This window comes from Lathamus discolor, chromosome Z (genome assembly GCF_037157495.1).
Source record: "Lathamus discolor isolate bLatDis1 chromosome Z, bLatDis1.hap1, whole genome shotgun sequence".
Taxonomy (NCBI): Eukaryota; Metazoa; Chordata; class Aves; order Psittaciformes; family Psittacidae; genus Lathamus; species Lathamus discolor.
The window spans coordinates 91680005-91740952 of NC_088909.1; the positions used below are offsets into that span (position 1 = coordinate 91680005).

The 60948-nt window shown below is 40.7% G+C and overlaps 1 protein-coding gene across 3 annotated transcripts; it reads right to left on the reverse strand.

Annotated features, from left to right (window-relative positions):
* Window positions 1-16614: 16614 nt before the first annotated feature.
* On the reverse strand, window positions 16615-53559 carry GPBP1 (GC-rich promoter binding protein 1). Of its 3 annotated transcripts, none has more exons than XM_065663092.1 (13): window positions 53472-53559; window positions 51642-52692; window positions 50808-50872; window positions 36500-36619; window positions 30056-30179; window positions 28599-28822; window positions 27880-27946; window positions 25642-25820; window positions 24675-24815; window positions 23486-23650; window positions 20436-20614; window positions 17906-18008; window positions 16615-17281 (listed from the first exon to the last, which is right to left on the reverse strand). In XM_065663092.1, the coding sequence occupies exons 4-13, from the start codon at window positions 36560-36562 to the stop codon at window positions 17123-17125; spliced, it is 1404 nt and encodes a 467-aa protein (XP_065519164.1). In that variant the 5' UTR covers window positions 36563-36619; window positions 50808-50872; window positions 51642-52692; window positions 53472-53559; the 3' UTR covers window positions 16615-17122. The 3 variants fall into 3 exon arrangements, with proteins under 3 accessions (XP_065519164.1, XP_065519163.1, XP_065519166.1); XM_065663091.1 differs by having other exon boundaries at window positions 53465-53540; XM_065663094.1 differs by lacking the exon at window positions 53472-53559 and adding an exon at window positions 53003-53429.
* Between the last annotated feature and the right edge of the window lie 7389 nt (window positions 53560-60948).

Genomic DNA, 60948 nt, shown 5'->3' on the forward strand with positions numbered 1-60948 from the left:
GGTTTATCCAATTAATATTAAAAAAAAAAAAAAAAAAAACCAACAAAAACCCCCAAAACAATCATGATTCATTAAAAACCTTTGAATTCTTCTGTTGTCCTGTGGGTTGGGACCCACAACCAGATTTCAATCTCCTTTCAGTCATCTTCTCTTATGAAAAGAGTTGTAATATAACACAAGGCTCTCCAAAAAGGAGTAAACTGGGAGCAAAAGGCACAGAGTAACTCCCAGGAGTTACTACAACTGAATTTGAGAAGTCAGTTTTTGCAAAAAACAACATATCCTTGCACCTTTTTACACTTCAGTCCCTAAAGCATCTCCAAATAAGTTTCATTCATAGACTACACTGGTCTCTCTTTATTTGCTTTCAGACTGTACTACCATTTTGCTATGGGTTGATGCTGGCTTTCATACCAAGCAAACTGTTTTAAGAACCTCAGACCTTGTAATAGTGGCAGGATGTGCCTAGCATAAAAATCAGTGCCCCCATCTGAAGGCTAGTAACCCTAATCACAACATGATAGCTTCCAAAAATATCGTAAGGTCAACCAGGCACAGAAAACTGAAGTTGCTGTTATAAATCCAAACTCACCAAATCAACCCATGAGAGTAATTTCACATTTGGACTAAGTCCACTGAGTACTCTGTCTCCCCCAGTAGCCAGCAACAGAAGTACGGGCGCAAGCAAGTTTTTTTGAAACATGGAGAGTGTTTTTTATTGGGCAAAGAAGAGATTCAGAGCGGCCCTGCAGAGAAGGACTTGGGGGTGCTGGTCGATGAGAAAATGAACATGAGCCGGCTTCAGTGTGCGCTCGTAGTCCAGAAAGCCAACCGTATCCTGGGCTGCATCAAAAGGAGCATGACCAGCAGGTCGAAGGAGGTGATCCTGCCCCTCTACTCTGCTCTTGTGAGACCTCACCTGGAGTATTGTGTGCAGTTCTGGTGTCCTCAACATAAAAAGGACATGGAACTGCTGGAGCAAGTGCAGAGGAGGGCCACGAGGATGATCAGGGGACTGGAGCACCTCCCGTATGAAGACAGGCTGAGAAAGTTGGAGCTGTTCAGCCTGGAGAAGAGAAGGCTGCGTGGAGACCTCACAGCAGCCTTCCAGTACCTGAAGGGGGCCTATAGGTATGCTGGGGAGGGACTCTTCATCAGGGACTGTAGTGACAGGACAAGGGGTAATGGGTTAAAACTTAAACAGGGGAAGTTTAGATTGGATATAAGGAGGAAATTCTTTCCTGTGAGGGTGGTGAGACACTGGAATGGGTTGCCCAGGGAGGTTGTGAGTGCTCCATCCTGGCAGTGTTCAAGGCCAGGTTGGATGAAGCCTTGTGTGGGATGGTTTAGTGTGAGATGTCCTTGCCCATGGCAGGGGGGTTGGAACTAGATGATCTTGAGGTCCTTTCCAACCCTAACTATTCTATGATTCTATGATTCTAAAAAAAGCAGAATGGCACCAATGATCATTCCTTGGGACATTACCTCAGCTTCCAAACTTCTGTACCTACAGGCCTCCCTGAATCAGAGTTTGGGTATTCAATCTATTCTCATTAAATTACACAAGGTCCTCTTAAGATCTTTTGGCTCAGCTGTTACTTACTTCGCTTCAATCCACCGTCAAGTTGCTTCCTATCACTACTATAGGGGACAGAGGGCAAAGCTGGACTTCCATGGCTTCACCCACACTGAGCAGTAAAAAAGCAGCATGGGGAAGCACAGTGAAAACACAGCCAACCTGCATGGATGTGAACCAAACCAACGTAGTTATATTGGCTACCCTGTTTCATGTTCTTTGAACTTAAGAACTTACTTTGGCATCTTGCTGCTTCACTTTCATGTGGGCAAGAAACCTGGCAAGAGAAGAGAGAGACAACAACTCCCATTTTGCTGTGAGACTTGGTTGGGTTTTGTGGTTCCAAGTGAAACCTGAACAACTGGGAAAGAGCCCCAGATCTTGCACTTCAGACATCGCTGCTAACTTTTATCCTAACCAATCTCAAAATAAGACTATTCAGACCTTGTAGAAGAGGATGAGAACTCCACTTTAGTCTCTGCTTAGAAGAGTGGGGTGGAGAAGGGGAGCAGTACCCACTCCCACAGTTCTGACCCTGGATCCCTGTGTTGCCACAAACTGCTGTTGTCACCTAATTTAATATCATTGCAGTTCAGATGAGCACATGTTGGTAAACAGAGCTGCAATGGAAGGGCAGCATCCTGTTTACATTTCACTGCAGTATGATTCATTTACAGTTCTTCAGCAGGGCAGAAGCTGTAATCATGTAAAAGGTCAGCAGTTTCTGCTAAGGCTTTTGAATCTAGTCAGATAGTGTTTAGGTTAAAAAAAATCCAGTGTTGATATAATCCTGTTGAACATCTTCATCTTTCCTGGAAATCAAGAGTTTGACGTAAATGGAACTCCTTTAATTTAAGGTATGGAAAACACTCCCCATGTTTCAAAAGAAAGTTGATTGTCTTTGAGTACAGCAAATGTAATCGGCCTCGCAAACTGTACCTTCTGGTGGACACTGGCAATACACCATCTCTCACAGATCCCCAAACCAGCACTGCCAGACTTGCAAGGTGAAGGAACAAGAAATCGCCCTGAGCATTATTGGCCTCCGTTCAGTGAGGCTGGGGGAAGCTCTGTCATTGTTTGGGTAAATAATTACAGATGAACAAATAATCTAAAGCGCTTACCCTTCTATTATACAGCAGATGGCCTGGAGGATCAGCCATTTAACTTCAGCACTAAGGTATCAAACACAACATCCAGCATAGTAGAGCTCATCAGTTTCTGGTGAGCCACAATTTCTTCATACTCAGCGTTTGCCTGAAATCTCATCTTCCACCCAAACACTGAGCTTTACCTTTTGCATGTATTTTGTACAGTTTCTTATGGTGTGGCTTCCCTGTGAAAATAAAACTACATGTGCAGGCAGTCTCTGCAGGAGCACACTTTATGAAATCTGTGCACAAACCCTCACATAAGCTACTGATCTAGAAGTTGACATCAACTCTTAAATATAGAAAACCCTTCCAAGGTATACCCTCTTCAAACACTAAACTTAGCTCACCTCTACCAGAATACACACAAGAAACAACCTTCCCCAGCTGTTGGAAGAGTCTGTCCTTACAGTGTGACATGATTTATATTACATTCAAATAAACATGGCCTCTGAGAAGGTTAGAGATACTTACTACATTCCAAATACTCCCTCACATACACACTTACAAGCCAAAGATGTCCTTAAATCAGTAACTACTTCAACAAGCCCTCAAGGAACTAAGATGTAATTATTACAGCACCAGCTCCTGATTAAGGACTTGTTTGAAAAAAGGCTCATTAATTTGCATGAACATCTGATTGAACGTGATGGAAGCAAGCCGGCAGAGAGTTACGCAGGGCACTGGTTCCTCTACACAGTGCTCAGAGCACCGGACACATGTCTACCAGAAGAATTGCCACCTGTTTGTTTTCTTTCTCTCCTATACCTGAACTCCTAAAACTCAGATCTCTCCTTTTCTTGCTACCCTAATTAGTACCAACAGTTCTGTGCACGTCTATCCAGTCTGATCTGTTTCTAAAGAGTGCACATGGGGCAGGGAGGCCAGTATGGCTGGTGAAATAACTCTCTGCCAGTGTTCCACTCCGTTCCACTGCTATATAAAATGGAGCCATCTTCTAACAATATGAAAAGTAACACTGTACAATGGTGAACATAATATTAAAGACTGCTCAGGAAAACGTAAAAATAGCTCAATTTTGTAAGTACATTTTAATAAGCAGAAAGATTAAATCATGATTTTGTCTGCACTGTGCAAAGGGAGGATCATAAGCTTTGTAAGCCTGGGGTATTCAACAAAATTATGACAGGAGAATTGGCCAGTTATGCTGGAAACCACGGGGCAGCTAGCTAAAACCACCGCATTACTTAAGCAAGACAAAGGCCAATGGAACAGGAACAATGGGAATGATTAATACACAGGAGTACCCAGGCCCATTTACCTGGAAATGTTCCTCAGCTTCAGCTAATAGTACCACAAACCCACAGCATGGATGGAGCCCTGTCTGCAGAGAGTGCCAGGAGAAAACCCTCCATCTCCAGTACCACCAGCAATGCATGCATGTGCAGTCACTTTGGCTTCAGTTTCCCATGCTTGCATATAGCTGGTGAGAAGTATCTACCACCTCACTTTGAATATGATAAAGCTGACTCTGTTTTGATGGAGCATTCTGCAAAAAAGGGGAAAAGTTGTGCAGGGATGTCAAGAAGTTTCATTTGCTTCCTGCCCTGGCTCAGCAGAAATGCAGAGCTAGCACTTTCATCCTCCCAGATACTTTTGCACTTCTTCCATTTGTGTACTACACAGACTTTTAGGTCCTACACTGGTGCTGCTTTCAAGTGAGTGGAACATCTTGCATACAAAATCCTTCATGTTCTCAATTCTAAGGAATCATGCCCTGAATAAAGGGTTGCAAGATGTCTGGGGCCAATTAGCTCTGCCCTCTTTGAAGAATGTTCGACGTTACCAGATTGTTAGGCACTACCAGTAACACACAAGCTTTTCACCTGCTGCTGGTTCCAACCATTTGTAAGTTTTTTCTCCAAAAGTCCAAACTCCAAAAGCTTTTTCACTTTGCTTACCTAAATATCCACTTGCTTGTTTGTCTTGGCAAAAACATTCCTGTGTTCACAGTTGAATTTTCAAGAGCCTAAAGGAACCCAAGAGACATCCACCTTTTTCTTCATAATCTCAAACTGATCACACTGGGAGCTGGTACCACTCTTCTGGGTTATACATACAATAGGTTAAGCAGCTCTTTCCAAAGACCACTTATCCCTCTCTCCCCTTCCCTAAGGACTCATTCTTGCAGTCTTGACAACAGAGTACAATCTGATATCTAGACCCTGGAGAGCAAAAAGACCACCTCTGAGGTGGACAAATGCCAGTTATTCAGTTATTTTAAAGCTTTGCCCACAAAACTTGCATAAAGAAAAGCCTGTTCCTCTGTCTTCCTATCCATTTTGCTTCCAGTTTGCTTCCCTTGCTTTGTTCTTTGTGCTTTTATGTTGGTGATAAATACAGAGGACTGATAGCAGTGAACACAGGCAGCTCTCTGCTGTTAGTAGCTATTTAACACCTGCAAGCACAAAAGGCTCGTCAGGGTTGGGCACATCCATAGAACACAGAATTAGGGACAAACCCTTTCTCAGCCCCGCTGCAGCTCTGTCAGAGCAGCAGCCGGATCCAGCATCTTGCGTTGTCCATGGTGGTTCGTTGAGGATTGTAGAACCAGAAAACAACAAGAGATTTGAAAACCCATACAATGAAAATCAGCATACTCGGATGAACACTGCCAGCTGGTGTTAGGTCCAAGAAAATCTTGATTTTCTGTATCAACATGGTTTTAGAAAGAGACCAGTTAGAATTGAAATATTTTCTTGAGGAGCAGAAAAATGGTTTAATCAATCTGTCTCTGCATGGCTGCAAATCAAACACCATTTCAGTGCATGAGAGTTCTTCAGTTTATGTAACCTGCCCAGAGCCATCCAGAAAGAAAAGTGAGAATTGCTCAAATCGGTATGGATGTGAAAATTCTAAAAATGAGTAGGACATGAAGTGAGTCACTTTCATTGCTCAATAAACAGAGAACAGTTTCAAAACCTGCAGGTAATGAGTTACAGCAATGCAGGTAAAAAAAAACAAAGTTACTTTGCCCATACCTTTTTATTTTATTGATGTGACCAGCAGTGACAGAAAGAGTTTAATAAATACTGTCAACACAAAGCTAAATATTACAAAAGCATATTTGCAGTGCATTTAGGGAATATCTGATAGACAAAAGCCAAGAGCTGCTGATTGCTGTTTTTGTTTCCCAAATGTAAACCCGTGCACGTTGTAAGGTCTATAAAAACCAACAAACAGACATGATGAGTTCATTGAACCAAGTGTTTGCTTTAACCCCAGAATATATTAACCTGTATGTACAAACACTGCGTGAGAAGAGCTTTCTGTTTCTCAGTTACACACTGTGGTTTTTAAGCATACAGTAAATAACCTTTGGAATTCTGCCTCCAACTTTCCCGTGAAGGAAGCCAGTTTAGTGCTCAAACATGAACGTAAATCACAAACTTCAAGGGGAAAAAAAATACAGCTTTTTTGAAAAGTCCTGAAAAGTGGAACCATTTGTCCTGCACTCAGGGGCAGTGGCGACCCCAGAAGTGATGTCCAGTGACAGCCTTGTGCTCTGCGGTGCTCCTCACAACTGGGCAGAGCATGGCAGAGGGACAGACCAGCTCCTCACTTTGCACAGAAACATTTGCCATGTTCAGAAGTTACCACAGGGCTTAGTACATCCTAAAAAATCATCATGCAAAGCACAGGAAGGATCACTGAGATGTTTTTAGGAAGATCTGTAGGTATTACACTGGCATAGATGCCACCTGTGGGTTATTAAATAAGCAGTACAAGGAAGGAGACAGCACCATTACTCTTAATCATTCTTTCAGATCCTCACTCAGACTTACTCAGTCCATACCTACCATACTTGAAAATAACCTGTGAGCACTCAAGCCTCAGCGAAGAGTTTACATTCTGCTTCCCTGAGGCAGGGTTTTAATCAGTAACAAACACAGACGCTAATTTGTGACTTCTGGGAGGTAGCCCCAGCCTGGAGGGAGGTTCAGGGCATATTCTGCTTACACAAAGCAGTACATGCTGCAGCTGGGTGCTCCTCTGAGCACCCTTATGTATCTTCAAACCAGGCACCTTCAGCAAAAGTTGCATTTCTGATCACTGCAGCAGCCAATGTGCCACTGGATTAGCTGTGCCTTAGTGCCTGCAACAGCAGCTTTAACCTTCAGAGCAGTGTGTCCTTTAACAGGGAAGGCAGAAGCAATGAAACACCCCACAGAAAATGACATGTTTTTTAAAAAAAGCTAAGGACTGAATCAGGATCTTTTCTTGGAGTCCTCACAGAGCTTAAAAATTATATGTATATGCATATGCATGGGCTTTAAAGAATTTTCTGTGGGGTAAGAATTAAAAATCAGCAAACCCACAATGTATGTTTTTTATTCTTTAATAGATTTCCATATCCAGCAGAAAGTTACAGAAGATGCAACAAGAAAAAAAAAACCTCAAGCCTTCAGCTGAAGTACATTTCCTACTTAAAAGTCTCATCTCCAGAATGTACTGCATCCTACATCACATCATACAGTGACAAGAAATGGTTGCTGTTCTCCTATATTCCACTTTGCTCTCTTGTTCAGTTCCTCTAGAAAAGAATCTAGCGCAGAATCTAGCTGGAGGTCTGTGACTAGTGGAGTCCCTCAGGGGTCGGTGCTGGGACCGGTGCTGTTTAATATTTTCATCAATGACCTGGATGAGGGAACTGAGTGCACCCTCAGCAAGTTTGCTGATGACACAAAACTGGGAGGAGTGGCTGACACACCAGAGGACTGTGCTGCCATTCAGCGAGACCTGGACAGGCTGGAGAGTTGGGCGGGGAGAAACTTGATGAAATTTAACAAGGGCAAGTGTAGAGTCTTGCATCTGGGGAAGAACAACCCCATGTACCAGTACAGGTTGGGGGTTGACCTGCTGGAAAGTAGCGAAGGGGAAAGGGACCTGGGGGTCCTGGTGGATAGGAGGATGACCATGAGCCAGCAATGTGCTCTTGCGGCCAAGAAGGCAAATGGCATCTTAGGGTGCATTAGAAAGGGAGTGGTTAGTAGGTCAAGAGAGGTTCTCCTCCCCCTCTACTCAGCCTTGGTGAGGCCGCATCTGGAATATTGCGTCCAGTTCTGGGCCCCTCTGTTCAAGAAGGACAGGGAATTGCTTGAAGGAGTCCAGCGCAGAGCCACAAAGATGATTAAGGGAGTGGAACATCTCCCTTATGAGGAGAGGCTGAGGGAGCTGGGTCTCTTTAGCTTGGAGAAGAGGAGACTGAGGGGTGACCTCATCAATGTTTACAAATATGTGAAGGGTAGGTGTCAGGATGATGGAGCTAGGCTTTTTACAGTGATATCCAGTGATAGGACAAGGGGCAATGGGTGTAAACTGGAGCATAGGAAGTTCCATGTTAACATCAGGAAGAACTTCTTTACTGTAAGAGTGACAGAGCACTGGAACAGGTTGCCCAGGGGGGTTGTGGAGTCTCCTACACTGGAGATATTCAAGGCCCGCCTGGACAAGTTCCTGTGTGATGTACTGTAGGTTACCCTGCTCTTGCAGGGGGGTTGGACTAGATGATCTTTTGAGGTCCCTTCCAACCCTTGGGATTCTGTGTGATTCTGTGTGATTCTGTGTGAAAAGAAAGAGTAGTGAGTATGACCAGTGTCTTCACTGAAACTCCTACTGCCCTGGCAACCTGATCCCTCACATATCAGTCTGATTCACATATTCTGCTTTTACCTGTAGAGCAAGATAAGGTACAAAATGTTCTTACCTAGGAAAATGCATGATTTGGGCTTGTGTTATGGGCAACAGAAATAATCTCATAGGACTTTCTCCTAGGCTTTCTTCTGCTGCATGTCTCTGACTCGAGCACTGCCACACAGCGGTGCTACTGCTCACAGTAGCATGATATACCACGCGTGTCCCAACTTGTGCAGCACTGCTCTAATCATCAGTGTGTGAAAGATGGAATCTGCTCTGCTTCTGGCATGATAAGGAGAAATCCTTAGATTTGAAACAGTGTGATAGTCCTGCCTACTGGAGGAAGAACGGCAATGCCCAAGCTCTTCTTATAAGGCCAAAAAAAGCAATTGAAGAATGCTTCAAAAAGATGAGGGCATAGGGCTTCTTTAAGGTGACTTTTTGTAGGTACGGGTTTGGGGTTGGGGATTTTTTGGGGGGAAGGGAGGGATTGTTTTGTTTTAGTTTTTTTAAAGGAGTGAAAAACGAAGTCCTGATTCAAATGGTGGCAATTTGAAGGTTTGTATGAGAGGTATAGCAAAAACTCTTGAGTATCACCATAACTCAAGTTGAGGCATAGGCAGATGGCAGAATAATTCCTCCGCTACAGAACTAGCAAGAACAAGTCCTGTAGATTTATTTCTCCTCTCTTGAATGAATATATCCTGCTGTTTTCCAAGGAGCTGGAGACAGCAGCAGGGAGCTCTATTTTGCTTGGACCACTCCCAGAATAAAAGCTAGCTTCTCCTTCAGTGGTAGACTCCATAAATCCCCAAAGTCTTTCTATAAAAGAACTTTGTACTATGTACATACACATGTGGCCTCTGATTTTTACTTATAAAAATATTTCAGCAGCTTTCTAGCCCCACCCACCTCTGCTCCCTACAAAAGGATGTGCCAACATCTGCAAACATGTGACCAAGGAACTAGAGGGCATTAAATCCGGTATGCAAACACCCACTGCATCTCTTTCCCAATTAGTGTGACAAGAAACTAGTGAGAACTGTTGTCTTCCTCCCAGAGCAAGGGGCACAGCATCACCTCACATCCTACAGACAGGCTGGCACATTAATACATCTCATTCTCTAACTCCCTTAGGTCAGCATAGTTAAAACAAAATTGGTTTTAACTAGAAGTCTAAAACCCAGTTGTGAAGTGTTATTTTCAGTCATAGTGAGAATCTGTTAATCCCGCTGGTGAGGAGGAAAGGGGGTTCCTCTCCATCTTTGAAAAATGAAGCAATCGCATGTCAAAATAAAGGTCCTTCCCACTAGCTACCCAGATTTGAAGGTTTTGACCAAAAGCCACAAAAACCTGTTAGAAGTGCTCGTGGCTCATTTCCAGCAAGCACGTATCCACATCAGAATTGCAATGCAGGAGAAAGACAAAATCTTCTTGCAAAAATCCAGTGGAAAACAAAACTCTGAGTTGCAAAAAGCCTTCATGTTCCAACTCTGAGAAGCAGTCTAGCTCTCATAAATGAGAGCACACCTCAACTGTATCTTTTTTGTTCTCTAGTGTCAGCTTTCTGAGATGAACAAAATCGCAATCAGCTCTCTTCTGTTGTCTAATTGGTTTTGGTTGGGGTTTTTTTTAAGCAAAGAAATATCTCTGCTATTGTGAACACTAGCAGAAACACCTTTGACAAGAGGCCAACTTTTGACTGAAAAACATCAGCCTCCCCCAAACCCAACTGCAAAATTTCAGACAGCGTCAGTGGATCACATCAATGCAACCAGCAATCTTCAAACAGGAAATTTCCTTCAGGGATGAATCACGACCGAGAACACAACTGATTTTGCTCCTAGCTTTTCTTAAAAAAAAAAAAAAAAAAAAAAAAAAAAAGTTTTTGAACGCAGAGAATTTGTGTAGCTAAAAACATAATGGAACTGTTTCCCTCCTTGATTTACAATATACCTGTACATGCAGGCTGCTCTGTCTAGAAACATCTCTAGCCAACCTCCGACCTGCAACAGGCAGTTATTTCAGTCATTTCACAAGCATAGTCATAAATTATACCAAAGTAGAGCAGTTCTATTAACAATTATCTCTGCATTTAGGTGCTGGTAAGGTACCCACAAAGCCAAGAATACTTAGTTCCACTAGTTCCACAGAAAAACGAAACCAGATTAACTAGTAATAGTTCTACAAAATCCGCGAGTAAGAGCTGGAGCAGCGAACAGAGCCAGCCGTAGATCTCCAGCACCCTCTTCTGGTTCCTTGGGCCGACAGGCACTATCGCAGCTAGAAACTATCCTGGACAAGGGACATTGATAGATGCAGTTAACAGGCATTCAGACGCAAGCTAACGGCATGCAGTGCCCTCAGCAGCACTACAGTGAACAATAGATGATATTCTGTTGTTTTGAAAATTTCAGGAAGTTTCAGCTCTTGCTATACTGTTCCTATGAGTCTTAGCATCCATTAGTTGTGTTACTGCACTTGCTGGAAATCATAGAGCAGGGGCCAAAATCTTAGTGTACTGGACAACGCAGAGACACTGTGGAAAATGGCTTACAAGAAACAGGTGGAGAGCAGAGACACCTTACATGTGGTATGGTCCGAGAGCCAGGCAAAGATCAGAGTATCCCGAGTTGTCAAGGTTCCTCATTTTGTTTTATTCCACTTCGTGGGTTAGAGACACCTCTCAAACACCATCTAGGAAAAGATAACAATGACAGTTCTCTCAATTCCAAAGACAGCATGGAAGGAAGTATAAGGATTCCCTTTTCAAACCTGACTGCATGGATGACACAACCCAGCATCACTGCCAAGGGCAGACACCATCCTCTTGAAGTCAAGTGAAAAGTGACCCATTTAATGGGAGTGCCTACATCACAGAAGGCTAAAAAGTATGTTTAATTTAATCAGGAGCAGGAGATACATGAAAGGAGACAGAGAGGATCAAAGATGGGAAAACAACATATGCAGCATCACCCTGTGGTAGGTGAGGGGCAAGGTGGTGCTGAGGCCAGAGATGACACTGCTGACTCAAGAGCTGGGCAGATAAGAAGAGCCAGAGTGAAGAATCTTGAGGTACAGAGGCGAAGTTATACCTTAGAGATATTATACAGTGAAAATCTGCAAGGAGCCAGAGGTGGATATGAGAACCCACAGATTGTCAAAGGTGGAGAGATACACGAGATAACAATAATTAGGAATGGAAGAGAAGAATGGAATGGTCAGAAGGTACCATTTAAAAGTAAGAAGATACAAAACAAGTCATTGATTGGGAAGTTTGTTCTCTTGGCTAAGTGATACTGTTTCTGCACCGCGTGGAGCCTTTCACTTTTCTTCCTGTCACACTGGTATTTTAGGTCAATGGTGTCAATAGCTCTCAGGTCTGGGCCACACAACATTGAGCAGTTTCTTTCTCTTGGGGACCAGATACTTCAAAAACAATCAGCAGCAGCTCATCCCTGTTCTGTCTGGCCACACCAGGGTCTTTTCTCTCTGCAGTCACTAGAGCTCAGGCCTACCAGCTAGGTAACAAGCAGCTCCTGCTCCACAGCTGCAGCACTGCTAAAGCCCCTGTGTTCAGCAGAGCCAAGGTGCCCATCTTTCACTGTACTCAGCTGTCTCTGCTGTACAGTGCTGCTCATATGCTTTCTGCTGAATAGCTCTTCCACCATCCACCCCCACAAACCATGCCCCTGTATAGTCCTCTTCGCTCTTTGCTCCATTTCTTTACAAATCACTTTCCACTCTTTATTAGAGCAGTTTCTGCTCCAGCCTTATCTTTCCACCTTGCTCCTTGAAGCCCTCTCCAGCTGTAATTGCTGCCTGTCAAAAATGCAAAGGTGAGGCCATCTGCCATTCTGATGGCTTAACAGTATCCAGGCAAAAGAAAATAAACTGAAGAAAATCGCAGATTTAACCTAAGCTGCATCTGCCAGTTTTGATCAATGCATGGGTTAAGCCAGGTTGCACATACTTCTTTTGATTCCATTTCAGTCTAGTACCAGCCTCACCTCCTTGCAGAGCTCTGGCCTTTCCCCATTCCTGCCCTACTCAAGCAGTGATACACTCTTTATATAAGGGCAATTCTACACTCCAGGTTACTTGGAGGATGCTTCTCATCCTTATCCACAGGACTGTGCCTGCTTCTAAAAAGCCCTCCAGGATTTTACAGAAGCTCCACTTTTTTCCTAATGCCTTTTTCAATCCCAATTTTCCCATTCTTAAAATCAAAAACTGTTCCAACATCAAGATCCCCACCGTTGAACAACAAAAGCAAAGTATTTAAAGAAAATCAAGGTCAGGCACTTGGGAGGTGAGAAATACAGATCCTGACTGAAGGCCAGGAAACACAAGCCTGTGCAACCTGCCAGCCCTTGCAGGCGTGCATTACTTGTTAGCTTTTAATTGCATAAGCACACACCAACCACTAGCAGGACACCTGCCTTACTCAGCATTTTGTTTTCACCTACTTCACACATCATCCACACACACATTTTGTGCATGAAATACAGAACTACTCTCCTCCTCATAAGCATGCCCCTGGTACTTCCACAGTAAGTCCTTCACTAATGTTAACTTGCCTTCGTATCCTTGTAGTTAGCCCACAGTATTCATTTTCTCGAAGTAAATAAATTACCAAGATAAAATTTTTCAGAAATACCCACTACAATCAACATCTTCCTGGCTTATTGTTAAACCCAGCATGTCCTGACCAGCTTTATGTTCTCTCAACACAAAGAAAACATAAAAAATGGAGACAAGAAATAAGAGAACATCAAATCTCTACACATCTAGAATTTTTGCTTTTTTACAATGCGACTGCATAACTTGAGGCCATAGAACAATCTAATCAAGAAATGCTTTGGGTTGGAAGGAACTTTAAAGGTCATTCAGTTCCAACTCCCCTGCCTTGAGCAAGGACACCACTTACACTGAGTTTCTCCAAGCCCCATCCAGCCTGGCCTTGAACAATGCCAGGGACAGAGCAGCCACAGCTTCTCTGGGAAACCCGTACCAGGGCATCACCACACTCTCTGTGAGTGTTCCCTCCCAATACCTCAGCTAAACCTCCCTTCTCCCAGTTTAAATTCCCTCTTGTCCTAACTGCCCTTGTAAAGTTCCTCTCCAGATTTCTGGTTTGCCCCTTTAGGTACTAGAAGCTGATCTAAGGTGTCCCCCTGAGCCTTCTCTTCTCCAAGCTGAACAAGCCCAGCTCTCTCAGCCTGTCTCCATAGGAGAGGTGCTCCAGCTCTCTGATCATCTTTGTGGCCTCATCTGGACTCACTCCAACAGATCCATGCCCTTATGTTGGGGACACCAGAGCTGAACAGAGAGTAGAGGGGAAGAATAACCTCCTTCAACCTGCTGGTCATGCTCCTTTTGATGCAGCACAGGACATGGCTGGTTTCTGGGCTGAAAGTGCACACTGCCATGTCACATTGAGCTTCTCATCAACCCACACACCTGACTCGTCTCCTCAAGGCTGCTCTCAATCCAGTCTCTGCCCAGCCTCTGTTTGTGCCTGGGATTGCCCCAACCCAGTGTAGGACCTTATGTTTGGCCTTGCTGAACTTCGTAAGGCTGGCATTGGCCCACTTCTCCAGGTCCCTTTGGAACCTACCCCTTCCCTCCAGCATATCTACCGCACCAGAGAGCTTGGTGTCATCGGCAAACTTACTAGGGGTGCAGTAGCCACCAGTCTTCACTTGGACATTGACCCATTGACCACAACTCTCTGAGTCACCTACCACTATCACCCATCACTTTTTCCTAGTTTCACCGCTGCTATCTTTGGTGCAGGCTTGGCTGCCATACTTACCTCTAGTGTCTCTCCTGCTGTGGTGGGTCTTCCATCATTCAGCACTCACAAACTATCTCCAGCAGACATTCTTTAACATCCAAAGCTTACAAGAATTTACTAAGCGAATGTGCAAGTTTAGTCCACCAACTTCTTAAGCCTTTAAGGTAGACTTCCTTGCTCGTACTTAACCTGCTCAAGCAGAAAAACAAGAAGATGTATCCTCGGCATGGATCACAAGCAATGGAAGAGAAAGGCCAATGAACAACTAAAACTGTCCTGGGTTAGGAACAAAGTCAAAGATGCAAAAAGTTGCATTGTTACATATTACAGAATCAGATTTCCTTCTGCTTTACATCCTCATGCACTGAACAAAAGGGAGGGGGACAGCACAAAAGAATGCTTTCATTTTACAGAAGCAAAATGTAAGAACTAAACTTTGTTTCAAGTGGTATTTCCCAGGAAAACAGAAGTGAAAAACAGAGTTCTTCAGTGAGTGACTAAAAGATGTGCTTCTTAAGGTGGCAAAAAAGAGGATTAATGTCCTACTTTCTTTGCCATAAGTATGTATAACATAAGGCAATTCAGTTCCTCACTGGAAACATCAAAGCTTCCCCACTTCCATACTGCGGTGAAGAGCAAGAAGTAAAACAGGAGGCAGATAACATTTAAGATAAGAAGCAATGCAGAGTTCTGTTATGTCTCTGACCTGGCAGAATGAACCACTTTATAGAACTACAACTGAATCCACAACCAGTAAGTTAAGTTCTGCACAACACCAAATCAAGTATCATAGAATCATGAGCCAAACATGTCAGACTTCAGAAACACAAATATGGTGTAGAAAGAGTATAGAGCAATTATATCATGTGCACAGAGTCAGGACGGACAACACAGCAGACACAAGAAAAGCTGCACACTTACAGAAAAGAAGTTACAAAGGCCATAAAGGTGTTTCACCCTACAAAGCAAAACCACTGCTCAATTCCTGCTACCTCCTTTGCTCACAGTTCATTGTAACCACTGTTTCCATTACCAGTTTCAGGCTATAAAGTAGTGAAACAGATGTACCACATATTTTTCCTACTTTCTCTGAAGAGAATTTTCTTAATTACAACTCATAAATTACCTGAGTTTATACACTTACTGTAACACAATTCTTCTACAATTATAGTATCTTCCCAAAGGGTTAATTATAGAGGTGACATTTGTTACTGAACCAAATAAAGACGGGAAAAAGTCTACATGTCACTCTGAGAAATACCAAGGCAAAAAAGTTTTCACTCAGTAATAAAAACAGCGATTCACATACCACTAAGTAATTTGGACACGCAAAAGATCCTGTTGCTAGGATGTGAACAGACCACAGCAAAGTGTCAATGTTCGTTAAATAAACAAAACAAAAAAAAATGCAGGAGAGGAGAAGAAAAAGGTGAGGCAAACTGGTAGGAAAGACCTCATTACTGATAAAGCAGCATTCTCTTAAAAAAAAAAAAATCTTATTTGGACAAGAAAATGGTGGTTTCAATACAGTGTGCCACAATTACCTGTATCAACATTTGCATGCCTGTTCCAGGACAAAAACTGACCCCTTGAATAGAAATCTCTATTTAAAATAGTAATTTATAAAACAAGCATACAACCTTTAGCCAAAAATTGATAAAGTTGTTTTTTCCTAAAAAAGTCAAAAATGGACAAAACCAAAAGCTTTAAATATTTTTGCTTTAGTTTTACTTACAATAAGAAATACTACAATTCAAAAATATCTCAAAGGGGGAATGTCTATATGTATGCATCAGCTTAAGTGTATGTGACATCACCATTAATTCTTATGAATTAATGCAAGTTTGTTCAACCCTGTGGAAAACATTTAAAGAACTAAAATGAACCAAATAAACCTACAAATGATACAATATTGTTTTTTAAATGTGTGATTATGAAGAAAAAATCTGACACCAAATAAGCAAAACAGGTGCTTATTGCATAGATATACTTCGGCTGCTATAAAAGCAAGATCTGGAGATGAAAATATTTTTACCTCATTCTGAAATGCAGTCAGTGCTGCCAGAGTACATTTAATATAAATGCAAACAAAACTTACCAGATTTAAAAACAATACCCTTGTTGCTATGCACTGAGATAATACTCCGTAAAACAGTTTGTTTCCCATGTAGTGGGCAAATCCCACCAGTGCAATTATTTTCCTGTATGTGAATAGTAAAATCAAAGGGTTTATTTTTTCCATTAAGAAATGTGTTTGGTGTGAGAATGCTGGGTTTTACAATACCCCCATAAAGCCTTCAGTTCAAAGGTTTGTTCTAGAAACTTTAGAACTGCAACATAGGGTTTTGCCATTAGTAACTACTACACTACAAATGGCTAAAGAGCAGTTATGGGTGGAAGAGTGGACGGAAGAAGTACAGTACAACAGCTCAATTAAGAAAAAGAGATTTAGTGCACTTTGCTCATTTTTAGTCAACACGCTACATTGCCTTTTTGCATACAAAGTGGACGCAAGGATTTCCATTGTAACAAAGAAATGACCTGGCAAGCAAAACTCTGCGTCAAGCTGCCCTTTTTTTCTTACAGACTTGGAAATCTGAAACAAAAGCTTTCCAAGACATTGCACAGCTCTTCAGTTTTATTATCAAACGTGAAAGTCTGCTTTGTTACATTGTCACACAGCTAGTCAGAAATGCTTCAGTGATGAAGGTCAATACTGGGTCAATCCAAGCCCTCATTCTACAGCATTTGCTTACAAAGAAATTACAGTAATGTTCAACACTCCCAATCCAACATTTCTCGCTTTGTTCAGAGAAAAGTTACAACAATTTTTCTCTAGTGTGTATATTACTATATAAACTAGAAAATCTTTTTGGACAACATATCCTCAAACTTTCACGAGATCAAAACCAGCTTCTGCAGATGTTACAGAAGTCTTCACATATCATCATCATCTGATGTATCACTGCTGCTCGTCTCAGAATCCTCATTCTCCAGAGCAGGTTTAAAAGTGCTGGTTTTCCAGAGGCTAAATTTAAAATCACGGACAAGACTATTTTTCAAAACGCCAGTTTTCCGAAGACCATTTCTTCGTAACTGAAATGAGAAAACAAGTTGCATATAGAGAAAGAAAAAGGTAAACACAACAACCTGTTCCATTTCAACATACCAAATGCTCTAGTTGATAAGTTTGTGGCTAGACTTACAGAAATATCAACTATTCATATTTAATACCACGTAAAGTTCCCTCTTCCAGCTCCTCCTGACTTACTCATTCAGGTATATACAACACTCCTAACTAAAATGAAACAAAAAATCATGCCTAGACTGCCTTTTCAGACTTTGTTACTAGTGAATTAAATGTCTCTTGATTTCCAGAGACAATTCAGATTTGGAGACCCAAGGCAATGGCATAAAAACCTTGGACGAAAATTCCCTTTCCTCAGGATAAGCTGAGGAGCTAGAAAGCCTGTGCTATTCCAGTAGCGGCAGTGCTGAAACTACTCAGAAGCAATGCTCCTTTACCCTTTCCCTGATACTCAGAGAATAGGCGTTACCGACAATAACCACTGGTCCCCTATCTTTTTAAAGCAATTACTCTTCCAAAAGCACAATACTGAAACAGCAACATCCCTAACCATCAAAATTACTGCAGATCGTCCTCAAAGACAGGAATTTAGGGTAGCCAATTACAAGTTTATAAGGGAACATTACTGTTACCTGTTCACTAATGACATGGAACTCTCTCATCTCATCCTCTGTCAGTGGAGCATATGCTTCATCATTTTCACTCTCTTCCTGCCAGCCCATCTCCTTTAATAACCTTTAAATTAAAAAGGACAAGATTAAGGAATCTGCTACACACACTTGGACATTTCAAGCTGTGCCTACGTATTTGTGTGAAGATCTGTAATAAATGGATTAATCAGTCCATAGCATTTTTTGAACAAACACTTACCTAAAGGTAGGTTAAAAAGCTTACGAAAGATAAATAAAGCATAGAAGTTGAGTAATTCTCAAGGTCTTTCACAGACCACCCTGATTTACCACTACATGTGGTAAAAACTTTACCTTTATTCCCAAGCAGAGATCTGTGTCAGGTGGAAAATTAAAAATGAGTTTGCTTTGCGTAACTGCTCTGGTGGAGCAAGTGGCTACATGATACTTAGTTACCAGATGGGTTTAAATCATGACAGGATGAAAAGAAAGAAGAGACAGATTCCTCTTATGACCAAGTTTTAAGATATCCAAAGATGCAATAATTAACGTGGTTTAGCTAGTGCCAAGTGCGACAGCAGTATCTGAGCAGGAAGAGAGTGGTTTTACATGTGAAGCTGCTGTAAAAACGGGGGTTATCTCAGAATGAAGACACCATGACATTTAACAACAAAGACAGCTAAGTTCTCTTGGTGCAAAGTTTTTGCAAGAAGGATCAGCACATTTTTCAGGCAAACCATGCACCTTTGACCTTATATGGTGAGGGAAATAAATGCTATTTCATAGAAAATAAATATGTTTCATAGTAAAAGTCTGGAACTGTAGAAGGGAGAAACAGAAAAAAAACATTACTCTGTTAAACAAACAAAAAAAAAAAAAGGAAAAAAAAAAGAAAGAAAAAAAGTACAGAAATGGAAATTATATTCTCTGTAGTATTTGGGCCAAATTGGACAATGTGACAGCCAGGAACAACTAAATCCTCAGGAAGCAGCAGAAATAATATGCAAGTCATCCAAAACTCTCTTTCAAGAGAATGCATGCATTTGTATAGACATACAGAAAAGGACTCACAATGCCACATTCAGTTCAATGATAATTACTTTTTGGCAATAGCGATTTGAGTTAGAAAATTTTATTGGAGCAAGGCAAAATGTTAAAAATGTTATGTACAATAAAGTGAACAGCCACAGAGCTGCTGTTACTGTAAACTAAACTTAAGGCAATGGCTAACTAACATTAAGCAATGCTTTCTAAAGTTAGCAGGGCCAATGTTCTTTTAAACCAATACAAGACTTCTACAACGGTTAAAAGGGTGAACTACACGAAAAAAATAAACTTCAGGTTAGCAAATTTGACACCAACAGGTTGGCTGCATTTTGGCAACTTCCCCAGCAGAAGGAAAGCCCAAGATATATTTTGTACAAGATATGCCGATACTGTTACTAGGTATGCTCAAGTATCCCATTGAGTTAACCTGGCCACTTCAAGTTAAATTTACTACAAAAAGGCTTACCACATAACATTTGTCTACATGTATGCAGAAGTCCCAGCCAAAGGGCTGGGACACTATAGAGACACAGCCTTTCTGGAATACCACAAAAGACAGACGTGCACGGAAACCCTATGAAGGCCATTCAAATAACTTGAATTGAAAAATCAGAGTTAGACTGGATTCCTATCTTCTAGTAAAAAAGTCAGCAGCAGCAGCCTCTAGTGGTCAAAGATTTCTCTGTTTCCACAGCCAATGGTAGAAAATAGGAACAAAGCAAGGTGCATTTCATTTTCCATACTCATGAGGGATAAGAGGTCATGAAAAGTTCCTCTGTAGGTACTACAAATATGAAAGTTCTCTAGTCCAATGTAGACCTATAATCTATCACTATAAACAAACAAAATAACTGCAATTCTGTAGCTGCCAGAAAGAGTAAGAATCTGACAGAGCTCATAACAAGCATTATCTCCAGACTGAGTTGTGATTTCCAAGCCGGTCATCTCCACCAGCTGCTACTGCAGTTACTTTTCTGAGACACTAGAACTATTTCAATCCTTTTTTGAAGTTACTTTCTCCTTTTCCAGTACATTTTCTTGTGTATCACTGCCAACTAGTCAGCTACAGAAATAATTAAGGAAAAACTCACTGAAGTTTTTTTTTTACATCAGATGCAGCCATTAAAACATTATTAATACAAATAGCATTTACATGCATTGCTCCTCATAGACATGCAGACCAAAATCAGAGGGATGAACTCACTATGCAGTTTATTTCCCTATAAGGAAATACATCGAATTTTTAGTAAAGCAAGTTTAAATCAGCACTCAGGTCTAGTGGAAATGAAGTACATTCCACATTAGATTACTACATGTCTAAAAATTAAACTCTGGCAGTGCTTGTTAAATATTTAATGTGTTCTCAGTTTTCAGATTCTGACTTCTTAACTAGTATGAATTTATGACATGCTCACTTACCATGAAGGAACTCTCCATCTTATAAAAAGTACATACCTATGCTCTTCATATTATAAAAAGTACATACCTACGCTCTGCCTCAAGTGAGCTTGAAAGAGCATCTGCCTGAGAGGAAGCTGCAGCTTGAATGATCTCTTGAGATCCAGCTGAAGTGCTGGCATTCTCCTGCGGGATTTCATTTTCAGAGTTGGTATCTCTCTCATGAGGAGGACTGGTGCTGTTATGCAAGTCAAAGGACTCATCATTCTGTCAAAAATAATTATATATTGCAAAATTTTAAAGAAAATTCTGTTCACAAGTAAACATCTGCAAGTGCTGCAATTCAGTGATTCCATTTAAGTTCAGTTTAAATGAAGACACTCTATACTACCTCTGTGGTAATCCTGTTCATACTTTTACAGTTTGCAATACCTGAATACAACATAAATCTTAAGTTATACCACTGAAAAAGTAACGTGGAAAGTAACTCCCATGCTCTGCCTCAATTTTTTTTTCCGCAAAGTTTCAAATGTATCTTAAAATTCAAACTTATTTAAGCTGCCTTTCATACTCACCAAAATAATAGGTTACCTGTGAACTTGCAAACAATGTTCCTAATTAAGTATCAGAAACGTGTGTCAGGAGAAGTCTGAAAGCATTTAAGTTCTGAAATCTACTTAAGTACCAGTGATGATTCTTTTTATTCTACTCATTTAGCAACCTGTAATTCTTATTTAATGTAATGAGCCAAGTAGCCTCATAAGACTTACCAACTATAAAAACAGAGAGGAGAGTACAGTGATTACCTAGTTAACACTCTTTTGACAAAATCCCTAACGTGGGCATATGACAGCACTATCCACAGCAGGTGGCAATCGCTCAGTCAGCCAGTTCTGCATTTGCAAGAAAGCATACTTCAGAGTTCAGGATCAACACTGTCGTGGTTCAAACCGAGCCACACAGCTCGTCCACTCACTCCCCCCCGCCCCCAACTTTTTTTTTCTCCCTCTTTCCTTCCACCCCCCCACCGCTCCTGTAACTCCCATGGGTTGAGATAACAACAGCCCAGTAACTAAGGTATAACACAAATCACTACTGCTACTACCAATGATAACAATAAGAGAAAATAACAAGAGAAGAGAATACAGTACCACCACCGAACAAGTTTGACGTCCCCGAAGAGAGTCCATGCCCTTCCAGGTAACTCCCAGCTACCTCCCTGGGCATGATGTGCTGTGGTATGGAATACCTCTTTGGCTAGCTTGGGTCAGGGGCCCTGTCTCTGCTTCCTCACGGCCTCCCCTCGTCCCTGGCACAGCACGAGACTCACACAAAGTCCTTAGTCAGGGTAAACATTACTTAGCAACAACTAAAAACATCGGTGTTATCAGCTCTGTTCCCAGGCTGAAAGTCAAAACACAGCTCCTAAGAAGGACAAAAACTGACTGCTACTGCTGAACCCAGGACAAACACCATCACAGAAATTTTACAATCCTCAGCAAGAACTTCTTAAGAACAAGTATCACAACAGACATATATTCAGCCGTTAAATTACACGCCTGAAGAATGTATCTCAGATTATCGAGCAAAACCTACAAAAATCTTTAAACAATTTCAATACACATAGGGCAAAATAGCTTCTTCCAAGCATGATTCAGCTACTGATAATGATCTGCCATATTTCAGAGGTGAAATCTGTTACTGCAGGTCTTAAAATTCTATCAACAAGATGATGTAAGACTGTTGTGCAGTTATCTCCTCATCCACTCAATTGCACACCATGTCTTCTACTGACAATCATGAAAATGAATGTTGGAAGTAGGACAACTATCAGATAACTGATGTAACATCTTTTCACACCTGCTAGTCTGATAACTATGCTTATGGCTTGTAAGTGACCGGCAGCACTGATACAAATATTCTCTGCTGATAGCTGAGTACCCAATAAACAGATCCAGATTGAAAGAAACCTGACAAATATTATATACTGACAGAACAGGCCTCCCGAGTTCTCAATTAGGAAGTAAAACCAGGTTATTTATACATGCAGAAATCAAAAAATTGCTCCTATAATTAGACCAAGATACAAGAATTTCTGGCTACCTAAACACTCTTAACTAGAAAGGAAATGGTTCGAGAAGTAGAACCAAGTTTTTCAATTGAATGTTTTATAGGATAACTAATAGCCAAGGTATGGAATACTGCCCCCCATGAGGGGGCCAGATGGGATCCACCACCCCAGGTGACCAGCAGCATCCTGGCCTGTATCAGAAACAGTGCAGCCAGCAGGACCAAGGAAGTGACCATCCCCTGTACTGGGCACTTGAGGATGCACCTCAAATTCTGTGTTCAGTTCTGGGCCCCTCACTACAAGAGAAACACTGAGGTGCTGGAGTGGCTCCAGAGAAGGGCAACAGAGCTGGTGAAGGGTCTGGAACACAAGGAACGTCTGAGGAACCTGGGGTTGTTTAGTCTGGAGAGGAGAAAGCTCAGGGGGTACCTGATCACTTTCTACAACTACCTGAAAGGAGGTAGTAGTGAGGTGTAGGTCAGTCTCTTCCCCCAGGTAAGAAGCGACAGGAGAGGAAATGGCCTCAAGTTGTGCTAGTGGAGGTTTAAACTAGATATTAGGAAAAACAACTTCTCTGAAATGAGAAGTCATTGGACCACACTGCCCAGGGAAGTGGTTCGGTCACCATCCTTGGAGGTATTTAAAAGATGTGCAGATGTGGCATTTAGAGATATGATTTAGTGGTGGACTTGGCAGTTCCAGGTTAATGGCTGGACTCAATCTTAAAGGTCTTTTCCAGCCTAAACAATTCTATGATTATGTTAGCATAATAAGCTTAATTTATTCTTTTTATTGTTGCTATAGATGCAGATGTACCTGAGCTATTAACATGTATGAACAGATACTGCAGAAGATAAAAAAAATGAAACAATGAACAAGCACTGGAGGAAGAACAGTACTTCAAACAACTTTAAATTCATCAAAATGTAACTCTTTTCCTTCATTTAGAGATCCTAGAACATGACTTAACAGCTGTTTAGAGCAAAATAAAAACTAGTTTATGGTCCATATGAAAACTACTGCTGTAGTACGAGATATACATACAATAGGTATGAAAATAAAACTACCTTATTTTGCGCAGCATCATTTGCATTTTCATGTTCCTCTTCCACTTTGTCTTGTTTCAATGTTTTCAAAAATTCACTCTTCTTATCAGTCTGCATTCTTGTCAATTTCGTTAAACGAGGCTGACCAACTTTGTCAACAGGGGATGAAGAATTTGACCGATTATACTAATATAGGGAGTCAGAAAAAGAAAGAATGTTAGAAAATTTAGGTTCATTTAGAAAATTCTGAATTAAACACAAAAAACTCCCTGGTCTCTGTAGCTTCAGATTTTACATATATCCACAGCCAAAAGCAGAGGGAAGATACTTGTATTTCAGGATATGTAGGTTCTTACACGTAAACCTAGAAATGCAGGTTTATAGAGCACTGCTAACAAACAGTGGACCTTCTGAAGGTACTATTAGCAGTTTTGAAGTTTAAAATCATCAGGTTTGTCATGGCTTAAGCCCAGCTGGTAACTCAGAATCATGCAGCTGCCTGCTCACCCCCCCCCCGCTTCTTCCTCCCCCAGCTCCCGGAGGGATGGGGAAGACAACCAAACGAATGTAACTCCCACAGGTTGAGATAAGAACAGTCCAGTAACTAAGGTATAACACAAAACCACTACTGCTGCCACCAGTAATAGTAACGATAAGCAAAATAGCAAGGGAAGAGAATACAAATGCTCACACCAGCTGACAGACATGAAGTCCCACGCAAGCAGGGATCTAGGCCTTTCGGCTAACTGCCCCCAGTTTATATAGTGGGCATGACGTGCTGTGCTACGGAATACCCCTTTGGCTAGTTTGGGTCAGGTGGCCTGTCTCTGCTTCCTCCTGGCTTCCCCTCCTCCCTGGTAGAGCATGAGACTCAGAAAGTCCTTGGTCGAAGTAAACATTACTGAGCAGCAACTAAAAACATTGGCATTATCAGTATTGTTCCCAAGCTGAAAGGCAAAAACATAGAACTGCACCAGCTACTAAGCAGGACAAAAATGACTGGTATTGCTGAACCGAGGGCATACTTCCTAATGCACCATTTTTACTCGAAATCAAACTTACAAAGCAAATTGTGCAGTACTTAAAGGCCAGTGACACACCATCTGAAAAAAAGTTATGAAATACAATTCTGCATAAAACATACTGATCTCCTTATCTAACCAAATTAAACATTTTACAGATTTCATAAAAACTACAGCCATTGCTTTACCTCTTTCACTGAATTCTGTGATACAGTAAATGCCTTGGGAGTTGATTTGATAGGACTGGAACTGCAAACACCATATGCAGATTCATGAGGAAACAGAGTCCCAAGTTTATTTTCTTTTGCTTGGCTTTTCCACTGTGTAGGCTAAACAAAAATTTAAACAGGAATTTAAAGAGTCAGTAACTACAACAGGATTACTTTCAGGAAACTTCAGGAAAATGATTACACAAAAGCAAATTGTAACTACAACTATAATTTAGTGCAAAAAACTGTCTTCTTGTGCAAAAGAGACTGTTTATGAGCAACTTCAGACCCACAAATACTGTTTAAATTTTTTATATAAAGACTAAAATTTAAAAACAATTAAGACTCTCATATCTGAACTATTAAGAAGGAGCCTATGTCTTCAACAGAAGAAAGAACTGTTTTTAATGTAGAATGTTAGAGAGTTAGGAACTACTCCATCATGTGCTCTCAGGAGCACAGAAAAATTCCTGAAACAATCTAGAGATGAACATGGGAAGTTGCATTTGGCAAGGGACCAGAACGACACTAACAGGTTGCAATATCATATCTATCAATAATTGGGATAAATTCTGAAGATATTTTTATGATGGCTATCTCTTTCCACTAAGTGTCTAATCTGTCAAAAATTGTATATACAAAAGACATTGCTATTCCGTAAGTTAAAAACAACCTTTTCACTCCCACTTGTACGGCTCTTGCACTTCTCAAAAAAGGTAAATGAGAAACAAAGAAAGAGCTAAGTACAGTAAAGTTTAAAAAGAAAAGTGACAAAAAGTTGTTTCCATTCACTTTTAGGGTGTGCTGAATTTACCAAGAGCCAGAAGCATAGTACTCTGGAACAGTACTCTCAGGGTGAAATAAGCACATTTGGAACTAAAGAATCATTTTTTTTTCAGTATGTTGTTCATGTATCCATGAATGTATCCATATATCCAAGACTCACCTTTGGAGCGACAGGCTTAGGGACTAATCCTTTGTAAACACTTGTGCCAGTTCCATTCTTTACTGGTTGTGAATTAAGGTTTCCTCCTACTGGAAATCCAGATATCTGCACTTCTTTTGTACTGCCCTTTTTAATGACCAGCATTCTCTGACATCTAGATTTAGGATTCAAAGGGTATTCTGGAAAAAAAAAAAAAGGGGGGGGGGGGGAATGTATATGTTTGCGTGTGTGTGCACGCTTCTGTATATGGTTTTAAATTTCTACTTCATTAGGTACTGTAGCCATATGGTCCAAAGGAAGCAGACATAAATCAAGAACATAGTCCAGTATTAGTTCCACAAATGACAGAGTGTACAAACCAGGATAGACACAGGTTCTGTTTCGTTTTCTACAACCAACATTTGTAAAATATTTCACGTGGCAAGGCTGCAATTTCACTTTTGGAAAGTAAAGATACTCTTCACAGTAGCCAGCTACACAGTTCTTGTTTGCAAATATAAATCCAAATACTACTATTTGTTGATAGTTATGTAATATTTAAAAGAGATTATGGTTTTCATATTACTCTTTAAGGTTACTACAAGAATAATTACTTATATATTAATAGGTCAATTTAGAGCCAAATGCTCCCCTCTGAGGCTCCATAAATGAGAGATAAATATGTGCACTATTGTAGACGATGGTAATGACCAGTTTCTCTATCTCCACACCTCAGATAAACGTAACAGAACATGTGAAGCTTACATTTCCATGTTAAATGGAGCACTTTCCATAAATACTTGCATGCTGCCATGACATATATGCAAGTTAAATGAAATCTAATAGAAGCACACATTTTTAACAGGCATTAGAAGGGGACGTTAACATCTCTCCTGTCATCAATACTGCTGCCTTTAAAAGAGAATAATAGCCTTAAGTTCTTCAATTACAAAACAAGATGTGCAATCACAGAGCCATAATATAGCAAGATACCAAACTCTAAGATGTAACAAAGCACTGCACTGTAGCTTACAGGTTCGACTGTATGGTCCTTAAAGGTGCCCTCCGAAGTAAACCATTCTCTTGATTTTACGTAGCTAACAGAAATGTTCCTTCCTTTGCTTGTGAAGAGTGAGATCCAAAAAGCTTGGAAAGCTTGCCCTCCTGCAGGTCAAGTTATGTCACATCATGCAGCAGCACAGCCAGAGTGCTGCAAAGGATGCAAACCTCAAATTGGTCTGTAATTATTCCCAGCTTGGTTAGGAAACAATTTAGTCACAGTTGCTCTTTCTTAAAGAGATAACTGCCTTCCCCAATTTTCACAAGAAAACTGCTAAATACACAAAACTGGGTATCAGTCCGATTTTCAGGCTTCAGCAAAAGTTCTTAGCAATTAGATATTCATATTGAGGGATTGATCTAAACATAGTATTAACTAAGAGTGCACAACACATTGGAGAAGCATGAGAAAAAGAATCAGCAAACTAAAGTATCATTTAAGATCTCAGCATTGGCAACAGTTTATTGTAGCAACTTTATTGTTTAATTAAAGTTATTTCTTCATGAAGAAAAAGCTGCTTATTTTCAGTAGGTTTATTACTTTAAAACCTGTGCAGTTTAAGCTGCCACCTTCCTAAGAATGAACAATTACCTACATAAAGCCCACAGAATTGTAAAGTGGTAGCAAACTTATTCGAGTGAAATGAGAAGGTAATCCAGAATACAGTTCTCAGGACTGGATTTGTACAGGTAATTCGTAAGCACAACCAACAGCTTAAGATACCTACTTCCAGGAAGTGACTTTAAATCTCTGCAAGCTAACATGCCTTTCCCAACCCTCCTAGGTTCCTCTCCAAACTCTTTCAACAGCTCTAATCAGTCATGAAGCATTCTTTCACAGTCTTCAGCTACAATCACATCACTACTTTAGGTAACCCACCTTCACTGCATTTCCTCTTGAAAATAAAGTGAAGAAAAAATTGACAGCTTTACAAAAAAAGATGTACACTTGTCCTGGGAAAGAATCCTAGTTGTGGCTGCATCTACATACCAACAGATTGATATCCAAATAGAACTGTTACCTCTAACATACTAGAAGATACTTACACTGTAATATCAAAGTTTCCTCAACTTCAACCTATAGCTTTGTCATTTAAAGCTGTAACTTTATAATTTTAAGAAAAAAAAAATCCTGTTTCAAAGAAAACAACTTCACATTTCCACTACATTTTTATATTTAAAAACATCAAAAATACTCACCCCACACACCTGCTGCGAAAGATTTATTCTGGTTTGGTTCCCTCTCATATTCAGGGTTCAAAGATGGCTGAAAGAAAGTTTCGTCATTATTAAGTAAGTATTGAATTCTGGGACCAATGAAATAAAGAATCACAATGATAACGGCAGTATGACCTCTGCTGTCAAAGATTTTTAAATGGAGACAGACTAGACACTTCTCCCTGTGACCCAAATAGGTCAGTGCTCACTTACTTCTCTTTCCTAAAAAAACATCTCAGGCAGCAGTCAATACTCTTAACATGAACTGCCCAGAGAAAGCAAAAAACAGTGATGTACTTCAAAGAGGAGGTTCACATTCCTCTTACATCTACAATTTTACATTGAAGCATGGCACCTCAAGTATCTCCTGGCAGAAAGATCATTTTGTTAGTACTTCAGATTTCCAGTAAGGTAACTGTGTAGCATTTAATACATACACATACCACAGTAAAGTGGAACCCTACTGTAGTTTCACTTAAACACTTAAGTGACAATAAAAAGCATATGATAAAAGCTGGATATAAAATGATGAACAAGTTAATGGACAAATGACTAGCACCCTCCTACCTATGGGTAAGGTGATCCCTTATATGATGATCTGAAACTGGTTAAATCTCAAGAAACAGCTTGTTATGGACAAAATGGCACTTGCAGAAACAATGAAACCTTGTTTATTAAAATTACAATTACAATTAACTTACAAAATCCTCAGCCTCAAACTGTTTGGGTACTCCTCTGTCCTCCTTTTTTCCAGTTTTGTTATCAGGTACATTGTTTTCATGCAGTCCTTGGCCTTTTCCACAGTGGAAAGTGCTGGTACAAGCACGGGAACTTCCACCGTAGTACCCTCCATGATGGTTTAAATTTTCTGTAAAATTTCTGCCTTGTGAACGCCAACCAGTCTTCTCTTTTCTTCCAAAATAACCTTAGATTTTAAATAATGTAATTACAAACAATTTAGAATAATATTCTACTCTTCCAAAATTATTAAAGAAGCTAAGTCAGCAGCTCTATACTCTGGGATGAGATATTCATATGAGCAGCAGGGAAAAATCTTACAAAACAGTGCCAAAGAAAACAGTAATCCAATCACAAAACAAGACAATCTCCTTGATGAGGGATAGCTGCTCATTCATACATTGGTGGCTAGAATATTAACTTGATACTTTTCTTCTTAAGAGAGAAATACACCTGGAAGCACACTACTTTTAACCAGCCCTAGGCCTCACATCCTCCCACAGAAGATCAGTCTTTCCATTACCTCTATTATACTACAGAATAATAATTTAGCATAGGTGAGCTACCACAGAATCACAGAATACCAGGCTGGAATCCATCTCAAGGATCACCTGGTCCAACCTTCCTCGGCAAAAGCACCGCCTAGGTAAGACAGCCCAGCACCCTGTCCAGTTGAATCTTAACAGTGTCCAATGATGGGGAACGCACCACCTCCCTAAGGAGATTATTCAGTGGCTGATTGCCCTCACTGCGAAAAAGTTTCCTCATGTCCACTCAGAATCTTCCCCAGAGTATCTTGTACCCATTATCCCTTGTCTTTCCCATGTGACTCCTTGTAAAAATGGAGTGTCTGTCTTTTTTGCAGACACCCTTTAAACACTGGAATATGATGGTAAGGTCTCCCCTGAGGTTTCTTTTCTCGACGCTGAACAAACCCACTTCTCTCAGCCTGTCCTCATAAGGCAGGCTTCCCAGTTCTTGGATCATCTCTGTGGCCCTTTTTTGGATCCTCTCCAACCTGTCCACATCTATTTTGTATAGCAGGGACCAAAACTGAACACAGTATTCTAGGTGTGACCTGCCAAATGCAGAGTGGAGTGGGATAATGACATCTAGCTCTGGTGGTGATCCCCTTGCTGATACAAACCAGCATCCTGCTGGCTTTCTTTGCCACAGCAGCACACTGTTCACTTACATTGCCCTTAACTGTCCATGAAGAACCTCAGGTCCCTTTCCACAGAGCTGTTCCCCAGACAGGTAGATCCCAACCTGTGCTGCACCCCTGGATTGTGTTTACAGAGCTGCAAGATCTTATATTTGTCCTTGTACAACTTCATAATCAGATTTTTGTTTCTGGCTAAAGTTGCTACAAAGCAATAATGTTAAGTACTCGAAATGTTCCATGAAAACTAAATTATACCTCCACTAGCCCGTCCAATGTTAGGATCGAACCCATCTGAAGAGTTGTGTCTTCTGCGATTTGCTTCATAACGATTCTCTGTGCACGAGAAATTTTCAGAATGTTTCTCAAAATTCAGTGTTGACTGTAAAGGAGCACAAGCAGTAGACCTGAGACATCTGATTAATAACAAAACTGAACTATCAGAACCCTAACATGCACATTACTCATGGTATACATGCAATTCATTTTTAAAACAACCTTTAATGACAGGCAATGCAGCAGCCATAAGGGATACCTATGTTCAGAGCTATGTCAACATCTCCCACACCAGAAAGTGGAAGCTGTATCTTCTGCCCCAGGACACTGACACAGTGCCAAGGACCATGCTTCTGACACAAGGTAAAAAATCCAAGTGTCTGTTTTGTTTTGGCAGCAGGACAGAGCACAACTGATACGTGTTGCAGCCGAGAAAAAATAAAAAAAAAAAAAGGTAAGAAAGGAGAGCACATCACAGCTTGGAAAGCAGAAAAGAAGTCTTGAGATCTTAATCTGGGTCATCAGAGGCTACACACATGCGTTCCATAGAAAGCAAGAAGTCTCTTCCACCCAAGAAAGGCCCAATTTATTAATCTTGTCATTATAACTTAATAAGGCACATGCAACTAGTTATGAAATACAAATAAAACCTAGAGTCAGAAGCGTGCTGATCAAATGCAAGTACACAAGTATACTTCAAATTATCAGCTTGTAAGTAGGCATGATAGAAAATTAAAGAAAAATATTTAATACATCAGTAGGAAGTACTTTGGAAACTTAAAAAACCTTATACTGAGAACAGCACTGAGATGAAAATACATTCTGATTCGAACTCATACCTGAGAGGATTAAACCAAAAAAGATCATGTCTTATGGCAGCTGTGTTCCCTGCTACTTCTATCTGGCTTTATTACTTTAATACCATAACATGTCTCTTTCCCTGTTCCATCTTAAAAATTCAAGAAAATATTTTCATTCTGCAAAAGCAATGCTTAGTCTTACTGCTGTTCACACCACACATCTCTCAGTGAGTGATAGCGGAGGGCTGTGTTACCCAGCATCTCCCTGCCATGAAGCCAGCCTTCAGTGCACATGAAGCAAAGCCCCCTTCCTTCCAAGCAGACTTACCATGCACACGTATGTCAACATGCACACAGGATCAACACAATCCAGGGACACAAGAGCTACAAATGCATAAACACACAGCTACGTGGAAATGTACTGTGTCAGCAAATTAAGCTTAATGAAGAAGCATGAACTTCACTGCACCCAAAGTATCAGCTTCACTGCCTAAAGCTCACTTCCTTTCCAGACTAAATAACATTCAGGACAAAAAGTATAGCAGTAATGTTATATGTCTGAGAATGAAAGCCCCAGCTTTATTTCAACAGTTATTATCCATTAACATCTAATTGAGCTTTATTAATATTTGAAGTACTGCACTGATCACAGTGAGGGGGAGAAGAGAATGACGAAGGAAATCACAGTAGTAAGTTTAACTACTTTGGAAAAAATATTCAGTTGAATTAAAAAAGATAGACAAGTTCTATTGACAATGCCCTAGCAGAGCTCAAGGTGCTATTCAAAATTCACTGCTCAAATGAGGGGTTGCCCTCTCAATTTGAGACCTGGGAAGCAAAGTATTTCCTTGACAAACTTCGAGAGAGACAAAAAACAGAAAACCACAAGAAAATATCAAAAGATCTAAGTAGTTCAAAAATTATGACAATGAATCTCAAGTATTTATGTAAAAAAAAGAAAAAAAAATCCTTATAATACGTTTTGGATACGCTTTCCCAAAGTTTCAGAAAGCTCCAGATCTGTTGATCACGATGGCATTTTTTAAGAGAACTTTATGTGTTTGTTTACATGGAACAATCTTCTAACACTGCCTTTGTAGTTCAGTATTTTTTTTTTTTGTATGTACTCTGAAGAACGATCAGATTTTCCCGAAGTACAACTGAAAGCATTTTGTACATAGTGTTTGTGCTGTACAAGACGTAACAAATCTGAAGTCTCTGCATTTTGCGCAAAGACAGTGCAGTTTGCACTTTCCCCACATGGTGGAGGTATTAGTCTATTAAGCCTCTTGTGGCAGAGATGACCGTACACTTCGTCAACAGGAAACCTATTGGCAGTTTCTGGAAGTTGAGAAATCATCTAATTTCAGTCAGCGAAGGAAGTAAGCAAGCAACACACATTTCTGAAATATAAAAAGTAGTCTTATTGCTGAACATATAGTAAAAGTTTGCAAAAACTGAGTTTACCAGTCTATCTGCAATCTTCAAATACATATCTTACAGCAATCCTCTCTGAAAAGTTCTGTCTGTATCCCACGATGGTTTTCACTATTCACAGCGCCTTCCCATTTACATCTGCCCAACTGCAATACTGCACTGACACAAATATAGTAGTTCCAGACCTGAACAAAAGCTACTTTGCAATGGATACCCAGCTGTAAGTGGACTTTGCTATGTGTCGGGGAGATGATATTATAAAAGCTCACCCTTAAAAGGAAATCATTAGCAATAGGTGAGATGGAGTTCAGTCAAGCTGTAATCTGTACCTGTCACATTAAGAAAGCTCATTCACAATCCCAGCTTCCTGGCATCACATTTTTCTAATGCTAGCTTTTACCTATGTAAGGAAAAGCCCTAGCAATCCAGGATCGAGGGGGAAACCAAACTCCTAAAAATGCAGTTTCTCTAAGTGCCTCTTCAGAGAAATAAAAACTGACAGAGCAGTTTCATTTCTCCTCAAGTCTGAATGTCATTGATACCACAGCCTCACCCCAGCTCCATTCTGCATGAAACATGAAACACCTTGCCTTCCTCACCCCATCTTTCCTCTTCATCTCCATCCCTATTATCCGCTTTTCAGATCTTTGTTGATATATATGGGAAATAGAAATAAACATCTGTTTTAGGAAATGGAGAGGAGAGGGGGCCACAATATTTAAGACCTGTCTTGTAGAGGAATGACAGCAAATGCTTTATTCTGTAAACTAAGAATGGCTACACAATGGGTAGGACCAAAAGACTGCAAGTGTTTAATATCCAAACATGCTGTGTATCACAGAATGCTGGTCATTGAGTAAGGCAGTAACACAGGCAAATAATCTGCATTTCAAAGGTGAAGTACGAAGACTATAATGGAGACAGCATACAACTGTCGAGATTTTGCAAGAGGTTAAAGAAAACCTGAATTTCTTGAGGCGAGGTGCCATGGAAGAGAAAAGGATGCACAACATATGCTTTCAATGGTATTTCACAGAATTCAGGAATGAGATGACAAATACAACCCATAACTTAGATACAGTTGAGAGGTACTGGAGTAGCTCTGGAACTTTTATCCTGCTGTATTTACACTTTAAGCATGCAGGTAACACTTTTCCAGCAGACTCTTGAGATACATGGTGACGATCGCTTTGTAACTGTGACACCATATTTAACTAAGCTCTGACTACTTTTCCCGTTGAAAATGTACAAAGTTGTAAAAAGCCAACCACAAGTGCTTAACATATCAGAAGTCAAGTGAACAAAAACAGATCACAGCAACCAATCTGTAATGAGATGGGCTCAATGTTCACAGAACAACAACTGAGTTGCTGACAGACTACAGGAAAGCTGCAAGAAGCTAACTAGGTCAGTGTAGAAGAAACATAAGTAGAGCAATATGAATAACGACATTCAATGACCTGACTAAAGAAAATGCACGAACATATGCATGTGTGTGTAGACACATGTACGCAAACCAATGGGACCATAACTAATACTGATAGCTAACTGAAGTAACACAGCTAACTGTGCAATTAACAACAGCACAAGCCTGTTTCTGTAAATTTACAAAGGCTGAACTTTTCCCATGGACATGAAAGACAGAAAGAAACTTGTCGGTCTTCACTGGCAAAGGCTCTGACTGCACCACCCAGTTCTTAGAAAGCAGATGCAGGGGCTGTGAGAATGAAGACCTTGGGCCCACTGCAGGAGAGGATCTGGTTCGAGACCATCTTCAAAATCTGAACGCACACAAGTCCGTGGGACCTGATGGAATCCATCCGTGGGTCCTGAAGGAGCTGGCGAATGAAGTTGCTAAGCCACTGGCCATCGTATTTGAAAAATCATGGCAGTCAGGTGAAGTTCCCGACGACTGGAAAAAGGGAAATATAACCCCCATTTTCAAGAAGGGGAAAATGGAAGACCCGGGGAATTACAGACCAGTCAGTCTCACCTCTGTGCCTGGTAAAATCTTGGAGCACATTCTCCTGGACAACATGCTAAGGCACATGGAAAACAACAAGGTGCTTGGTGACAGCCAGCATGGCTTCACTAAGGGGAAATCCTGCCTGACCAATTTGGTGGCCTTCTATGATGGGGCTACAGAATTGATGGATAAGGGTAAAGCAGTTGACATCATCTACCTGGACTTGTACAAAGCGTTTGACACCGTCCCACACAACATCCTAATCTCTAAATTGGAGAGATATCAATTTGATGGATGGACCACTCGGTGGATAAAGAACTGGCTGGATGGCTGCACACAAAAAGTTGTGGTCAATGGCTCGATGTCCGGCTGGAGACCGGTAACGAGTGGTGTCCCTCAGGGATCAGTGTTGGGACCGGTCTTGTTTAACATCTTCGTCGCTGACATGGACAGTGGGATTGAGTGCACCCTCAGCAAGTTTGCCGACGACACCAAGCTGTGTGGTCCGGTTGATATGCTGGAGGGAAGGAATGCCATCCAGAGGGACCCTGAAACGCTTGTAAGGTGGGCTGATGCCAACCTTATGAAGTTCAACCACGACAAGTGCAAGGTCCTACACCTGGGTCAGAGCAATCCCAGGCACAGCTACAGACTGGGCAAAGAAGAGATTCAGAGCGGCCCTGCAGAGAAAGACTTGGGGGTGCTGGTCGATGAGAAAATGAACATGAGCCAGCAGTGTGCGCTCGCAGCCCAGAAAGCCAACGGTATCCTGGGCTGCATCAAAAGGAGCGTGACCAACAGGTCGAAGGAGGTGATCCTGCTCCTCTACTCTGCTCTTGTGAGACCTCACCTGGAGCATTGTGTGCAGTTCTGGTGTCCTCAACATAAAAAGGACATGGAACTGCTGGAACAAGTCCAGAGGAGGGCCACGAGGATGATCAGGGGACTGGAGCACCTCCCGTATGAAGACAGGCTGAGGAAGTTGGGGCTGTTCAGTCCTGGAGAAGAGAAGGCTGCATGGAGACCTAATAGCAGCCTTCCAGTACCTGAAGGGGGCCTATAGGGATGCTGGGGAGGGACTCTTTGTCAGGGACTGTAGTGACAGGACAAGGGGTAATGGGTTAAAACTTAAACAGGGGAAGTTTAAATTGGATATAAGGAGGAAATTCTTTCCTGTTAGGGTGGTGAGACACTGGAATGGGTTGCCCAGGGAGGTTGCGAGTGCTCCATCCCTGGCGGTGTTCAAGGCCAGGTTGGATGAAGCCTTGTGTGGGATGGTTTAGTGAGAGGTGTCCCTGTCCATGGAAGGGGGGTTGGAACTAGATGATCTTGAGGTCCTTTCCAACCCCCTAACTATTCCGTGATTCTATGATTCTATAAATACATTAAAGTAAGGTAACGCCACCTTCACAGCTGCAGGTATGGATATTGGATTCAAAAAGATTACAATGAAAAAAGGTCTACAAACAGGGAAACAGATGACAGAAGTTTGAACATTCTGTGCTGCCTTCTCCTTGTGCATTCACACAAAATCAGAAAGATTAGGACAGGCCAGAAAAAATTAAACATTTATGAGATAAGACATACTGATGACATCCTAGAATATTTACAAATCCTAAAGATTCAGAGGTTGCTATTTCCTGTTTCCAAACTAACTGTCCCATTGTATAAAGTAACAGTAGTCTAGATGAAACAACCAGAGTAAAGATGCACAACTAGTTTTAAGCACTACACTGCACCTGTAGTAAGAAGCATCCCACCAGCAAATGAGAAGCCATTTCAGAAGGTCATGGTCTATTTCAAAAGCTGTTTTTTAGTCACCTGAATGACAGAATAACATGTCTGTAAAACTTATAGGACACAGAGCAAAATCAGAAGCAAGAACATCAAAAGCACATGTCTCTGCCTTGGTACTTCTAGCACAAACTAATTCATTTTAAAGTCCTAATGAAGGCAATCTTAATTCAGTAACAGCTCTGATAATATGGCCAGACACACGCTTCTTTCCATGAACTCCATTCACCTGCTCAAGCAAAAAACTCTGCTGAGTATGAGCTTTACAATCACAGCACAACTACTTAAATCCCAACAAGACTTGCCAAGTAGTATCTGTTATCACCCTATTCACAAGGAAATTTGCATTTTTTACTGTTATTAAGGTTATGACATTTAGACCTCTCTAATAATGAGAGTGCCTCTTGAAAAGAGCAACGAATAACATACCTTTGTTGATGATGGTGGAGTAGGAAAATTAAGCCAGGCTGGAGCAAAGTCATGCTGCGCCATTTAGGTCCAGTCTCTCCAAATCAATGAAACAAGGCTTCAACACCTCATGGCAAGTTCCTGTAGTTGGAAAAACAAGAAATAAATACTCTTCAGATGCTTATGTTACAAAAGGATTACACTTGTGATGTTTCAATTATTATTTCCCTTCTGCTTTCTGTTATGATTTTCTCACACAGATCTGGTTTAGAATCTAAGTATCCCCATCTCATTTATAGCATCACAACTGTGCTTTTATTACCAAAGTGTCACACTAATGAAATATATCATAGGTATCATGAAAATACAACTGTAACATTTAATCCTTTATTTCCTCTTATAAATGAAATGAAGCATCTTGTGTAAGGTCTGATTTAGAAATCTGTGGCAAAACTACCTTGTTGAAATACTTTCTGGTACTATCTAGAATGGATTTCAGGAGGTATTTAATTAGTTTACTAGAAGAAGCTGATTTAATTAGCCCCTGAAAGCTAGTCTTGAAGGCTATATTAAGTTTCCTTATGAAAAAAACTGATGCTCAGGGCCACCACAAATCCCGTATTATCTCTGGAATCAACAGAAACAGACTCTATGTGTCCAAAAACACTGTCAAATCCAATAAAATTCTCTAGTTTGAAAATGAGCAAAAGAAAGGAATGGCTTAAGATTAAAACAAGTGTATTTTTTCTACCCCACGCTTTTCCCACTGGTGGGAAAACATCTCTCAATAAGCAAGAGAATGCAAGATAATATGAACTGTATTACCTGAAGCTGAGCTATAGCACAGAAAGAAATGGATGAAACACTGCCTGCTGGACATTGAAATATTGCCAATGATGCAAAAATATTTTAAGTATGATATACATACTACTTGAAAAACAGCCAATAAAAACATAATGAACACCCACATGCATTTCATAGGGAAACCCAAATAAACACATATTCCACATCTCTGCTCAACAGAGCACATATCTGTTGAGAACTAACAGTTCACTTTAAGGCTGCTGTAATATATTAGTATGAGCTGTGTAAACTGAACTTGATAATTCATAATTATTGTTGTATTCTGGCCTGAACCAGGCTAATGCAGATTTTCAGTGACAGATGAGAATGTTCCAGGTTCTAAACAGAAGTCTAACAGATTTGTAAGCATTAAACTGCAGTTAGTTGAGCTGCTGGTTCTTTTTTATGCTGTGAGCTCATACATAGGTTTTTAGGTATCTCCAATACCAGAGTTAAACTGTAAGGTGAGACGTACAAAACAGACACAAGTGTAAAGATATCTCACCCAAATAACATTTCAAATTACTCTTCTGAAATCATCCAACACTCTCTTCTAAATTAACCTCAACAAAAATTTCAAGAGAAATTTTCTGAACAATGCAACTGTTGTCAGACTACTAAAACACAAATCAAGTTCTACAGTCACAGAACGAACACAAAAAAATGCCTAACAGGAGCCCAATTCACTTTCATCTTCAACAGTAGTACATAAGCAGAAATGGAAGTGTTCATTCATTTACAGATGAATGAACACAAGAGATGCTACATTAAGAAACAGCAAATTAAATGTGAGCAGAATGCAGCTCATAATTTTTTTCTCCTTCCCGCAAATACAGTTCTCCTATCCAAGCAGGAGAATCATGAAATCTTTAGAAAGGATCAAGACAAGTATTAACACTGGAACATAAGCATAACAAGAACAAAATCTTCATTCCAAAGCATTTACAATCTGAAAAACAAGGGGAGAGATTGGGTTTATACCAAATAAGAACAAAACAAAGCATATAAATTCACCAAGTTATTGGTGAATCGGCTATTAGGTACAAGACAAAAAAGGCACCAACAATGTGATTTCTTAATAAACTCAACTTACTGGTTTTAGAAAACTAGTCAAGCTTCCAAATATATCCACTAGTAATAACAGTCATTACTGTTTTTAGAAAACTATTCAAGCTTAGAATCATAGAATCATAGAATAGTTAGGGTTGGGAAGGACCTCAAGATCATCTAGTTCCAACCCCCCTGCCATGGACAGGGACACCTCTCACTAAACCATCCCACACAAGGCCTCATCCAACCTGGCCTTGAACACCGCCAGGGATGGAGCATTCACAACCTCCCTGGGCAACCCATTCCAGTGTCTCACCACCCTCACAGGAAAGAATTTCCTCCTTATATCTAATCTAAACTTCCCCTGTTTAAGTTTTAACCCATTACCCCTTGTCCTGTCACTACAGTCCCTGATAAAGAGTCCCTCCCCAGCATCCCTATAGGCCCCCTTCAGGTACTGGAAGGCTGCTGTGAGGTCTCCATGCAGCCTTCTCTTCTCCAGGCTCAACAGCCCCAACTTCCTCAGCCTGTCTTCATACGGGAGGTGCTCCAGTCCCCTGATCATCCTCGTGGCCCTCCTCTGGACTTGTTCCAGCAGTTCCATGTCCTTTTTATGTTGAGGACACCAGAACTGCACACAATGCTCCAGGTGAGGTCTCACAAGAGCAGAGCAGAGGGGCAGGATCACCTCCTTTGACCTGTTGGTCACGCTCCTTTTGATGCAGCCCAGGATACCGTTGGCTTTCTGGGCTGCGAGCGCACACTGAAGCCAGCTCATGTTCATTTTCTCATCGACCAACACCCCCAAGTCCTTCTCTGCAGGGCCACTCTGAATCTCTTCTTTGCCCAGTCTGTAGCTGTGCCTGGGATTGCTCTGACCCAGGTGTAGGACCTTGCACTTGTCAGGGTTGAACTTCATAAGGCTGGCATCAGCCCACCTCACAAGCGTGTCAAGGTCCCTCTGGATGACATCCCTTCCCTCCAGCATATCAACCGGACCACACAGCTTGGTGTCATCGGCAAACTTGCTGAGGGCGCACTCAATCCCACTGTCCATGTCAGCGATGAAGATGTTAAACAAGACCAGTCCCAACACCGATCCCTGAGGGACACCACTCATTACCGGTCTCCAGCCGGACATCGAGCCATTGACCACAACTCTTTGTGTGCAGCCATCCAGCCAGTTCTTTATCCACCGAGTGGTCCATCCATCAAATTGATGTCTCTCCAATTTAGAGAGAAGGATGTCGTGTGAGACAGTGTCAAACGCTTTGCACAAGTCCAGGTAGATGACGTCAACTGCTTTACCCTTATCCATCAATTCTGTAGCCCCATCATAGAAGGCCACCAAATTGGTCAGGCAGGATTTCCCCTTAGTGAAGCCATGCTGGCTGTCACCAAGCACCTTGTTGTTTTCCATGTGCCTTAGCCTGTTGTCCAGGAGAATGTGCTCCAAGATTTTACCAGGCACAGAGGTGAGACTGACTGGTCTGTAATTCCCCGGGTCTTCCATTTTCCCCTTCTTGAAAATGGGGGTTATATTTCCCTTTTTCCAGTCATCGGGAACTTCACCTGACTGCCATGATTTTTCAAATACGATGGCCAGTGGCTTAGCAACTTCATCTGCCAGCTCCTTCAGGACCCACGGATGGATTCCATCAGGTCCCACTATATATCCAACTGCCATGAAGAGAGCTTACTCTTACTCATTAACACTCCTACCTTTTACCTTTTCCTTACAAATCATGGGCTCAGGCAAGATTTGGTGATCACCAAGCATCTGAGGACTGGAAAGCTGTTTTCAACTGAGCTTTGTCCACAGCTCACTGATACTGAGTGTATATTTCTTCCTGCAAAAAATTATTCTAGAAGCAGAGTCGAGTCTTTGTCGTGTTCTCAGTTCTTCAGCTAAAAATCTCTAGAAAAAGTTTTTGATGGTGCTGCTCTATCAGGTGAGTCAATCCCTTTCCTACAATGCCATGTAATGAAGTGGTAAAGACAGTTTTTGCCTAGGCAAAAACTGCACAATACTCAGAGCATAAAGTCAGTAGCAGAGTATCTGTAAATTTTATTAAGGGCATAAAACAAAAAGTCTTTTAGGCCTAATTCTTCCAACTGAATATGATAAAAGAGCAGTGGTAATAAAAGCACAGATGTATTTTAAGAAATCTGACCAATTTCACAGGTTTACAGTTAAAGACTAGCAAAAAAACAACCATTGAGGATACTGATCTCCATACCACAGAAGCAAAAAAACCCACTTTCTCTCATCTGATTGTACATATTATTAGTCTATCAATTAGACATGGGAAAATCAACTATTTTCACTATTCAACCTTACTAATAGGGAGAAACACCCTAGCCACAATTAAGTTGGAAAACAAAAAGCAGCTCAGGAAAGGACAAATAATAGCCTCTTTTTTTTTTAACTCTTATCTTAGAGTACATAGCCTACCCAGCTTTAAGTTGCCAGTTCCATGTTTTACCAGGCTTCATACAAATGCTTACAGATGCTAGCTTTCTCATGTTGCCAACCAGTTTGTCCTAGAATGTATGTTAATATAAAAACATTTTCATTACAAGCATGAGCTCTGTTTTGATGATTGACAGCTCTAAGATACTCTTCATTCTCTGGAAGATATTTTTGGTAAATTGAAAACAGATCACAGAAAGTGAGAACAGGATGCCAGCAAGACTGCTCCACTGCCACAGGCAGGATTTACTATGCTTGAACACTTCATTATCAGCTCCGTTGCCAAATACCAGTTTGTTCTTTCCTTGCCTGCTTTCCAACCTAAGTTAGACCAACAACTGCAACTACCACATTATTCTGTAACAAGTCACCCCACTAGGAAGTTCCTTCTACCTTGCCTTTTTTCCTGCTATTTAGGTCCATTACCTAAGCTGTCCTCAGCAGTTAGAGACTTTCTGCATTGTGTGTCCATCAAAGCACTTGCAACCTCTATGCAGATTTGCACTATCTACAAATTTAATAAGCAACCATTCTATTTCATAACTGAAGTTATCAATAAAAATACTGGAGATACTTCTCTAGGAATTTACTGATACATCCTTCTAGCTTGACAAGAGCTAGATCAAACAAGAGCTGCCTTTACAGAGACTGAGGACCCACTAAGGCAAAGAGGTTACACTGATCAGCAATTTACTTTGGAAGAACATTTCTGCCTTTCAGAAACCTAGAACTACTTCTAAATTAAAAACAAAAACATTTGAAGTATTTTAATGGAATTGCAGTCAGTATGCACTCACACAAGCATTTACAATGAACTGCTTTAATTATAACAGATGTGAAGAACCCATTTGTCTTCTAGCAAATCTTCTCTTAGGTACACACCACACAAACGATCAACTGCTGTTCATTAACACTGATAAACCAGCTATGTACTCCCTGCATTAATAATATTATCAGAAGTAAGCTTATTAAGATAAACACCACAGATCCAAACACGATTCCATCGCTTTCAGAAACTCTCTTGGTAACAAAAGAGCAGGCCCAAAATTTAACACTGAATGTTTAAGTCATCATTCCCTAACAGCAAAACCTCAAAATAGACCCACCATTATTTAATAGAAGTGTTATAAAAGCTAACTATCAGGTTGCCTATCACCGAAACAAGGCTGCACAATTCTAGAAAGGTAAGCAGTATTTTTTTTTTCTCATTTTAATAAAATTTCTGTAATTTCTTCCAGGAAAACCAATTAAGAAAAAAAAAAACACCAAACTCTTCTCCCGCCTCTATTTACAAGGTAGCTCTCATTCTTACACTGTCTGACCTAAACAAGGGACTTCTGCCACCACTACCAGCAGTTACAGATTTCACCCTCCTTCACTGCTGAAAGACAGGCAGACTGGCAATACATGGCAGCAGCTTCTAACAGGTAGTTAAGTGTGAGAGCATTACGAGCTAAGCATGGCACGGAACCCTACCATCTGTTAGTCCAGCACACCAAAAATAGGAATACAGTAATACAGTGCAGTCACAATGCAGACTCATTACAGAGTAACTGTAGAGTTACTACAGACAGAATAGGGTGTATTTATTAACTCAACTTTGCTGCAGTGCTAAGCCAGGAAGCAGTTGTGCCGCCAAAAGTTATGGAGCAAAAGAGTATGGCAAGGAGACAGACTTACACTTTTTTTTTCTACCCCATGCCAGGCATATGTAAAATGCTGGAAACAATTACACCTGACAAAGCCTTAAAATAAACTTCAAAAGTCTCCAGCTCAAACACTTATAATCTAACCTGACTTCCTTCATATACTAGAAAATCGTATTTCCTGCACTACTTCTGCTAACACAATGGAACAACAGTCATTTCCTTTACAAATGTCTTCAACCTAGCCTTAAATGTAGGAAAAGAAAGCAAAGGCTACTGAGCACTAGAATAAACTGGTTACACAAAAAAAAAAATAAAGTGATCATTTCTACTCCTTTATAAAGACGCTCGACCCTTTATCCAGAATTATTCTAGCTTCGCTTCCATTCATCAAATCTTTCCAGCAACAGAAACCCTCTCTCTACTTGTCTACTTATGCAATATGAAAATACAGCATCTCTGGAACTGCAAAATATTCTTAGAGCTGGGAAAGTGACTCCCATGAAAACACATCTCGAGTATCTCTCCACTGGCTACAAAGGTGGACATGAGAGCCCACAGACAGGGGGACAAAATACCTTCTGGGATATTGCAAGCGCAAAGAACAGAGCAAGCAGATATAATCAAAGCATTCTGAGTATTAGTTCCATGTTTTGCTTTCTGTAACAGCTCAAATAAGAAAAAATTAGCCTTATTATTAAAGTACAGAATCCTGAAAGGACTATGGCATACAAGGTAATATGCATTCACATTTAAGTGTTGTGATATTGGAAGACTATTTTACTTAAGTTTAGGTAGTTCCAACAAGAGCAAACGCATTATCACATTTTTAATGTATCTAACTATAAATTCTGTAACAATTCTGCTACTCATAAGAACTAAGTGTAAAAACGTGTAACCTATCTTTTCACATGTCTGTACCCACTGCAGATTATAGCAGGAATGTCTCAACAATTCAACTCTTCAATTTATGACAGACAGAATTTTCAAATTTTTTATGACACTGTAACACGGCAGCATTACCTTGTGTTTGTTTTGTCTGGTGCAGTGCTGTGTTTTGGTTCTCGTCTCAGAATAATGTTGATGTACACTGATATTTTAGTGGCTGCTCACAAAAAGCTTGCTCAAAAGTTGCTCAAATGTGCTAACTCTGGTGAGCACTTTTCAGTCTCTCGTGTTCTCCCAGCGAGGAGGGACACATGAAGCCTGGAGAGATCACAGCCAGGAGAGCTGAGCCCAACTACCCAAAGGGATATTCCATACCATGGAACATCATGCTCAGTATATAAACTGGGGGGAGCTGTCCGGGAGGGCCAGGTCACTGCTCTGGGACAAGCTAGACACTTCTCAGGGGTTGGCGAGTAGCTGTACTGTGCACCACTTGTGGGTTTTGTTTTTTAGGGTGGGAGCAGGGTTTATTCCTTCCCCTCTCTCTCCATTTTCTATTATTATTTTACTTTTATTTCATTATTAAACTGTTATCTCAACCCCTGGGGGTTTACATTTTTTCTGACTCTTCTCCCCATCTCACTAAGGGGGGAAATGAGCAAGCAGCTGCATGGCACTTAGATACCATCTCAGGCTAAACCATGGCACTTGTAACATCCTTCTGAGGGCATACTGTCTGCTCCTGTCCCAAGTGTTTGTAGTCCCCCATCAACAGCATTAACAAAGACAGTCTCCCTCACCATTTTCACCTTCACATAACCTTACATGAGAAAAACTGGTTTAATGGACTACTAATTTAAAATATGGAAACTATCTTCTGAAAAAAATAAATGTCCAAAGAATGTTCTAAAAGACTGAGGACCAACTCACACTTCCTCTAAGGATCACATAGAGTATCAGCTTCTCCCCATAGGAAAGATGCTCTAGTCCCTTAAATCATCTTTGTGGTCCTTCGCAGAACTCACCGCATTAAGTCCACATATTTCCTGTACCAGGAACCTATAATGGGAGACAGGACTCCAAATGTGGGCTCAGCAGGGCTGAGGAGAGGAGAAAGATTAACTCCCCTCGACCTGCTGGCAAGAGTCTTCCTAATGTAGACCAGGGAGATCATAGGCATATTTATTATGAAGATGCACTGCTGGCTCACAGTTGGCTTGCTGTCCAACTGGACTGCCAGGTCCTTCTCTGAAGAGCTGCTTAGCAGCTAGTCAGCCCCCAGCATGTGCTTTCATATGCCACTACTAATACCAAGAGGTAGACTTTCACATTTTCCCTTTGCCGAGCTTCGTGATGATCCTCTGTCCAGTTCTCAAGCCTTTCCAGGTTCCTCTTTATGGCAGCACAAACATCAAGCATATCAGCCACTCCTCCCCACTTTGTATCATTTGCAAACTTGCTGAGGGTAAATTCTGCACATTGTTCAGGACTTATGAAGATTTTACATAGTTCAGCCTCTAGTATTGCAGCCCAGGATACAATAATGGCTTCCTCCAAATGACTTTTGTGGCACTGATCACAACCCTGCACAACTGGGCCTAGCCATTAAGACAGTTTTTGCTAAACCTCATCATTCACTTTTCTACACATACTTTGTCAACTTTTCCATGAGAATGTCATGCAAGACAATGTTGTCAAAAGCCTTACTGAAGTCAAGACAACCACCATCCATTGCTCTCCCAAACTAGTCACCTCATTGTAGAGGACTACCAGCTTCGTTTAGCATGATTTTCCCTTCCACTCACCTTCTTGTACTTCATGTGTTTGTGTGTTTCCAGGGTAAGTTGCTGTACCACCTTCCCATGAACTGAAGTGAGGCTGATCGGCCTGTAGTTCCCTGGATCTTCCTTCTTCCCCTTCCTGATGATAGGATTGACATCTGCTGCCTTCTAATACCTCTCACAGTGGGGTGACCATAAGACCTCTCAAAGATCATATGGAATAGCCTTGCAATGACACCACCTGGCTCCCTTTGCACTCACGGAAGCATCCTGTCAAGCCCACAGATTTATGTATACCTTATTTAAGTGCTCCCTAACCTGATCCTTTCTCCACTGAGGGTGGAGAAAAAAGAACAGCAGAACTTTAGGATGACAAGGACATGAGATCAGAGATCATCCCCATCCAATTTTAAGGGTATGTTGCTTCACTTGTCTAACCAGTATTTAGCTGCCAGAGGAAAGACAGTCCCACTGGTACTGAAGAGATCCAACTTCAGAGAGGTTTCTTCAAGTGTACAACATTAAAGTACTTCCCTAGCCTAGAAAGATGCCTTAAAAATTGAAGACAGGTTTCATTACTGTTAGCAAGATACCTTTGGTAGTACTATTTGTCTTAAGTACCAGAATAATAAAAACAATTTTGCTTTTTCATAATGTCCTATCATGAAGAAACAGATAAAAATGGTGGCATCACTACAGTAAGAAAAAAGCTGGTCAGTATAACAGCAAAATAGACAAAACACCTACAATCTAAAAACTTAATTTACTTTGTATTAATTTGTCTGCTTTTGGCCATCTTATGAATTTAACAAATTAAGAAACGTAACAAATTTAAGTGGAGCTGACCAAAAGTTTATAGAGGGGAGAAAAAAAAATGCTAAAACTGGGGGAAGAGGGAGAGGAACAAGAACAGCTGAACCCATCTCACCAGAAGCTAAAGACAAGGAAAAGTAAGTTCCACATTTTCAGCTTCTGTACTTCTCACACTCTCCCAATAGCCTACATTATTTTTCAGGAAGTAGTTTATGTGCTTCTGGGTAATTAAGAGGTTGTCAGAAAGTGATTAAAATAAAAGGCAATATGCAACAGCTAGGAACACTTGAAGCTTAAAAGTGAAATTGCATAATTATTAACAGGGGAAAAAAGTTTCAAGCCGCAAATTCCCGAAGTTAGAAGTAAGATACAGATTCAAATTTCTTGATGCTCCCTGAAGACCAGTTTAGAAATTCAGTCTATCAATTTGCATAGAGAAACCCACGAACAGGATGTTAAAAGCACATGGATATATGCACATTCATATTTTCAGGAAAGTCTAAGATTAGCATGTGTGCGTATCTAAGTGGCACATACCCACAATCTTTTACCTAATGCCTCACATATTATTACTGTCGTAAGTGTAGCACACCACAAAATATTCATGGGAACCTTGACTCCAGCTACGCACTTGTTTGACAACCTACCCTCTCCTTGTCACATAAGTTTTAGTGTAATATTTATAAATGGGGTAAAGGTTGTGTGGAGACCCCAGAGCCGCCTTCCAACATCAGAAGGGGGGCCTACAAGGACGCTGGGGACAGACTCTTCATCAGGGATTGTAGTGACAGGACAAGTGGTAATGGTTTTAAACTTAAACAGGGGAAGTTCAGGCTAGATATAAGGAAGTTATTTACTATGAGGGTGGTGAGGCACCAGAACAGGTTGCCCAAAGAAATGGTAAATGCTCCATCCCTGGCAGTGTTCAAGGCCAGGCTGGACAGAGCCTTGGGCAACGTGGTTTAGTGTGAGGCATTCCTGCCTATGGCAGGAGGTTGGAACTAGATGATTTTAAGGTCCTTTCTAACCCAAACCATTCTATGATTCTATAAAAGGAGGCTGCAAGTCATCAGAATTAAAACCATTGGATTTCACAGACTCTCTTCTTCATAAACAGAAATGTTGAGGGCTTTTCTCAAACTTAACAGGCCTTTAAAATAATCCAGTCCATCAAAAATTTTTCTTTTTGCCACAAATCACTTAAAAAGAAAAAAGAAAAAAAAAAAAAAAAGTTGTGATAACAGATCCTTCCCTGTTACCCATAGTTAAGAGCAGCACTAATTCGAAGTTGTTAAATGCAAGCTTTAAACAGTACTTTTGTTTAAACCCTGTAAATCTCAATTTTTGTTACCCTTTTAAAGACACAGATTAGAGATCTTCCTTACTCTGAGATTTATTAGTCTGAACAAAGCAAAATAAGCTAAATCCAAGTTTTTCTGCTATCCAAAATTTTCGTGTTAATAAAACAGGTATTAATATTCAAAACCTAACACAAGCTTTACTAAGTTCGCAAAAATGGAAGCATTTCCACTGATCATGTATCATTGCAAAAGCATGACAACAACTTCAACTGATGATTATCTATTTCCTCCCTTTTCTATGTAAATGTATAGCCACAACAACAGAATAAGCTTAAATCTTTACAACTAACCTTTTAACACTTTGAAGGGAAAGTGTGCATGCCACATTCACCACATTTCAGTGCAGAAGACTGTTTACAGACACATAATTTACATACAAAGTTAAGTTTGGCTATGGTAACTCTCTCAAGTTCCTTGATTCTCTGAAATTTATTGTCAGACTCGCACCTCCAATAAAAGGAAAGGGAGCTGAACCTTTAAGGTCTTCTCTCCCTCTGATTCAACAAATACTAAACAGTTCTTGACAATTCAGCGAAGACTCTTCTTTTTCAACACTGCTACTGCAGAGCAAGTAAAATCTCCAATTTTAGTCTCGCTGTCCTCACCATCCAATACAGAACTGTTCTGACGAGTATTCTAGCACTGGAAAATAAGGAAAAATAAATAAAATATCCACCATTTTTTGTGTTTTGGTTTTTTTTTTTAATTTACCCTCTTGCCTCATCTTTTAAAACGAAGTATGAGAACCAGGGCAAACACATTTAAAGCAAACACATTCTCCAGGGCAGCCACAGCCCTAAAACTTAGCTTTACAGTGCCTTAGCAAAACCCAAAGAAACACCTTCATTTCTACTCAGGGATCAAGCTCCTTATGTGAGACAAATAAACAGATCCATGCTTTGTTTTGCATAAGGACCTAGAATGCAAATGGACCTAGGGGGACACTGTTCTAAAAATCCCAACCACTGTTCTTTACCTTGTAGTCTCCTTTCTGTATACAGATATGGTTCACAAGCAACAGGGTTTACATCGCCTTGTGAATCATATATTAATGTCACAATGATGTACACCGAGTTCAGGACAATGACAACAATCAAAACACCTTTTACAAAGTGTTTTAGAAACAGCCAAAATTAATGAGAGTGCTTCAATAACTTAATCATCACTTCTACAAGTTGCTTTTTTCTCTTCTTGCACTGTACCAAAATGTAAATTTAAACATGAAATGTATTTTGTAACACAGAGAGACCTCATACTTGAAGGTAAACTACAGCCAGGTTCCTTCTGCTTGAAACCCAACACAGCTGCAGCACCATTTAGAGGAAAGCTAGGTAAAGGCTAATTGCTTGCTGCTCACAAGGTTCAAAGTCCAAAAAACATGAAGCATTGGTGCAGTAACATCACCACCCCGTTCAGCATACATCATGTAACAAATTCACCACAAATTCTTCTTCTGCACTTTGGAGTCTTCACAAGGATCTGAAGAAAAAGTAGTTGAAAAAAGTAGCAGGTTTGACATATCCTGAGCACAGAAACCAGAAAAGCTCTGTTTCAGCTGTTTCCCTGACTATGTTTATGTAAAGTAGGAAAGGAGGCAACTGTGGAAGAGATGTTAGCACCACACAGGACATTATCAGTTTCTGTGTAATACCACTGCTGAAACACACGCAGTAACAAAAACCCAAACAAAAAGCATGCTAAATCTCATTCAAGTTAATTTATAATAAGGTCTGCAAACAGTTCTCCTTGCAAGAGACTATCTACTCCTAGTACTAAAAAATAAATAAAAGCTACTTCCCCAAAACTCTCACTGTCACATTGCTTTATCCACATATTTTAATCAGAAGAATCTTATTAGAATGGAGAAAAAAAAAAGGAGCCTAAAATACATTAACTTGTGAAGTACTAACAAACCCAACTATCTACATGACCTCCCTGTATCATTTTACCCATGTAATTCCACTTAAGCTTTGCTGTAAGTGTAAACTCTGCTTACTCTTAAAAGCTTCCACCAACAGATTTTTCAGGCAGCAGAGCTGCCTACACCATTCAAGAGAACTTCTCAATACAAATGTACCCTTTTTAGGATTCTACCAGAATAAACTCATCAGTAGAAGAGTTAAGCTGCTGACAGTTATTCCAGTACAAAAGCTATGTTTACATCAAGGCTTAAAGCATAAGCTCTTGGGGACAAGGACCTTATCTTCATAGTTGTCTGCAAACCACTTAACAAACTGTCATCACTATACAAATAAAAACCTAAAGAAGGAATTAAAATGGCTCAGCATGAAGGCATTATCTCCTCAGAGGGACTCACCCAAGTATGAATTTTGCTTAGGGTATAAGGACACAGCTGTAGAACATGAATGAATAGGCACACAATAAGAACAACTGGACTTCCCAAGGTGCAAACATGGTGAAAAGTAGAAAAAAAAATTATCCTACTAGCAAACAGAGATGTAAAGACAAAGTTAATTTAATGAAGCTAAAAAATGCTAACCCTTTGCAATATCCAGAAAGGAAAGAGTCCAGATAGAGATGTCACCGAAAATAGTAAGGGGGGGATGCAGCTCCTTAATTTCAGTGAGAGCCTCTCCTGAAGAAATATCTCACAGCACTGAAAGTCAATAGCTTGAAAAACTAGACACATCACTTTGTGAGTTAAGAAGCAAGTACTTGTATTACTATTGTTTGTGACTATACAATAGACAAAAAAAAAGGAGAAATGGCCACTTACTGAACTCTTTCCATTTACCAAATGCTTCCAAACAAAACACAGATTAACCCAGCTAAAGGAATGAGAAGATCATTCTTCTCTGTTGATTTCCTTCCTTAACATGTGGCTCAGTTCACTCAGTCAATCCCCAGCCACACTGAACTCAATACAGAAGAGCCACAAGCCACAGCCACAAGAGTGTACAGAAACCACCTCCTGTTCACATGCCACACTTCCCATGTTTTCAAAACAACAAAACTGAAATAGAAGTTAAATAACAGTAAAGCCACCCAATGAAAGCAAAATACTGAAGCTGTATCAACTTTTAGATACTGACAAGACAACACACAGAAATACTTCAGTGAGCCTCAAAATTTGTAAAACTTGCTTATATGGAAGTCTTTCATCTGTGGTCAAAATAACAAATTACAGGGGAAGAAACAATTTAGTAATCTTTAGATACAGCTTAACATAAGCAGGTAAAACTTTACTTTTTCTACAAGGCTTTAACATATGCCATCTTCCCTAGTACCTCTGCACTGTACTTTGAGAAGAACATTTTTGTTTATGTTAGCTCACTACTACTAATACTTCAGTATTGCAGAAGCTCTGAAAAAAAATTTAAAGAGGTGGCAACTATGGTAAATGTGTCACTTTCACTAGATAAAGTTTATCTAATAATGCTTAAAGTATTTAAAGCTTTATGAATAACCAAAGTGGGGTAAGCAGAAAAGAACTTGAGGGAAATTAACACTAACTTTTGAATTACGTTGTTCTGTCCATCTTAATTTTCTTTGAGGCAGCAGCTCAGCTGAATACAAATCTACAAGGAAAAAAAAAAAGTGAACATATTAATTTCAACACTTAAACTCTACCTATCTTCAGAAACATTTAACCACTATGGGAGGAAGTGAACAGCAATACATCTGAAAGCAGCATGTGAGATTAGTTATTTCACCACTAGATTTTATTTTGAATCCTTCCAAAAGGGTAGAGGTTTTTCGTAATATTATACTTGCAGACCAGACTCATTCACTCCCATTACAGAGTAGGAAATTACTCTGAACCTAATCTTAAAGTATCAACACATTAAAAAAATAGTTTGCATAGGCAATAAACTAATTTTTGGTAAAAAATACCTGGCTTCCATAAGGGACAGAGTATAGAAAAGGGGAGAAACAAAACATACATTAGTACCGTCATGGTGCAAAAACGTCTAATACAAATGGAAAGACTGAGATGTGCAAGCCATCCAGCAGACTTGTTCAGTAAGCATAATAGCTCACTGCTGAGATCACAATATTAACATGAAGGCTGTTACCTACAGATTCAGTCTTGATGTACCTTACTTTTCAATCTCCCAGAAAAGTCACACTCCTACCCACACATTTCTCCCTGTACCTGTGTTCATCAAATTATTAAAGAAATATTCTGTCAATTATTTAAAACAGCAAGTAAAACTTAAGATTCTGCAAGCTCATTTCAACATTCTCAAAAAAACCAACCACCTCTAAGCAGTAAATGTTACTGGTTTAACCATCCTACTGATGTTATTTAAGTGTAAACTTATTTATGAACACCACACCACTTACCTAATACAAGAGGACCACACAAGGTGTTAGTACTGCGTGGTTTATATTTTTCCAGTTTGTTTTCCTTGAGATAATATCCCCAGTTCTCGTTGATACTACATTCGTAGCTGTTTGACATAGATTTGACCTCACAGAAATCAGCTACCCATCCTTCTTGCTTACAGATTCTGCAAGGCTACTTTCAAAATTTGCTGACTCTGTTTTAAAAAGGTTTTCTCCTCTGGCAGCTTCTTCTCTTGTCTATTCCATGTACGTATCACTATAAGAAGCATCAGCTCTAGGTGAAATAAATACACTTTTTACATCACAGCCTGTGAAGCTGAAAATCCAGATTTCACATCTGAACTGTGAAACACTTCCTAGCTTCACATAACAGGCATTTGTAAGCAAGAGCTATCTGGATACCTCCATATTGCTTATTGGCAACAACATTTTTCAACAAAAATACTAAATAAAATATAAAAGAAAAATTGATAAACAAGTGTCTATTAGAGTCTTCATTTAGAAAATAGATCTCATTACAAAACGACAGAAGGCTATGTCAGAAAATCTGAAAAGTAAGGTAGGGAAAAAAATATCTGCCATGAAACTTCTCAGCACTGTCTACACAGTGGCTCAGGCTGCATTTAATGTGCAACCAGTTACCAAAACCGGTTATACCTGTGACTCAGACAGAACACTGCCCAGAAGAAAAAAAGTATTTAAAAGAAAGCAAGCACTTTATTTTGGCAGCTGGAATACTGAGAACGTAGTGCGTTTAGGTATATATCCATGCCATGTGGACAACAGTGTCCATGGGTGAAGTCCTCAGCACTGCTAGAAAGAAAAACCTCACGACTTCAACTTCCAATTCGCTTCCCAGATGCCTGGTGATTGTTTCAGAAGCCTTTTCAGGTCTAAGCACTTGGAGAAATTATCCCAGGGCAGTGTTCGGTATTCCTCCCCTCTCACAGGACACGACTGCAGCAGGTCGGTTTCCAGTGCTTTTCCTCCCTAGCAGCTGAAGCAAAAGGCTGCGAAACTCCAGGACTCTAGCTGTAATCCGAACTGCCTACGGTAAAAAGAACCAGAACAATCAGCTCTTTCTTCTGAAACCTGGTGTTACACACACAAGACGCCTGGGTCTAGCAAAGCAAACACATGCAACCAGGGGGCCGAACGCGGGTACAGCTGCCTCAGTTAAACCTTCATTCATCCCGGAGAACGGAACAACCATGATTATGGGGAACGCTGCCTCCAGCTCCCTAGCGAAGGGGAGGAAAACAGGAAGGACAGGCGGGGACGCGGGGGAAAGGGCATCTCTCGTTTTATTGGGAAGGATGAACATCTCCACACAACGCAGCCGACAGCGAGGCGCTGACCTGGGCCAGGGACACCGAGCAGAAGCACAGAACGAGCCCGGGGAGCGGCGGGAGCCGCTGGGGAAGCCCCAGCGCTCCCGGGGGAAGCCCCGAGGGGGCCCGCCTCCTCCATGCGCAGGCAGACCTCGGCTCCGCCGCTACCCCCGGCCTCTCCGCTGCGGGTCCGCGACGTGCACGGGGCACGGCTGAGCTGGGCTCGGCGGCCCGCGCTCGTCCTGCCTCACCGGGGCCCCGGGGGCGCGCCTGGCCGCGCGGCAGGGCAGGGGACGGGAGACAGGACGGGGCACCCCGCACTGCACTGCCAGTGCCCGCCCAGCCGGCCTCGGCCCGGCGCCACCAGAGCCCCCCGGGCGTGCCCCGGGCCTGGCGGCGGTCGCACCCCGAGAACCGGGGGAGGGGGAGCACAAACGGGCGCGGGAGCTCCGCGCGCGCGCGCACCCATCCACGCTCGCACACACACACCGCTCGCCTCGCTCTTAAAATGGCGCCGCTCCGAGCCGCAGTGCTCCGCACGCGCAGCCCTCGCGAGAGCCTCCGCACGGCCCGGGGGCGGGGCCTGCCGGCCGCGACGCCGCCCCGCTGCCGGGAGCCCCCGGCCGTGACGTCACGGAACGATCCCGAACGTTCCGCGGGAGGCTGGGGATCCCCCAAGCGCGCCCCGCCCGCCGGGGTCCCCGGCGCCGCCAGCGCCGCCGTAATCAACCGTGTAGCCGCGCGGCCGAAACGGGGCACCCGGGTTGAGGAGAGGCGTCGGGGCCAGTCCCGCTGTGCCCGAGGCGGGTTCCACGTCCTCCCGAACCTCGACCCGGCCAAGCGGGACTCGCAGGCGTAGCGGGTCCGGAGGGAAGGGAGAGCGTCAGTAAGCGCCGTTTGATCGAAGGGCAGGAAACGGGCATCTTCGCCCGGCCACAAGGAATGGCTTCGGTCTACAAGCGTAAGAGGGGAGAAGCGCTGGACGTGCGTGCGGTCTTCCGGCGCGCGCCTTTTCTTGGAAGAAATGTGATGGATTTCTGCCGGCTGGGAAATAAGTGAATTCACGTTTGGGGCGGTTTCGATTTTTAAATCCCATTTCCAACGCGAGGCAGGTTATTTTGCAGTCCGGAGAAAAATTAAATACATGAAATCGTGCTTAAGCATTATTAGAAAGGGTACTGGAGAGTGGTTCGAGAGCCTGCATTTGAGCCTGGATTTTTAAATTTTTTATTTTAAATTTATTTACGCATTTTAAAGGCATATATATATATATGTATATACATGCTGTCAAAATAACCCGCTTTTGTAATTGATAAAATTACCAGAAAGCAACATTTACTATAAAAATTACTAAAAACTTAAAAAACAGTAAAAAATGCACAACTTCAATCCTTAAAAAGCTGTCAGAAGCTCTGAAGCTGCTGTTTGTCACATTTGCCATCAGCTCAACTCTTGCGTAGTCAACCCCAGTTCCAATTTCTAACAGCAGCAGTGTTCTTGTAGGTTACCATCAGAGTCTTGCCAAGGAGCCAAGCCTGATCCGTCCATATGCATTCACCAGGATCACAGTACCAAAAGAGCTCACGCTCTCAGGTTTCATTATTAAAATATCTTTCAAAATAGTAATTTATAACCCGTATCAGATGTGTGCTGAAGTAGTCGCTAGAAGGGAACAGATTTGTTCAATCAGGAAAAGTTACCAAAAACATCTCAGGACTCCACGACGCTTTATGCTGTGTGATTCAGGCGTATGTAATGCCAAGAAAGCTTTGAACAAAGAGGTCATATTCAAATCCCAAGGCAACATGTATAATGCTAAAATAGGATGGGTAACGGTTTCTAGGAAAACAAGGTAAGAGGTGAACCTGAAGCAACGTGAAAACAAAGAGTCAATAAAGCATCTCCAGGCCACCTTGACAACACACACTTAAGGCTGTATTAATGATCTGAAATGACCTTTCAATTCACACCGCTCAGGTATTCTGAGCATTTTCTGGCTTTGCAATCTATTACATACCATGGGTATCAAAAGAGAAACACAGTAAGTAGCAGTAAATTGTCAATTTAACATCAGTCCTCCTAATGAGTTTGTGTTGCTTCATGCAAGATCCTTCTATTTCCTTCTGTTGACAATAACCACATCTAACCAATTTAACTTGGTTACTAACCAATTTTAGTAACCACAGGAAAAGCTGCGATAGTCATTGGGGTAATTACTTTAAAGTAGTAATGGGAAAAAGGTTTGATTTATATCTCTAATTGTTTCATAAAAGAAGGTATACTGCCATTTCCACTTAATGAAAAGCAAGAGTTTGATCCAGTAGATAGCTGAGGTGATGTCCTTGGCTTATTAAGATCAGTGGCAAACCTCACACTGAATTAAAATCAAGAGCTCTCCTCTTGTAACACAGTTTAGTTTACATATCACAAGCACTTAAGCAGTTCCATCAAAATCAACAAGACATTATTAGCATGCAAGCATTTGCTTAAAGGAATTAATTTGCAAGCCTGCTGACATGTGAATTTTGTTTGTGAAGGGATTCCTGCTGCGCATGGCCTAACTATACCAGCTGGTTCTTATACACACCAAGTTTATACCAGCAAAACAGTGCTTCTACAGATACCACGTTGTTTTGATTGTGTGTGGAATAGTTGAACTCTACACTGATAAAACTGTACATATTCCATTCCATGGTGAAGAAAACCTAGCATGAGCATAGTCATTGTCTGTTATGAAGAAGTAAGAAGATTGTCAGAATAGTAATTTTGCAAAACAGTATTTACAGCACTTTTTGGTTGTAAACCGTATTTGTTCTTTTGAACCCAACTGTACCTGGATGTTCTGAAGTATATGGAGCACAGAAGAGGGTGAGAGCATTAAAGTGGTTGATACTTAACAGAAACAGCTTCTGAAGCTAGTCAGGCATAGCAGAACCTGTCTGTTTTGGAAAAATGCTATAGGAGATTACAATGAACGTTTTACAAGGGCGTGTGGTGACAGGACAAGGGTGAACTGCGTAAGATGACAGAAGGGAGATTTAGATTAGCCATTAGGAAATACTCCTCTCTGTGAGGGTGCTGAGGCCCTGGCACAGGGTGCCCAGAAAAGCTGAGGCTGCCCCATCCCTGGCAGTGTTCAAGGCCAGGTTGGATGGGGCTTTGAGCAATCTGGGCTAGTGGAAGGTGTCCCTGCCCATGGCACAGGGTTGGAACTGGATAATCTCTAAGGTCCCTTCCAACCCAAACCTTTCTATGATTCAGTGACATTTACACTGGAAGTTAGTATCTGGGAGGAAGGTATATCCATATGAACAGTCCTCTTTTGTTAGGCATACTTGGAAAAATAGGCCAAGATTTTTGCCACAGATGTTTGCACATGTTTTTAGCAGTCCTTTCAATGAATCATGATTGTCCTGGGTTCAGCAGTAGCAGTCATTTTTCTCCTTCTTAGTAGCTGGTGCAGTGCTGTGTTTTGATTGATTGGCCTGGGAACAGGGCTGATAATGCCGATGTTTTTAGTTACTGCTCAAATGTTTTAGTCTGCCCAAAGACTTTGTGAGCCTCATGCCCTGCCAGGGAGGAGGGAAAGCCGGGAGGAAGCAGAGACAGGACACCTGACCCAAACTGACCAAAGAGGTATTCCATACCACAGCACGTCATGCCCAGGATGTAACGGGGAGTTACCTGGAAGGGCAGGGACTGCAGGGTTGGAGGAGGTATTGGTCGGTGCTCGGCTGGGGGGAGTGGGGCGAGCTATCGGTCGGCTGGTGCTGAGGTGTTGTATTCTTTCCTCTTGTTATTTCCTTTATCATTATTATTATTGGTGGTAGCAGCAGTGATTTGTGTTATACCTTAGTTACTGAACTGTTCTTATCTCAACCCATGGGAGTTGCATTCTTTTCCATTCTCCTCTCTGTCCCTCCAGGGGCAGGGGGAGGGCAAGAAGGGGGGGAGTGAGTGGGTGGGCTGTGTGGTTGGGTTTAAACCATGGCAATGATGTAAGCGAAGGGTAACTCAGCTGGAGTTTAGACAACAGTTTATATTTTAAGAGCAAGCTAAAAATTACTTGTTTTGAATGTTTGTGTAGTTTGATGAAGAGAGAAGCAAAACATATTTAGCACTTTCATCCAAATTTAGTATTTTTAATACTATATGTAATTTAAGGTTCTGTTTGGTGCAGAGCAGACTATGGACTAAAAGCTAACAGAAGGGAGAGAGTTCATTCCATATTCAGGAACTGTCTACATCAGCATATGAAAACATTAAATGAACACAACAAAACAAAAATGTGTGGAGAATGCTGAGATATAAGAAATGAAACCCACAACATTTTACCTCACATTGGATACTCACCATCCATATTTAAATACAAGTTTTAGAACTCATTTTAGTATGAAAAATGTGTAATGAATTTAACATTAACTCATTTACTGTACAAGCTTGGATGGTAGGATGAAGTACAAGACCGAAAGTTAAAAATGTATTTTGGCAGGCACTTGAAATATGATGACTTCTAGTTGTTCTAGGAATAGGATATAAGACACCCAAGTGTATTACACACTCAAATTGTTAATTAAGCAAACATTAAAGAAAAAAATCTGGGTACATGCTTAATCACTTACTATCACACATTTTCGTGTCACTCATGAGGATGTACAAAACACTTGACCTTGTACTAAAATCGCAGTGTGACAACTGAACCAGTTGAACCAAAGATTCAGGCAGAAGGCCAAAATAAAAATTGTCATGTAACAGGTTTCAAATCTTATTAATACAGATTTGATCCAGAAAGCTTCTGATAAAGTGAGCCCTGTATTTAAAAAGTAGGAAGAAAATGCTAACTTAATAATAAAACCCCAATTCTAATACATGCTCCTCTCAACAGAGAAGTATTTGTACAGCCCGATCCCAAACTCAGAGTTCTTCAGTACAAACACAGTTCTAATAAACAGTCCTTATTGCGAAGTTTTACATGTCTTTCAGCTGCGTGTTCACAATGTGAAGCATTTTAAGTAGGAAAATTAAAAGAATAGAAGCATTATACAAAAATGCATAGTCATTATCTCTTGCAGTAACACAATGAATGTTAGTATAAAGTATCTGGCTTGTCTGTTTATATATGTTATCTCTTCCAGGAAAGGAAGGTAAGATGACTTTTCCAATTGCTTCAGGATTACAGCGGGTCTAACAACACAATTAAAACAACGGGATTTGACTGTATTAAACAATTGGCCATTATTATTTGCATTGTAGGATGTATAGCTTATAGTTACGGATTTTTTCAAGAGTTCTGAGCATCTCATGATAATGACCATGTGTCATGCACTTTAATACAACCAGCAACTTCTAAATAGATTAAAGCATAAAACATAATGTTGAGTAATTTTTTTTCTGAAGAACTTTAATATTAAAATTACCACTTTGACAGGAGTAACGTTCTGGGCAAAGACTTCAATAAAGCTGTAGGTAGCGGTTCATATTTTGAAGCCATGTGGAGATACTAATTTTGAATGACACAAAAGTGAAAATCTGACCTATATTATTGAAATTAATTGATGATTTTATATCTGTAAATGTGATGACTGCCTCTACCGAAAAGAATCAGTATCTTTGTGACACTAGTGAAAAGCCAGGATAAGAACTCAGAGGCCATTGTTTTGTTTATACGAATTGAACGTAGAAAGATTATTAAGAATCAAGCTTTTAAAAGAGCAGCTGCTTCATTTCACTTGTATTGTAACTGAAATAATCTCCAAGAATGGATTTCAGAAACTTTGGGCAGTATTAAACCAAGGGTTACTTGAAACAGTTTTAATGGTTTATCTCCATTAAGAAGTATTCCTTTCATGTAAGTTATCCAGTTAATGAATTGAGGTTAAAAGGGTGCAACTGTTCCTCAAATATGTCCCAGATGAATGCTGTCTGTGTGATATTTATTCTGTCGGAAGATAAAGTCATGCTATCCACCTATAAAATAATATGCAAGCAAATCCTAAATGTACTTAATTTCTGCCCTGTTCCACCCCGGAAAGTGAAACAACAGCAACCAAATACCCACTGTTCTAAATTTCACAAAGAACTCAAATGAATAACTATTAATGACGAGGAAGAGTTCAGATGAAAAGAAGCAAATTGAAGGAATTATGAACTGAAGATACAATGCCAAGTTACTACTTTTTCATAAGATGCTTGCCTTTACCCTACTCTATAAAATGAAATTCGTATATTTTCATTACAACAAGCCTAACTAACTTTTGAACTTAGAGTACGTTAATTTTGAAATAAGGAGACCAGAGGACCAGCTCAGTGACAGGATCTTGAACACACTTAAGTATGCAAATCTCATTTTAGTCCAAGTTAATTTCATACCCAAATCTATTTGGTTTATCCTTCTTTCTTATGGAAAAAAAATAAATAAAAATCCAAAACCAAACCAAAACAAAAAACCACAAACAAAACCAGAAAAAAACCCAACATTTACATATATATAAAAAATCTGTACTGATACCAACTTTACATTTTATTTTTCCAATTTTTTAATGTCTAGATTAATCTAGAAACTTTTCACATTCAATGAAAGTGTAGAAAAACATTTTTGTAAAGGTTTTCTGCCAGTTTTGCTCACCATCCATGTACACATTACCATGCTTTCCAGAAGCATGTGTAGTTACTAGAGGCTCAACTTCACAAACTGGCCAAGAGATGCCTTGTTTCTTCACACAGGCAGATGTGATGAAGGAATTGCATGTAGAAAAAATTGTTATTTTTTTTTCCGAGCTATATTAACTGATCTAATTAATAGAATAATCTTTCCCTACTCTATCCCCCCTAAAAAATCAAACCAAACAAATGTACGCTGTTTTTTACATCTGTTTCCTAGGACTGCTAGAAGCCTAGGTTTTGTCACATGCATTAAACACAATATGGTATAACATGGGCTGCAAAGATCTTCCGAGTTGTTTGTAATGATCCCCAGAAAGAACTACTATTATGGTTGATAGAGGGGGTTCAGCTGTTGCACTTCCCTACCTCCAATTGGCCTTTGAGAGGATAAAAAAATAAAAAAAATAAATGCATCATTTATGACCAAAATAAGATTCACTTCCAAGTATTTTCAATAAAGACTAAACCCAGCTTTCTGACTAGCAGGTTTCTTCTATCTTTAAACCAAGCTGAAATGCCCCAGCAAAGCTCTAGTATTCTAAGAAGATTCGATGCAAAGGGTTAAAGAGGAAAACTGATCTCTTTCTCAGGTGATCCTTTTTCTCTGTTTTTTCCCTTTGTGGACAAAACCAGGCAGCAGAGTTCTGTTATCTGAAACTTTTGAAACAAAACAAAACAAAACACCACACAAACTCAAACAAACCTACCAAAACGAGCAAATACCAAAAAAAAACAACCCAAGGAAATTAATTGTATGAAAGGGTGTGAATAGGGTCAAAAGCAAATGAAATACTTTCTCAATCTTATTTGCCTGGAGCTATGTTACGCTGTTTTCCAGATCACACAACAAATTTCAGAGGCTCTCCATTCAGAACTGGAAATGACCCTCTATACAGACACCTACCCAACAGAAGTGATACTCTCACATAGTGGCATTTTTGTATGTTGCTAGTAGAAACTCTTGGTATTTGTGGAAAATAAATTTGAAATCCTTGAAATACAAACTTTAATCTGCGAAGATGATGCAATAGCATTGTCTTGTTTTGATTTTCACTTCTGCCAGAGATCCTGCATTAGCCTTTGGCCGAGTTTGGAAGGGGGTGTGTGGGTGTGTGTGTGTGTGTGTGTCTGTGTGTCTCGTTTCATTTTTTACTTTTCTCTGCTTTAGCTTTCACAATCTGCAGAGTCATATGTAAATGCTTGCATATCTTCATGAACTTTTTGAAAGGCGATGATACTTTCTGTAAACTTCCTAGTTATTATAACTTGGCTCAAAAGAAATAGGCAAAATACCCTCAAAACACAAGTAT

Coding starts and splice junctions, on each gene's coding strand:
- GPBP1 (XM_065663092.1), bottom strand. CDS start 36,562: ATGGCGCAGCATGACTTTGCTCCAGCCTGGCTTAATTTTCCTACTCCA. Junction 30,180..36,499: donor CTCCACCATCATCAACAAAG/GTATGTTATTCG, acceptor GCTCCTTTACAG/TCAACACTGAATTTTGAGAA. Junction 25,821..27,879: donor TTTCGCAGCAGGTGTGTGGG/GTGAGTATTTTT, acceptor TTTTTTTTCCAG/AATACCCTTTGAATCCTAAA.